Here is a 72,089-nt window from a genome sequence, read left to right as displayed (position 1 = left end):
GCAAGCTCCCTCCCACCCATGCTTCAGGCCATCCGGTGGAACGTGGGTCCACTGCTCTATCTCAATGTTTATCTTTCTGCCACGAATCCGTCTCCACTGGAAAACTGGTACAGTTTGATGGGCAGTGTGATGGGGTAGCTCCGGAAATGCACAGGACTACTCTGGTGCCTCTCCCTCCAAGGGAGGGCATTGGTGCTCAATCAACTAGTTCTGTTCATGCTCTGGTACTGACTCAACACCCTGGTCCTGATCCAAGACTTCCTGGCCCACCTCCGGACAGTGATTCTGGAGTTCTTTTGGCCAGGACTGCATTGGGTCTCTGCAGGGGTCCTCCATCTTCCCCTGGAGGAGTGGGGGCAGGGCCTGAAGTGTCTACACACTCAGGTCCATGTCTTCCACCTCCAGGCCCTGCAGAGGCTCCTTTATGGTGCAGGTAGTCTGGCGTGGACAGTACTGGCTCACGCTTTCCTGCGCTGCTTCTGAGGGCTCTGATATAACTGGCAGCTTCTTTATCTCCATGCAAGTGGTCTTCCGTAAGACCTCTCTGGGCTGCCAGTCTTCTACCAGGACCTCCTCCAGACCTGGAAGCTGTTCTCAGTGACCAGGTCCGTGGCAGCCACCGAGGGAGCAGATCTCCTCGCGGAGCCCCTGCTACACAACCCCCAGCTCCGTGTGCAGGTGGCAGAGTCCCCTGCAGTGCGCCAGAGGTTGGTCCTGGCAGAAGTCACCAGAGTCAGAGACCTCCTGGATTATGACCGGGGAGAATGGCTGGATCCCCTGATGCTCGCTTAGCGCATGGGGCTCTCCAGACCTCGTACTCCCCAGCACGTACTTCAGGAGATGAGGGCCGCTTTTCCGCCCACTGCTTGGGCCTACCGTGACCGGGTCCTGCAAGAGGGCACGCCTCAGCCACCCTCCACCCCAGGATATCCAGACCTTTTCATCAAGCTCCTATCCCCACAGACCCAACCAGCCCACCCGCCCCTTCAACCAGCTTGCAGCCAGTTCATTTTACCAGACTGCCCCAAGGAAACTTCTATACATGCTCGTGCTCCACATCCTTCACTTCCTCACCCTAGCATCCTGCCCCAACACAAAGTAGCAGGACCTCCTGCCACCTCTAGAGGGTGAGAAGCCCTGGAGGGGCAGCTATACTCCATCCTGGTTCCGAGGCCCACCGGGGATATCAGTTGGTGGCTCCTTCATGGGGCTGTGAGCACGGGCATGTACTTGGTGTGGTTTACCCCTATCCTGGACACTTGCCCCTTTTGTGGCATGAGGGAAACCCTGGCGCACATTTACTTGGAGTGCGCCATGCTGCAGCCCCTATTCCGGCTCCTCACAAATATTTTGTTAAGATTTTGGTTAAACTTTTCCCCTCACCTTTTTATTTATGCACTCCCTAACCGTAGCCCCACAAAGTCACGGGACCTCCTGGTCAACCTCCTCCTGGCCCTGGCTAAAACGGCCATCTAAAAAGCCAGGGAGAGGAGGTTGGCAGATAGGGTCTCCTGTGACTGTGGGGCCTATTTCTGATCCTCCGTCCGTTCACGCATCCGGGCAGAGTTCCTCTGGGCGGCATCCACTGGCTCCCTTGGCACCTTTGAGGAGCAATGGGCTCTGTGTGGGGTTCTCTGCTCAGTGGCCCCATCAGGTTCCTCTCATTTACCCTTTGACCTCACTTCTTTCCCTGTTATTGCATTAGTTGTCCCCTGAAATTATTTGGTTTCCAGGCCTTGTGGATCCTCCCCTTACTGGTTCCCAGTAGGAACACTCTTCTGTATCCATCTGGCCTGACCCTGTCACACACCCTAGAAGGTGAGATGGTCCCAGAGTTTGGACTGCAGCCTCAGTCAGAACATCTATACCACAACTGAATAACCCCTTAGCCTAAGTCCCATGAGCCTGAGTCAGCTGGCATGGGCATACCCATAGATATACCCTTAGACTGCATGACCCAGAAACTGACAGGTTTGCATGTGGTCTAGTTCTTGGGCGGTGATTTTCCATTGTTTCAGCTATCATTAAGCAAAGGGGCATTTAATTGTTCCCTCATTTAGACTGAATGGAAAGCAGCTGCCATGCCCAATAGCTTCAAGGAGATGGTGTGATTGTCAAATCCTGAGCATAATAATATTTTATATCAAGGACACTTTCAGTTTCTTGAATCTTTCAGTGATGCAATTGCAGATTTACATGGTAAATACTTACAGGCAACTGGAAAACTCTTGAATCAAACTCTCAGGGCATAAACAGTAGAAGTCACACAAAATCTGACACTCAGCCATGTAAAATCTATTTTTTCTCCCACTTCAAAGCAAAAATAATCATTACTGCTGTGCTAGGTGGCTGATTTTAGAGAGCCTTTTAGTCTGGCTTGATTTTAATAAAAACATTTCCTGCAGTTTTGCAAATTTCAGAAAATTACCATAGAGATTATATCTCCAGTGATACAGTGCAAGTTTTCATAATAGTTTTTAATAGAAACTTGATACTGCTTGTTAGAAAAGTTATTTTCTGGTTATTTACAGAATTTGATCAAATATTTGTAGCTGCTGCTTTTAGCATTATCATGGAACCTAATTTACATCCAATTAAGTGTTTAAATCTTGATTTCTGTGAAAAGGAGGACATTTTCTGTTGAAATTTTGATCTGTGATAGGGTTTGAAGCAGAATACCAAAAAAAATTCCTAGTTTCTAACAATCCAAATCCAGCTATGAATCCGTATGTGTCTGTAGTGGTGCAGGGAGGTTATAGCTGTCCCTCCATCTGTCTGTGAGGGGGCAGGCTATGCCCTCTCGCTACAAGACCTTTGGAGGGGCACAGTTCAGGTGGAATAAGCACTGGGGCTCCTGCCATCCTGCACTCAGGGCAGAGCACTAATGAGTCTCTCAGCCAAAGCCAGCAGACAAGGTGGGACAGTAAATCATTAGGGGTGGCCACTAGCCTGCAATCATGATAGAGCTGCAGTGTCTATAAGCCCCAGTCCTGAGGCACAGCAAGGCCACAACCAGGTAGGAGTCTCTGGCTTGTACTCAGGGCAGAGATGCAATGAGTCTACTGGCCCCAGTCCTCAGACACGGGAGGGCAGCAAAAAGGTCTGGCTCTGCGGACTGCCGAACAATGCAGGCCTCTTGGCCTAGAGTGAGGAGCGTGCCACTCCCAGGTGGAGTCACAGGGGTAGGAGGACGGGGGCCCATCCAACTCCACCACATCCCAACTCAGGGCCCTAACAATGGCCGAGTAGCCCACCACTGGGTCAACAGGAAAATCCAGCCATAACACACTGGCCGGCTGTCACTCAGCAACGCAGCCAAACTATATTCTGCTCCCTTGGGCTACTTCCTACACTCCCGTTCAGGAGAGGGTTACTTGGGTCCCAGAGTCATCGTTCATCTAACCAAAGTAAACAGCCTAAGGCAACCCCAATTGCTCCTCGGTGTTTCTGGCAACTGGCAACTCTGGTAGTTCCTCTGGGTCTTGGACACTGTAGTAGTCGCCGTTGGGTCCGAGCTCCAGCAATGGGTGGGAGATATCCTCCTCCATCAGTTCCTCGGCCCACTTTTTATATTTCCGGTTTCTGTCCCCCCAGGGGCGGCTCTAGACATTTTGCCACCCCAAGCAAAGAGGGACCGCTAGTCCCGCGGCTTAGGCGGACCTCCCGCAGGCGTGCCTGCAGGAGGTCCACTGAAGTTGCGGGACCAGTGGACCTTCCACTGGCACGCCTGCAGGAGGTCCACTGAAGCCGCGAGACCAGTGGACTTTCCGCAGGCAAGCCTCCGAGGGCACCCTGCCTGCCGCCCTAGCGGTGACCGGCAAATCTCCCCCTGTGGCTTGCCGCCCCAAGCACGAACTTGGAGCACTGGTGCCTGGAGCCGTCCCTGCTGTTCCCCCTCCTCTGCTTCCAGTGGGGCAGTTGTGGCTGTTCCTCCAACTGTCTGGGAGGGAGGATGCCCCACCCCCTTGTTACAAGTGGGTTTTAGTAAGCTTCAGCAAATAATAATGGTCCTTCTTTGAGTGATTGCTCATATCCATTCCAGTTAGGTGTGTGCGGGCCGCTTGCACGTTCGTCGGAGAAACTTTTACCCTAGCAACCCTCGGCGGGTCAGCTGGGCGCCCCCTGGAGTGGCGCCGCTAAGGCGCCTAATATATACCCCAGCCGACCCGGCCACCCCTCAGTTCCTTCTTACCACCTGTGTCGGTCGTTGGAACAGTGGAGCGCGGCTTAGCTGACCTCCACATTCCCTAGCAGCTCATAGTTTTTCTTATCGTTGTTATATCCATAGTTGTAGTTAATTGTTGTTTTATATATATATATATATATAGTTAGTTAGTTAGTTAGACTTAGTTAGTTTTAATAGTATAGTTGTTAGTACTTGTTTGAGGGGATCAGGGGTCAACCCTTTCTCCGCACCCGGAGCCGGAGCTGATGCCTGGCTCACCGGGTTTCAAACAGTGCTCGGCCTGTCACAAGCCTATGCCGGTAGGAGATCCCCATGACTCCTGTCTAAGTGCCTCGGGGAGTCACACTTATCGGCTAAGTGCTCAATTTGTAAGTCATTCAAGCTGAGAACTAAGAAGGACTGGACATCAGGTTAAAGCAGCTCCTCATGGAAGCGGCCGTGACACCTCCGTCCTTGGCACTGAGCACAAGACAGCCGGTAAGCAAAGGCACCCCGACGGCACCGAGCGCTTCCACCAAGGACTCCCGGCACCGGCCCCCACTGGCACCGAAACCTACTCCAAGCCGCTCCCTCTCCCCGAGGTTGAAGACGGCGAAGACCCAGGTGAACCCGCCAACACCTGCCTCGCAACCAGAGCCTGCACCGAAGTCGGACCGCCCGGCACCGATATCTGCCGTGGCACCGCCTAAGCTGGCACCGTCAACTCCAGCCCCACGAGGGCCGTTGAGTCCGGCGCCTGGCAGCTACCCAGTACCCACCGTGGTAGAGCTTACTTCGCCGTCTACCCCTTAGACATTTTCTGCGGCAAGAGACCTGATCGTGATCACTGATGCGGCACCGCCCTTACCCCCGGCACCGCTGGTGCGGGTACTGCAATCAATGGGCAAGCTGACCCTGACCAGACCATCATCTGTCAGCTTGGTGGACAGGCACCGCTCCGGATCGTGATCCCACAGACGCTCCAGATCGAGACGTCGTTCCCACTCTTGACGGCGATCCGAGTCTCGGCACCATTCCCCTACTCGGTACTGTTCGGACTCCCGGCACCGGTCATCTCGATACCGTTCAGGATCCCGGCACCGGTCAGGCTCCCGGCACCGGTCAACATCTCGAGCATGAACCCGATACTCACGGTACCGCTCCAGCTCCCGGCACCGTACCAGGAGCAGGTCAAGGCAGAGAGACTCAAGATCTCGGTCGACCTCCCGACACCGAGCCGGGGGCAGGTCCCGGTCTCGCTCTCAGTACTGATACGAGTACCAGCACCGGTCGCCACAACCGAGGGGTGTGAGGTCCATTGGGACTTCGGCTCCAACTTTCGCTGCTCCACCATGGCCGTCCAGAGACACGTCTGCATCCTCCCAGGTGGGCAGCTACTACGACTGGGACCGGGATCCGGAAATACTGGTGGGTGTGTTCCAGGACTCCCGTCCACAGGACGTAGGATCCCAACAGTGGTCCTTCTGGACACCCTGGGCGTACCATCAGGCCCAGGGTGCTCCCCTGGTTCAGACCCGTTCTGCTACCTCGGAACATCGGGTACCAGAGGCCACTGTTTCCTGCCCCCCTGCGGTTGAGTCGGAAGAACACATACCACCAGACTCCCCGGGGCAGCTGGAGCAGGAACTGACCCAGGAGCAGGAGGCCATCCAGGACACACTCATCCCCAGAATATCCTCCTCCTCCTCGCCGAATGAAGCCGTGGCAGGGACCTCATCTTCAGGACCCCCGCCGATAGACCTCAGGGCCCATCAGGACCTCCTGCACAGAGTGGCCCTTAACATCAATCTACCTGTGGAGGAGGTCCCGGAAGTTGAGGACCCAGTAGTCAGCATCCTCACTGCAGATGCTCCCACCCGGGTAGCGCTACCGTTTATCAAGACCATCCAGGCCACTGCCGATACCCTTTGGCAGTCTCCAGCCTCCATTCCACTGACGGCTAAGGGAGTCGAAAGAAAGTACATGGTACCCTCTCGGGGGTACGAATACCTATACGTCCACCCTCCTCCCTCTTCCCTAGTTGTCCAGTCGGTCAACGAAAGGGAAAGACATGGCCAGCAGGCACCGGCCCCTGAATCCAAAGAGGCTAGACAGATGGATCTCCTGGGTCGCAAGGTGTACTTAGCAGGGGCCTTGCAACTCCGTGTGGCCAACCAACAGGCCCTATTGAGTCGGTACAGTTACAACACCTGGGCGGAGGTGGGTAGGTTCTCTGAGCTACTACCCCCGGACTCACGCCAGGAGTTCAATGAGTTCCTGGAGGAGGGTAAGAAAGTGGCCAGGACCTCCCTCCAGGCCTTCCTAGATGCGGCCGACTCAGTAGCCAGAACCCTGGCCTCGGGGATTACCATGAGGCGCATTTCCTGGCTTCAGGTCTCCAACTACCCCCAGAACTGCAGCATACCATCCAGGACTTACCCTTTGATGGCAAGGTTTGTTCTCGGACAAAACAGATCCCAGGCTGCAAAGCCTAAAGGACAATCGAGTTATCATACACTCGCTGGGGATGCATACCCCTGCGACCCAGCGTAGATCCTTCAGGCCCCAAGCACGCCGCCCATATTTCCCACCCTGCCAGAGGCAGGACCTCAGCAGAAGGCGCGGACGGGGGGGCCGCAGACGCCAGTCCAGCTCCCAGGGGGGCCAAAACCAAGGGCCCTCTAAAGCACCACCGAGTCCCAAGTCTGGCTTTTGAAGGTGCGCCCGGGGACAGCGTACCAGCCTCAGGACAGGATCCTTCCCCTACCTTCTCCAACCGCCTCTCCCACTTCCTCCCGGCATGGTCCCAATTAACATCAGACCTTTGGGTTCTGCACACGGTGAAGCAAGGATACCACCTACAATTTGCTTTTTCACCACCCTCCCGCCCCCCTTCCCGGTCCCTCTTCAGGGACCCCTCTCACGAGCAAACCCTCCTGCAGGAGGTCCGATCTCTCCTCGCAGCAGGAGCTATAGAGGAGGTACCTTTAGACGAGAGAGGAAAGGGGTTTTTCTCTCGATATTTTCTGATTCCCAAGTCCAAGGGAGGCCTCAGACCTATCCTAGACCTGCGGGGCCTCAACAAATGGATGCTCAAGTTGAAGTTCCACATGGTCTCCCCGGGAACAATTATCCCATCCCTGGATCCTGGAGACTGGTATGCGCCCTCGACATGAAGGACGCGTACTTCCATATTGCCATTTTTCCACCGCACAGGAAGTATCTCCGCTTTACAGTCAGACACCAGCACTTCCAATTTGCAGTCCTCCCCTTCGGCCTCTCCACGGCCCTGAGGGTGTTTACGAAGTGCATGGCCGTCGTGGCCACCCACCTCCGTCGGCAGCAAATTCATGTCTTCCTGTACCTGGACGACTGGCTCCTCAAGGGGTCCTCCCAGTCGCAGGTACGGCAGGTGGTTACGGACCTTTTCTCCCAGTTAGGCCTGCTCCTCAACGCCGAGAAATCCACCCTGGTCCCCACGCAGAGGCTGGACTTCATAGGCGCAACCCTGGACGCTACTCAAGCGAGGGCCTATTTACCTCAGCCCTGCTTCCAGACGATCGTCTCGATCATACGAAGCTTGCAAGCCACCACGATCACCTCAGCTCGCACCTGTCTCGCACTCCTGGGACATATGGCCGCATATACTTATGTGACAAAGTATGCCAGACTCCGCATGAGACCCAAACGTGGCTCCATTCGGTATTCCGCCCGGGCAGGGACCACCTAGACATCCTGGTGACAGTCCCCCCCCGGCCCCCTCCGCTCCCTCGACAGGTGGCTAACTCCATCCCTCGTATGCGCGGGGATGCCGTTCCATCCACAGCCACCGTCGATGACTTTGACAACGGATGCATCATCCCTGGATTGGGGGGCCCACTTAGGGCACCTGCATACCCAGGGTCTCTGGTCGTCCCAGGAGTTGACACTTCACATAAGCATCCGGGAGTTAAGGGCAGTCCGCCTCGCCTGCCAGGTGTTCCAACAACACCTACACAGCCATTGTGTTTCGGTATTCACGGACAACACAACGGCCATGTACTACATCAACAAACAGGGAGGGACCCGTTCATCTCCCCTATGTCAGGAAGCCGTTCGACTCTGGGACTTCTGTATAGCCCAGTCAATATATCTTGTGGCGTCCTTTCTTCCAGGGGTCCGGAACACACTGGCGGACAGGCTCAGCTGGTCCTTTCTCTGCCATGAATGGTCGATCAGACCGGACGTCATACATTCCCTCTTCCAGAGGTGGGGATTTCCCCACATAGACCTGTTCGTTTCCCGCTCGAACAGGAAGTGCCAGGAATTTTGCTCCTTTCAGGGTCTCTCTCCTGGGTTGATCACGGACGCATTCCTCCTGTCGTGGAGGCACCACCTATTGTATGCCTTCCCTCCGTTTCCCCTACTGCACAAAGTCCTGTTGAAACTCTGCAGGGACAAAGTGCGTCTAATCCTGATCGCACCTGTGTGGCCCAGTCAGGATTGGTTCACCACACTGCTGGATCTGTCTGTGGACTCTCCAGTCCTCCTCCTTCTCCATCCAGACCTGATCACACAGGACCACGACAGGCTTCGTCACCCGGACCTACAAGCCCTTCACCTCGCGGCGTGGCTCCTACATGGCTGAACGTGGCGGAGTTGAGCTGCTCCGCGCCGGTTCATCATGTTCTCCTTAGCAGCAGGAAGCCTTCCACCCACTTGACGTACTCGGCGAAGTGGAAACGCTTCTGTTGCTGGTGTGCAACTCAGGGCGTTACCCCTTTGGAGGCTCTGATCCCCACGGTCCTAGACTACCTCTGGTACCTTAAGCAGCAGGGCCTAGCGACATCCTCCCTGAAGGTACACTTAGCGGCCATATCCACTTTCCGACCAGGGGAAGGTGGCCACTCCGTGTTCTCCCACCTATTGGTCGCTCGGTTCATTAAAGGCCTAGAGCGTCTCCATCCCCCCGTACATCGCCCTGTCTCTACCTGGGACCTTAACTTGGTCCTAAACAGGCTCATGCTCCCACCATTTGAGCCACTAGCGACTTGCTCACTCCTGTACCTATCATGGAAAACAGTCTTCCTGGTGGCCATTACATCAGCCAGGCGGGTCTCCGAGCTGAGAGCTCTCACAGTGGACCCACCCTACACTGTTTTCCATAAAGACAAGGTACAACTGCGACCCCACCCGGCATTCCTCCCTAAGGTTGTGTCTGCCTTCCATACCAACCAGGACATCTTCCTCCCGGTCTTCTTCCCGAAGCCCCACTCTTCTCGGAGGGAGCAGCAGCTACACTCCTTAGATGTACGCAGAGCACTCGCTTTCTACATTGAGCGAACAAAACTGTTCCAGAAGTCTCCCCAACTGTTTGTGGCGGTCGTGGAGCAGATGAAAGGCCTGCCAATCTCCTCTCAGAGGATTTCCTCCTGGGTGACTGCAGGCATTCGCACATGCTACGATCTAGCTCATGTCCCTTCTGGCCACCTCACAGGGCATTCCACTAGAGCTCAAGCATCATCAGCCGCCTTCCTGGCGCACGTACCTATCCAGGAGATATGCCGTGCAGCGACCTGGTCATCGGTCCACACATTCACCTCGCACTACGCACTGGTCCAGCAATCAAGAGATGATGCAGCCTTTGGCGCAGCAGTTCTACATACCGCCACATCTCACTCCGACCCTCCACCTAGGTAAGGCTTGGGAATCACCTAACTGGAATGGATATGAGCAATCACTCGAAGAAGAAAAGACGGTTACTCACCTTTGTAACTGTTGTTCTTCGAGATGTGTTGCTCATATCCATTCCAAACCCACCCTCCTTCCCCTCTGTCAGAGTAGCCGGCAAGAAGGAACTGAAGGGTGGCCGGGTCGGCTGGGGTATATATTAAGCACCATAGCGGCACCACTCCAGGGGGCACCCAGCCAACCCGTCGAGGGTTGCTAGGGTAAAAGTTTCTCCGACGAACGTGCACGCGGCGCGCACACACCTAACTGGAATGGATATGAGCAACACATCTCGAAGAACAACAGTTACAAAGGTGAGTAACCGTCTTATCTGTGAATTACTTATTTATTTGTAATTCAAGAAATAGGGAGATCTGATAGTTTGCTATTATACTAACTCCACTGCACAAAGAATCCATTGGTTGTCGCTAAGGAACCCCACTGAGAACACCTGAGAAATTCTTCCTGACCATAAAGACATTATGGAATCACCCCCTCATCAGGTTGGGAAAGGGAGTTCCATACTGGCAGGAAGTGAAGCTGAGAAAGGAAACCCAAGAACTGCAGAGGCAGAGAAACCAAGTTGGGAGTCCTGGCTCCTCTGCACTGCCTAACTGGCCCCTGTGAAGACAGGTATTGAGTTACTTGCATAGGAGTGACTGACTATGTTAATGATACTATCTAATGATAGTGAGCTACAGTGGATACCTCTTGAAGCCCAAGCAGGTTCAGGCTGTTCTTAGTACTCATACAGGTAAGAAAATGGACTGTGGCCTTCTCTAAACAAACCTGACTCCCAAGAGCTTATTAAATATTACAGTACCAGGGCCTCCTGAAACTGGACCACCAGGGGCCAAGTCCTCAGTCTAACTAATCATGGGCTGCAAACAACAAGCACAGGCATTAGATAAATCAGACAGAGTCCTACAGAGTTAAAACTAGAATACAAGCCTTTATCTTTGGACTTAATGGAGATTTCCCTTACTTGCAATAGGCCCCATAGTCTTTCTTGGATATAATATAATATGATCACACACCGAGATGCACACAATACATTATGTTTGTTGAACAACAACATTAACTCCTAATGGGATTTCCAGACAGAAAGGTGCAGGGTTACCCAGCAGTAATGCTGTGAAGAAAGGGCAGTTTATGGACCCACTGCTTCCAGATCTTGGTCCCACCCCAAATCCAAGAAAAGCAACTGTCAAGATGGAATTCAATGGGATCCCAGAGAGAGAAGATGATGTCAGAGCCATCCTTTTTCTCTTCCCACAGAGACCTACTGTATCTCCATCCCATCATTCAGCCCATAGAAGGGGTGGGCTTGATCAGGCCCCATATAAAGTGCTTGTGAGATTGTTGTTGGTTTGGGATTTTGATTGATTGTTTGGATTGTGGTGTTTGTTTGTTCATTGCTAACATTTTTAGAGATATCTATGCAACACCTTCTCTTCTCCTAAACCACTGTAAAAGGAGTTAAAAAGAGCCTTATAAGTATTTCTCTATATATCTATCTTTTTTATTGTAAAAATCAGTGTGAATGGTCTGCCAAAACTGGGCTGTTTATACATTTCTTCATTTCCCAAATACTGTGTAAGTAATAATAGTGCATACTGTGAAGAGCTGAAGTTGTTCTGTACAGATGTACAGATAATTACAAATTTGGAGTTGGTATACTGAATATTATGCAAAGAGCTATGGAGCTTTACAGAGCTGTGACTCATAGACTCATAGACTTTAAGGTCAGAAGGGACCATTATGATCATCTAGTCTGACCTCCTGCACAATGCAGGCCACAGAATCTCACCCACCCACTCCTGTAACAAACCCCTAACCTATGTCTGAGTTATAGAAGTCCTCAAATTCTGGTTTGAAGACCTCAAGCTGCAGAGAATCCTCCAGCAAGTGACCCATGCCCCATGCTGCAGAGGAAGATGAAAAACCTCCAGGGCCTCTGCCAATCTGCACTGGAGAAAAATTCCTTCCCGATCCCAAATATGGAGATCAGTTAAACCATGAGCATGTGGGCAAGACTCACCAGCCAGCATCCAGGAAAGAATTCTCTGTAGTAACTCAGATCCCATCCCATCTAACATCCCATCACAGACCACTGGGCATACTTACCTGCTGATAATCAAAGATCAGTTGCCAAATTAATTGCCAAAATTAGGCTATCCCATCATTCCATCCTCTCCATAAACTTATCAAACTTAGGGATTGGCTACACTCGAAACTCCAAAGCACCGCCGCAAAGTACTCCACCTCCCTGAGGGGATTAGCTTAGCTCCCAGCGCTGAGGCACTGTGTACACTGGCGCCTTACAGCGCCACAACTTGCTGCGCCCAGGGAGGTGTTTTTTCACACCCCTGAGCAAGAAAGCCGCAGCGCCATCAAGCACCAGCACAACCAAGGCCTCAGTCTTAAAGCCAAATATGTCTTTTGCCCCCACTACTCCCCTTGGAAGGCTGTTCCAGAATTTCACTCCTCTAATGGTTAGAAACCTTCATGGGACCTCTTCCCACCCCTACAGGTTAGGATACTGATATAGGTCTCTTTAGCCCTAATGTTGTGGGTACTCTTAAAGAAGTTCTGTACTGCCCTTTTTAATCATCACTTAAGGCTATAAAAATGTAGTAAATGATCTCTTTTGATTATGTGCTCTTCAGAATTCCTGGTATCCAGAGTGAGCCTAAAGGCAGCAGTGTCTAGATTGTCCTCACTTTGAAGATATTTCTGTACATGTACATTAGATACTTACATGCTCTTCAACACAGCTCATTATAAGAGCAGCAGAGGAGAGATCATTGGAAAGAAATTCTGGCAGAAATTGGCATTATCCCAGGAGCTAGTTTTAGCCTCAGAATAACAGAAAAATAAAATAAAAAGGTTGTGACCTTCATTCTTCATCTCCCTACAACTTGATAGCTTATTCTTGAGTTAAACCCTCCAGGCTAAAATGTAGTGATGATAAAAAAAAACAAAAACAGATTATTTGTTATGCTGCCTGTGGAGCAGGCCTCAGTTATACTTAGGATACCAGCTCTTTCTTTAGAAGTAAATTTGTTTTGTTTGATTTAGTCTCAGTAGCCTCCAGCTTGCATCAACTCACCATACCAGTTCATCAGCCAATTCAAAACATATTGGAATCAGAGACAAAAGTGCAACCTAAGGAATTGGATCACAGAGAGGTATTAGTTATTCACATCTGTATCTTGCTTCTATCCTGTGTTTTCTGACAGACATCAAATGTAAGTACTGAAATGAACATCTAAGTGCATGGACCAGAATAAATGTAGCATTAGGAGAAAGATAACATTAATGGTGGGAAAGGGAAGTGTACAGAAAAGGAAATTTAGCTGTATCATAGTTTCATATAAAAGATATTTCATCACTTCTCATTTCCCTCAAATAGCACTCTGAAGTTAGAGAGGTTTTTTAATTTATTTTATTTTGTTTTGTTTTGTTTTCTGTAAAGGAATCAATCTATTGATAAAATACATAGAAAAAAATCATGTGAATACTCACATCTTGAGTAATCTATAGAGCAGTTATAAACTGCAAATCTGCCTTATAACAGAACATAATCTGGCAGCCTGAAAAAAGCCTTTTTTCTTTTACTATTTCATTGTAGGAGAGCTCAAAACTGGCCATCATTTGAGTTAATTGGGTAGAGCTATTGGAATACTCAAGCATCATTTGAACCTGTATTGTTTTTTTGCATCTCTGTCTACTGAGTTTTTCTCATATGCACTTTTGTCCTGATTCATAAGCCATACATGGACTTGAAATCAAATTTTTGTTTAGTTCTTTTCTGATTTAGGACAGGAGAGAAGACTTGATTTTATTTCAGTTTTACTTTAGTTTTGCCCAATTTACTTTTTTGATATTTTATATTTTGTCAAGGTTTTGAGAGAGGGAACATTGCACGTTAAAAATACATAAATGTATCTAATTTTCCTCTCTGGAGTTACTATACATTAAGATATTTTAATTGTTTAACTTGTTAAGGTGCTGAAGGTCCTCCAGAGACACATTGTGAGGAAATCTCATTTTAGTAAACTGTTAATTGGGAAACCTACATTGTATTAAAAAATGGCAGAAGTGTTTCATAGATTCATATATTCATAGACTCTAGGACTGGAAGGGACCTCGAGAGGTCATCGAGTCCAGTCCCCTGCCCTCATGGCAGGACCAAATACTGTCTAGACCATCCCTGATAGACATTTATCTAACCTACTCTTAAATATCTCCAGAGATGGAGATTCCACAACCTCCCTAGGCAATTTATTCCAGTGTTTAACTACCCTGACAGTTAGGAACTTTTTCCTAATGTCCAACCTAAATCTCCCTTGCTGCAGTTTAAGCCCATTGCTTCTTGTTCTATCATTAGAGACTAGGGTGAACAAGTTTTCTCCCTTCTCCTGATGACACCCTTTTAGATACCTAAAAACTGCTATCATGTCCCCTCTCAGTCTTCTCTTTTCCAAACTAAATAAACCCAGTTCTTTCAGCCTTCCTTCATAGGTCATGTTCTCAAGACTTTTAATCATTCTTGTTGCTCTTCTCTGGACCCTCTCCAATTTCTCCACATCTTTCTTCAAATGCGGTGCCCAGAACTGGACACAATACTCCACTTGAGGCCTAACCAGCGCAGAGTAGAGCAGAAGAATGATTTCTCATGTCTTGTTTACAACACACCTGTTAATGCATCCCAGAATCACGTTTGCTTTTTTTGCAACAGTATCACACTGTTAACTCATATTTAGCTTGTGGTCCACTATGACCCCTAGATCTCTTTCTGCCATACTCCTTCCTAAACAGTCTCTTCCCATTCTGAAACTGATTATTCTTTCCTAAGTGGAGCACTTTGCATTTGTCTTTACTGAACTTCATCCGGTTTACCTCAGATCATTTCTCCAATTTGTCCAGATCATTTTGAATTTTGACCCTGTCCTCCAAAGCAGTTGTTGCAATGCCTCCCAGTTTGGTATCGTCTGAAAACTTAATAAGCGTACTTTCTATGTCAACATCTAAGTCGTTGATGAAGATATTGAACAGAGCCAGTCCCAAAACAGACCCCTGCAGAACCCCAATTGTTATATCTTTCCAGCAGGATTGGGAGCCATTAATAACTACTCTCTACTCTCTCTATGGTTATCCAGCCAGTTATGCACCCACCTTATAGTAGCCCAATCTAAATTGTATTTGTCTAGTTTATCGATAAGGATATCATGCGAGACCATATCAAATGCCTTACTAAAGTCTAGGTATACCACATCCACCGCTTCTCCCTTATCCACAAGGCTCGTTATCCTATCAAAGAAAGCTATCAGATTGGTTTGACATGATTTGTTCTTTACAAATCCATGCTGGCTATTCCCTATCACCTTACCACCTTCCAAGTGTTTGCAGATGATTTCTTTAATTACTTGCTCCATTATCTTCCCTGGCACAGAAGTTAAACTAACTGGTCTGTAGTTTCCTGGGTTGTTTTTATTTCCCTTTGTATAGATGGACACTATATTTGCTCTTTTCCAGTCTTCTGGAATCTCTCCTGTCTCCCATGACTTTCCAAAGATAATAGCTAGAGGCCCAGATACCTCCTCTATTAACTGCTTGAGTATTCTAGGATGCATTTCATCAGGCCCTGGTGACTTGCAGGCATCTAACTTTTCTAAGTGATTTTTAACTTGCTCTTTTTTTATTTTATCTTCTAAACCTATCCCCTTCCCATAAACATTCACTGTGTTAGACATTCCTTCAGACTTCTCAGTGAAGACCAAAACAAAGAAGTCATTAAGCATCTCTGCCATTTCCAAGTTTCCTGTTACTGTTTCTCCCTCCTCACTGAACAGTGGGCCTACCCTGTCCTTGGTCTTCCTCTTGCTTCTAATGTATTGATAAAAAGTCTTCTTGTTTCCCTTTATTCCCATAGCTAGTTTGAGCTCATTTTGTGCCTTTGCCTTTCTAATCTTGCCCCAGCATTCCTGTGTTATTTGCCTATATTCATCCTTTGTAATCTGACCTAGTTTCCATTTTTTCTATGACTCCTTTTTATTTTGTAGGTCATGCAAGATCTCTTGGTTAAGCCAAGGTGGTCTTTTGCCACATTTTCTATCTTTCCTACCCATCAGAATAGCTTGCTTTTGGGCCCTTAATGGTGTCCCTTTGAAAAACTGCCAGCTCTCCTCAGTTGTTTTTCCCCTCAGTATTGATTCCCATGGGACCTTACCTATCAGCTCTCTGAGCTTACCAAAATCCGCCTTCCTGAAATCCATTGTCTCTATTTTGCTGTACTCCCCTCTATCTTTCCTTAGAATTGCAAACTCTATGATTTCATGATCAGTTTCACCCAAGCTTCCTTCTACTTTCAAATTCTCAATGAGTTCCTCCCTGTTTGTTAAAATCAAGTCTAGAACAGCTTCCCTCCTAGTAGCTTTTTCAACCTTCTGAAATAAAAAGTTGTCTGCAATGCAGTCCAGGAACTTATTGGATAGTCTGTGCCCCGCGGTGTTATTTTCCCAACATATATCTGGATAGTTGAAGTCTCCCATCACCACCAAATCTTGGGCTTTGGATGATTTTGTTAATTGTTTAAAAAAAGCCTCATCCACCTCTTCCACCTGGTTAGGTGGCCTGTAGTAGACTCCTAGGAGGACATCACTCTTGTTAATATTCTTTTGTATGGCTTTTGAATCATTCACAAAGCCACATTGGCTTTTCCCTCCTTCATCCCTAATTCTTTTGATATTATGATTTTTGATATGGAGGTTTCAAACACTAATCAAAGCCTTTATTCTGCTTGCTATTGATGAGGATCTGAAAATATTATATACCTCATTTTCAGTGGGATTGCCATTCTTTCACCATTTGTAAATGCACAATTTTTCATGTGTACATGTATATGCACACACCTTTCAAGCACTAACACCATACCACACAATTGATAGAATGTAACATCGGAATTAAGCTACACAGCTTTGGCAAATCTGTACTGAGCATGTGCAAAATTTGATTTTTCAAAAATTTATAGATAAACTAAAGTTGGTGAGATTTTAACGGTGATGGCAAAAGGCACATTCTTGACACAAGGCCACTCCCCAGTCAGATTTTAAGTCCTACTCCAAAACATGAGGGGCAACAGAGCTTCAGAAAGAAATTTTCTGGGACATTTCAACCAAAAGAATTTTCTATGTTGTGTGTCTGCCTCAGGATGAAAATTTCCAAAAAAATTTCGAAATTTTGGCAGACACAAAACTTAGAAAATTTCAGCCCAAACAGTTAAAATTTGACATAACAATATAAGAACGGCCATACTGGGTCAACCAAAGATCCATCTAGCCCAGTATCCTGTCTTCCGACAGTGGTCAATGCCAGGTGCCCCAAAAGGAATAAACGGATCCATCCCCTATTGCCCATTCCCAGTTTCTGGCAAACAGAGGCTAGGGACACCATCCCTGCCCATCCTGGCTAATAGCCATTGATGGACCTATCCTCCATGAATTCATCTAGTTCTTTTTTGACTTTCACAACATCCTCTGGCAAAAAGTTCCACCAGTTGACTGTGCATTGTATGAAGAAATACTTCCTTTTGTTTGTTTTAAGCTTGCTACCTATTAATTTCATTTGGTGAACCTTAGTTCTTGTGTTATGAGAAGGAGTAAATAACATTTCCTTATTTACTTTATCCATATCAGTCATGATTTTATAGCCCTCTATCATATCCCCCCTTAGTTGTCTCTTTTCCAAGCTGAAAAGTCCCAATCTTATTAATTGCTCCTCATACGGAAGCCATTCCATATACCTCATGATTTTTGTTGCCCTTTTCTGAACCTTTTCCAATTCCAGTAAATCTTTTTTGAGATGGGGCAACCACATCTGCACACAGTATTCAAGATGTGAGCGTACTATGGATTTATATAGAAGCAATATGATATTTTCTGTCTTATTATCTATCCCTTTCTTAATGATTCCCAACATTCTATTTGTTTTTTTGACTGTGCTGCACACTGCGTGTATGTTTTCAGAGAATTATCCACAATGACTCCAGGATCTCTCTCTTGAGTGTTAACAGCTAAATTAGATGTCATCATTTTGAATGTACAGTTGGGATTATGTTTTCCAATGTGCCTTACTTCGCATTTATCAACATTGAATTTCATCTGCCATTTCGTCACCCAGTTACTCAGTTTTGTGAGATCCCTTTGTGGCTTTTTGCAGTGTGCTTTGGACTTAACTATCTTGAGCAGTTTTGTAGCATCTGCAAATTTTTCCACCTCACCGTTTACCCATTTTTCCAGATAATTTATGAATATGTTGAATAGTACCAGTCCCAAAACAAAATTATAAGCAACTGAAAACAGGGTCTTCTAATGGGAAGTGTCTAGCAACCTAAATAACAGGCTGTGCTTCCATATCTCCCTTTATTACATAGATTAATTCTCAATAGAGTATTCTCAATGGCCTGATTGTAAAATCTGTTAGCAGAATACTGTTTGACAACCAGAATTTGTTAAGAGAAAAATCTAGGTTCTAATGGTAACAAAGTAGTTAGCACATTTCATTTTGAATGGTCCCTTATGCTACGCTATCTGTTCGATCCTGTATTTACCTGTGGCAATCTAAGGTTATGTCTACTCTACCACTTATGTTGGTATAACTTGTCGTGCTTACAGGGGTGAATAAGCTATCTCTAGTGTCGCCATAGCCTTAGTACCTATCCCAGACCTAAAGAAGAGCTCTGTGTAGCTCAAAAGCATGTCTCCCTGACAAACAGAAGTTCGTCCAATAAAAGATATTACCTCACCCACCTTCTCTTTCTGATATTCTGGGACCGACACGGCTACTGATAGACTTATTAAGGGTTGTAGTTTTGAAATTAGCATGAATAATTTAAGTTGAAGAATTTTCTGTTGGTTATGAGACAAAACTAGTGCTATCTGCTTCCATGAGTCAGTCATTTGTTTTATAATTTTCTACAAATCACTTAAATTTATATATATATAACACAGAAATGCTAATTGTTTCTGATGAATACAGCTGTTCTGTCATGTAAGAGAGATACTGTACTGGAAATGGAGCACTGTAATTCAGGTAAAATGTATGCTTTATCTATATATTAAAACAAATTAGCTTAGAGGTGGAGTTATCATTTTACCTGAATATATACATTGAAATGGATATGAATGAAAAATATCTTATATAGGACTGTATTGTGATATTGGTTATAACTGAAATATGATGTTATTGACAAAAATGTGCTGCTTTAAATAAGCAGAGTCACTGCGGGCCAGATTTCCTAGTACCTACTTCGTGCTTGCTCATGCAGTACTCTCTGTAATAAGGACTGCAGCATTTGGTCCATAGCTATCAGCCTTCATTTTCCAATTACATTTTAAAAATATAGTCTGTAAATAGCTTGCATTTCACATATATTATTCTCTCGCTGCTGCTGTGATTTGCTCAGTCAGGGTCCAGCTGTGAAAATGTTAAAACTATTCATCAGACATGAATATTCATCAGGCTGGTATTCATGTTTTATTACATGTAGCTGGTATGGCAGAGAGGACTCCTATGAAAAATGTATGAGTGAAAGCCCCCAGTCTTGTTAAAATGTAAAAGGTCATACAGTACACTATGACATTCCATCCATGGAGGCACACAAGTGACACTTTCTGGGTATACTGTCCCTGATATTGATGCCCTATGCTACCATATGCCTTATTTCATATTAGTGTCACAGTTCTGCTGCCATTAAAGTTAACTGTAGACAGTAACACTAGTTGCAGATGTTGAAAATTGGGAATTAGCCACCGAAATCATGAGATCATTTTAAAAATCAGTAGAGGTTTTAAAAATAATATATTTGGCATTCTTTTTATTTGCCCTCTGGGATTTCAGTGTCCAAGGGTCACATTTTCAAGCTTCACAACAATTAAAGCTAGAATCTTTTATTTTATTTGTTTGTTTGTTTATTTATTTTGCTTTTTAATGAAGGCTGAGATTCTTAAATAATCACATATGTCCAGGAGTGGGGGAGGTTAAACAAAAACACCACATATTGCAAGACCTGTGATAAAACTGTGAATTAGCAACACTGTAAATGCCCAGTAACTTCTGCAAGAATAGGATTTAGCCCTTGATTAAACAGTAAGGTGACATATCTGAGAGGTAGCTTCTGCAGCCCTTCTTCACATTCAGCAGTACTTATGCAGGTGAGACATCCCAGTGCGTTCAGTAGGACTACTCACATGAGAGAATACAGTAGCATTTAATGAGATAAAAGGTTGCAGAACTGGACCTTGAGTAAGGAGTACACAATAAGGATTGCTGCTTTCAAGGCTGAATCTCACTGGAGCTGCATCATATATAACATTCTTCACAGACCTTGAGCCAGATCTTCACTTGGTGTAAATCGGTGTAACTGGTGGAGCTACACCAGGTTACACCAACTGAGGATCAGTTCCACTGCCTTCTCAGTATCTGCAAAGCACCTGCCATAGTTTTGCCATGACATACATCAGGATAACAATTGAATTAACTGCAATTCCATTCCATGGCACATAACATTATATTGGAATATTCACCCAGGGTGAAATTCACCCCTGTGCAGAGGTCCTGCACAGGGTGACACACTGCTTAGTGATTTTCTGCCACTTATGTTTTGTGTAGGCTCCATGATGACATGAATTAAACCTCACTTGAGAAGTTGTCTCACTGAAATCATACTCTATTTCCATAATGAATTCTCTACTGTTAACTAGCACTGATTCACCTAAAAATGTTGGTTTAACATAAATTTATTTAATGTTAATCTTTGGCACTTGTATGTTTTTATTTAGATGCATGGAGCTGATATTGGTTGAAAAATAATGTCACTGCCTCTATCAGCATGAATTAAACAGGGTTTTAAAAATAAAATATTGTTTTCAATTAAAACAGTCTTCCACTATGTCACGTTTTCCAAAGAGTAATACTAGGGAACATCCTAAAACGATCATGCACAGCATATCTTCTCTTGCAGTCACAGCTTTATTTAATGTGATCTTGGAAGAATTTTCAGGCCACACTATGTGAATATAACTCCACAGCTGACATTGTAGACATTTATCTTCCAGTATATTTTACTTTTTTTTAAAAAAGCACGTACTCAGTTTCTAATGGTTCAACACCAGTTTAATACTGCACTCCACTGTCAGTAATGACTGTGAGTGCAAGTCTTGGTGAAATCATTACCCTCTAGCCTGAAGCAGAGAGTGCAACTAGTTAAGCCATACTGAAATAACCATGAGAAGATTCAAATGCAGAGATAAGCAATATATTTTTATTTGCTGTATGGTAGCAAATATTATTTAGGTTTTTTTTTTTCCTTAAGACGACTTTTCCCTGCTCCCTGTTCAATTTTCTTCCTTTCACAGTTTAGCCATTAATAAGGCAGCAATCAAGATATATTACAACAAGGAAAAAATAGTGCTGTAGTTGAAGGAACATTGGGTAAAATTTTCATAAGCAACTAAATCCCATTGTGATGGGTTCGGTCACAGAGATCCCCTCGGGATTGTCACCTTATGTGCTGAAATTACCTCTGAGTTTGTTTTCCCTGCCAGTTTGGGACTCCAGAAACGTGCCTTGTTGAGCCAGACATGGTAGTCTGCTGCAACACAGACTCAGGTCTGGTCCATTCCCACAAAGCTGCAGACATTAACCAAAAACAGCTTAGCAGGTTACCTCTCCAGCACTCAGACACCCAGTTCCCAATGGGATCCAAACCCCGAATAAATCTGTTTTACTCTGTATAAAGCTTATACAGGGTAAAATCATAAATTGTCTGCCTTCTATAATGCTGAAAAAGAGATATGCACAGCTGTTTGCTCCCCAAGGTATTAATCACTTACTCTGGGTTTATTAATAAACAAAAGTGATTTTAAGTATTAAGTATAAAAAGTATGATTTAAATGGCTTCAAGTAATAAGACAGAACAAAGTAAGTCATCAAGCAAAATAAAGCAAAAACATGCCAGTCTACACCTAATACATTAAGAAACTGATTACAGGTAATATCTCACCCTCAGAGATGTTCCAATAAGCTTCTTTCACAGACTACACTTCTTCCTACTCTGGGCTCAATCCTTTCCCCTAATACAGTCCTTGTTATTCCATCAGACAACTCAGGTGGCAAGCAGGGGTTTTCTCATGACTGGCAGCTCTTTGTCCTGCTCCACCCCTATTATAGCTTTGACACAAGGTGGGAATCTTTTGTCTCTCTGGGTCCCCACCCCTCCTTCTAAATGGAAAAGTACCAGATTTAAAATGGATTCCAGCGTCATGTGACATGGTCAAATGTCCTGTGAGACCCCTAGTCCTGGTCTACATTATGAGGTTAGGTTGAATTTAGCCATGTTAGGTCGATTTTATAAGCAATGTGTCTACACAACCGACCCCATTCTGTCAACCTAAAGGGCTCGTAAAATCGACTGCTGTACTCCTCCCCAGAGAGGGGAGAAGTGCTAAAATCAACCTTGCTGGGTCGAATTTGGAGTAGTGCAGATACAATTCGACAGTATTGGCCTCCGGGAACTATTCCAGAGTGCTCCAATGTGACCGCTCTCAACAGCACTTTCAACTCTGATGCACTAGCCAGGTACACAGGAAAAGCACCAGGAAATTTTGAATTTCATTTCCTGTTTGGTCAGCATGGCAAGCTCAGCAGCACAGGTGACCATGAAGTCCCACATGTTATGAAGGAGGAAGAACCCAACCCCGCGTACCCTTTAGCTTACCATGGCTGCCTGGAAACTGAATTCTGTTGCCCAACCATGTGTGATGTGTCACCATACCGGCAGGCACTCAATATAAAAGGCAAAATGTGACCTTGTACCTAAAGCACATGTGCTGCCTGCTGTGAATTGCTTAATTCACTGTGAAATAGTCTCCCTTTTGTTCTTGGAAATGTATCTTCTTAAATTCTACTCTCCCTTTTCATCCCCCTGCAGGTGCAAATGTTTCTATGCTCCCCCATCATCTCCGTCCCAGAGGTTATTGCAGATTAGAAGGCAAAAAAAATGCACTCGCGATGACATGATTTCCGAGCTGATTCAGTCCTCCTGTGCTGATAGGGCACAGCTAAATGCATGGAGGCAAACAGTGACAGAGGCCAGGAAAGCATACAGTGAGTGCAATGAGAAGAGGCAGGCTGTGATGCTGAGGCTAATCCGGGAGCAATCAGACATGCTCAGGCATCTGGTGGAGCTGCAGGAAAGGCAACAAGAGCATATACCACCTCTGCATCCACTATATAACCGTCTGCCCTCCTCCTCAACTTCCATAGCCTCCTCACCCAGACACCCAAGAACGCAGGGTTAGTGGGGGGAGGCTCCGGACACCCAGCCACTCCACTCCAGAAGATGGCCCAAACAACAGAAGGCTGTCATTCAAACAGTTTTGATTTGTACTGTGGCTACAATAAGCACTGTGGCCTTTTCCTTCCCTCCTCTCCTCCTCCTGCACCCCACCCAGGCTACCTTGTCAGTTATCTCACTTTTTTTTTCAAATTAATAAAGAAAGAATGCATGGTTTCAAAACAATAGTGACTTCATTTCCTTTGCCATATGTGATCGAAGCGGGGAGGGTAGTTGGCTTACAGAGAATTAAAATCAAAAGAGGGGGCAGGTTTGCATCAAGGAGAAACACACACAACTGTCACACCATAGCCTGGCCAGTCATGAAACTGATTTTCAAAGCATCTCTGATGCACAGCGTGCCCAGCTGTGCTCTTCTAATCACCCTGGTTTCTGGCTACTCAAAATCAGCCACCAGATGATTTGCCCCAACCTCCCACCCCGCTATAAACGTCTCCCACTTACTTTCACAGATATTATGGAGCACGCAACAAGCAGCAATAACAATGGGAATATTGGTTGCGCTAAGGTCTAACCTAGTCAGCAAACAGCTCCAGCAAGCTTTTAAACATCCAAAGGCACATTCTACCACCATTCTGCACTTAGTCAGCCTATAGTTGAACTACTCCTTAGTACTGTCCAGGCTGCCTGTATATGACTTCATGAGCCATGGGAGCAAGGTATAGGCTGGGTCTCTAAGGATAACTATTGGCATTTCAACATCCCCAACAGTAATTTTAGGGTCTGGGAAGTAAGTCCCTTCTTGCAGCTTTTCAAACAGCCCAGAGTTTCTAAAGATGTGAGCATCATGCACCTTTCCCAGCCATCCCAAGTTGATGTCAGTGAAACGTCCCTTGTGATCCACCAGTGCTTGCAGCACCATTAAGACGTACACTTTGCGGTTTACCTACTTGTTGGCAACGTGGTCCAATGCCAAGATAGGGATATGCATTCCGTCTATCACCCCACCACAGTTAGGGAACCTCATTGCAGCGAAGTCATTCACTATGACCTGCACATTTCCGATAGTCACTACCCTTGCTAGCAGAAGGTTGGTGACTGCCTTGGCTACATGGATCACAGCAGACCCCACAGTAGATTTTCCCACTCCAAACTGATTCCCAGCTGACCAGTAGCAGTCAGGCACTGCAAGCTTCCACAGGGCTATCGCCACTCGCTTCTCAACTGTCAGGGCAGCTCTCATCTTGGTATTCCTGCAGTTCAGGGCAGGGGAAAGCAACTCACAAAGTTCCAGGAAAGTGGCCTTACACATGCGAAAGTTTTGCAGCCACTGGGAATCATCCCATACTTGCACACTATGCGGTCCCACCAGTCTGTGCTTGTTTGCTGGGCCCTGAATCGGCGTTCCACTGTAGCAACCTGCCCCACTGCCCCACTGCCCCATCATGATGTCCCAACTGCCTCATCCCGTCCATATCCTCCTCACAATCATCCTCGTGCTGGTGTCTCCTAGCCAGGTTCTGCACATACTGCGGCATAATGCATGAGGAGTTTACAATGCTCACAACAGCAGTGGTGAGCTGAGCAGGCTCCATGCTTGCCATGCTATGGCATCTGCATGGATAACCCATGACAAAAGACCCAAAATAATTGTCTGACGTTGCTTTCACGGAGGGAGGGGAGACTGATGACAAGTACCGAAAGCCACCTGTGACAATGTTTTTGCCCCATCAGGCATTTGGAGTTTAACCCAGAATTCCAGTGGGCAGCGGAGACTGTGGGGATTGTGGGATAGCTACCCACAGTTCACTGCTCTGTGAGTTGATGCTAGCTATTGTACTGAGACGCACTGTGCCAACTTAATGCACTTAGTGGGGACATACACAACTGACTGTATAAAATTACTTTCTAAGGATCGACTTCTATAAAATCGACCTACCCCTAGTCTCCATTCTTCCTGGGCTGGTCCACCTGTACACAGGAAGGTTTTCAAGGAAACAGAGCCATTTACAGTTCATTGATTCTGAATCACCCTTGATGGCTTCCACTTAATATGTTTACATTAGTAATACAATTTTATATCTTATTCTCCTAACTCCGGACATAGAAATAATGCATGCAAACGAATAGGATGAACACACTCAGTAGATTATAAACTTTTTAATGATACCTTATAAGAGACCTTTTGCATAACGAATATTCCAGTTACATCATATTCACATTCATAAGCAAATTTTCATAAAGCATATGGAGTGCGTCACACCCAGAATGAGTTTTATGCATTTAAGAGCTTTAGTGTCATGGAAAGCCATCTATAGATATAGACCTCCAGAGATATAAGTTTTGATTTTATTTAACTTTAAACATTCAATAGGAATGTTTCCATATTTTTTTTATTTGCAATAAAGTAGTATTTTGTTTAGATCTCAATATTTTCTTCCAATGTTTGCAATTCAAACATTGCAGCGCCGTGCCAATGCAGCAGGCGCAAAAAGTAAAGTCTCTATCACTTCATAAGCATAAAGACTCAAGATCAGCGTGCTTTGCCATTATTTGCCATTTATAATGTCTCAGAAGCAGAGTTCAAATCCAACATATGATTACTTTAATGGATCAGTAGCAGTGAGAAGTGCTGTCATGTAACATGCTCAGAGCAAAAATGCTGTGCCATTGCATGACAGGGGTTCACACACTTGTAGCCATTTACCTCAATGTAACACTTGAAAGGAGAAGAAAAAAGGGAATGAGGGGGTGCGCAATGTTTGAATGTAATTCAAACTCCTGCTGCATTGTTTGCATTTAACCTGATCACCCAGGAACCCAGGAACTGCACTACTTTATGGTGAGTTTTGGATTTTTGGTTTTTGCTGCTTCTGTGAGGATTATTTATTTATTTATTTTAAAACTAGGATTTCAGTGAAATGCTTTACAGTTGCCTCAGTTTCTTTTGGAATATAATAGCTGGATTAAATTTAACACTTTAGAAGAGATTTCATTTCTTGGCTTTTAAAATCAATATTTTTTTACACTGTCATGAATATTTTTTGTAGACACCATGGCAGCTATTTTTGTGCACTGTAATTGTGTCTATAGGTGAAGATGGAGTATCTTTCTCTCGTTATTAAGAGCTTAGAAGCCCACAGATAAAGGTTGCAATTCTTCATGTCACCGCTGTGGTAGCAAATAAGATTTTTCCATTAAGTTTCTAGTAACCTCATTTGTCAAGAAGACTGTATTTCATGTTTATATAGATTTAAGGCTAACAAAACTGGACAATTAGATGCTTCTTTTGTCATAAATTGAATTAATCCATTAGCAAAATGTTAAACTAATCAGATATTATCATTGCTGCTACACTAACCTACTTCAGGCTTTATGTAAAGAAGATTCATGAAGTTAATTTAATTGCTAAATCATCTTTTCATTATTGGTGGCTTCATCATGCCGCCAGTGTAGTCTGACTCACTGGTATGAGTTAAAACCACAGTTGCCAACTTTCACGTGGTAAATAAGACTTCTACAATAAGCCAAAAATCAAGCTAATCCCATTTCAAAACAAGGCCAAATAAGCCAGTCCCTAAGAACCCCAACGCTGTATGTGACTTGATCCTCCCAGTGTACAGTCTGGGACTGTGATGCCTGCTGTGCACCTCTGACTCTCCCCCACACACACACTTGCCCCTGCTTGCCCTCCTTACCCTGGTTGCCAGGAGCCAATTAAGCAAAAAATAAGCCCAATTTCTGCATTTTTTTCACGGGTTTGGCATGTCTGGTTACAACCCAAAACTAGGAGAATATTCTCCCATCTGGAACTTTAGTCTTTTTTGTGAAATAGTCAGGAATATGGAACATATGAAGTTCTATGTGGCAGTTTAAGGAGAAATTCAAACGAAACCAGGGATGGATTTGCTCTCAAGTCATTTTTTTTTCTTTTTCTTATACTTTCAGCTTTGGTCTGTGATGATCAAAATTAAAAAGGTAATGTGTACCAATAAGAAATGTTAAATCTGTTTCAGTTTTAGATTACATGCTTTTGAAGCCCAGGGACTAAACCTTACGAGGGGGAAGTGCACACTAAGTGGCAGAGACTGAATGAACTGAAGTTTCTAATCAATGCAACTGAACAAATCTGATGTATGATGTTTCAGATGCACTATCTCAGTCCAGACCATTTTTCAGCTGTTTTAGATTACCACGCCTAAAACCCATAACTGCTGGGCTTTAGCTGCAAGCTTGCGATTTGATACAACTTAAAATTCAGTGAAAGCAAGAAATCACAAATGACTCACAAAGCGATGTTAATATAAACTGCATTTGAAAGGCATTTGAAAATGTCTGGGCAGTGCAGTGGCTTTTAAATTGTGGTCCATGGGCCATCAGAGGACCCCAGAGCACCTTAAGGTAGCCTGCTGAGTGAAATATTGTGAACACCAAGCAGTGTCAGGTTTGGGATGCTGGAAAGGGAGTGAGATCACAAGGGGAGCTTTATCTTACTTACAGGGTCTACTGAATAAAACAAGTGAGAGAACCATTGTTAAAATAGATATTATGGTTGTGGGGAACACCATGCCGCTTCATTGAACAGGCCACTGTAAACATCATTTCTCCTTGTCATCTCAGTGTGGTGAGAGGTCCATAACCTTTCATGTTTTCTTAGCCTTTACTGGCAGTTGCTTTATAGCCAACTTTTCATCAATATCACATTGATTCTTTCTCTCACTAATGAAATTTTCTCCATTCTTTCAATATCCCCATTGATCCAAATTAAGGTTCAAATAAGGGGAGGAAATTAAACTTTTCTAAAACTTTTCAGTTAGATTGTGTCCATTTTTCCCATTGCATCTCATGTATGGGGAAGGCAGAACCAGTTTTCCAGGGCAAATATTTGCATTGTACATTGCATTTTCGCTTGTTGGATTTTTTTTATATAGTAACATCCATTGCATACAATTTGTAATATCAAAGCTATGCTCTTTTTACAACTTCTATTTTATTTATTCTTAGTGTCATCTTAGTGATTGTGGTCTTTTAAAACCCCACTTTGCCATTGTTAACAATTTAAGAGAAAACTTTGGTTTACATAACAAGAGTGATATTTTCTTTTGGTCACTATTGTTAAAAATGCCATTTCACTGACAACAAGAACCTGAAAATTTAATTTTAAATTGATTCTTCTTTCTGAACAAAATATTTTGTTTTCTAGAGCTGATTGAGTTCTGCTTCCAAAACTTGTCCATCATGTCATTTTTTTTTCTAAATCAGTATAACCATAAAAGGGGAACATTTATTTTTCCCTTTAAATAATAAAATTACAAGACAAATCCATTTTACCACCCCAACGAAGCAATCCATTTCTTAAAGCCAAAAATGCTGTAGTCATTTTTCAGAGCAGAAATCTCTGCCATTTTGTAATAACATAATAATTTCTCCTCCTTTCAATACTCCAAAACTAAAACAAACAAACAAAAATCATTTAAAAACACAGTTAAGGATTCTAAGTGACCTTAATGTAACTTCTTATCACATCATTTACAAGACAAGGTACTTAAAAGCAAGAAATATGAACAGATACAGGCATCATTAATCTTATGCTGCGTTCATACTAAACAAACACATTGTTCCTATTAAGTATAAAGTAATTCACAGAATCATAGAATATTAGGGTTGGAAGAGACCTCAGGAGGTCATCTAATCCAATCCTCTGCTGAAAGCACAACCAGCACCAACTAAATCATCCCAGCTAGGGTTTTGTCAAGCCAGGCCTTAAACACCTCTAAGGATGGAGATTCTACCACCTCCCTAAGTAACCCATTCCAGTGCTTCACCACCCTCCTAGTGAAATAGTGTTTCCTAATATCCAACCTAGACCTCCTCCACTGCAACTTGAGAGCATTGCTCCTTGTTCTGCCATCTGCCACCACTGAGAACAGCCCAGCTCCATCCTCTTTGGACCCCCCCTTCAGGGAGCTGAAGGCTGCTATCAAATCTCCCCTCGCGCTTCTCTTCTGCAGACTAAATAACCCCAATTCCTTCCGCCTCTCCTTGTAAGTCATGTGCCCCAGCCCCCTAATCATTTTTGTTGACCTTCATTGCAGTCTCTCCAATTTGTCCACATCCCTTCTGTAGTCGGGAACCAAAACTGGATGCAATACTCCAGGTGTGGCCTCACCAGTGCCAAATAAAGGGGAATAATCACTTCCCTTGATCTGCTGGCAATGCTCCTACAAATAAAGCTCAATATGCCATTGGCCTTCTTGGCAACAAGGGCACACTGCTGACTCATATCCAGCTTCTCATCCACTGTACTCCCCAGGTCCTTTTCTGCAGAATTTATTTGCATCACAACACAAAGTCAAAACCGATCCATGAATTGCTGGGTTCATTATATATCATATTTGTTGTCTTCATTTTTGGTATCCGAGGCCGCATTCTTATAAAGAGATCCACGCAGGTATACCCCCGTGCCACATGTGGAATCCCACTGATTCCATTGTGTTTGTAAGAGCCAGGCAAACTCTTATAACTATTTTTTATTAGTGGTAATCATTAAATGCTGACTATATACTTTGCATGCTGAGGCCTATTGATTAGCTTACAGGCTAAAAAACAAAAGGCCTGATTCATCACTGTATTCACTCCAGATTTATACAGTGTAACTTCACTAATATCATGATTTAATACTCTAGAAAGTACCGTTAGTGTGTGGGGAAAAAACTTACATTCAATTTCCCAACTTTTAACTGGAGAAGGAAACTATTTTTCCCCTCCCACACTACAAATGGCTTTTATACCTTTCTATCAAGCAAGGCACATTTGGTTTGTAGTACTCTGCCTTCCTTGTGGCACAGGACATTATTGTCTATTGACTTTAAGAAAGGCACTTGGCTTACTCCTAATTAAAGGACTGAAAATTTTCTTTATGGCTGAGATTGTGTAGCTTTATATTTCACTGTGAAGAACCTAAATAAGAAACTTGAGGAAGCCTACAACAGACCAAAGATTTAGCTAATGAGGTTATTGTGAGAGGGGAGATTTGCTAGTGCTCTTCCCCATAATTACTGTTTCCCTTGAGCCCTGTTCAAAAGTCCTTACTGAGGCAAAACTCCCCTGGACATAATTGGGAACCTTTTCTGAGAAAGGAGAGAGTGACATATAATTAAAAGAGGCATGGAATTCATGGAAATAGAGTCATATAGGCCTAGACTCAGTAAAACACAGTCTTAAACATGAGAGTAATTTCATTCCTGCTCTGCAAAAAATTTAAGGGCACGCTTACATTTAAGTCTCATTTACTTCAATTTGGATTACTCACATGCTCAAAGTAAAATATATTCTTAAGCACTTTGCTAAACTGGAGCCTACAATATTACCAGTTTTCCTGAGGATTTTATCATGACACAAACTCAATTTGTATTGCGTCCTTGGGTTAGAAACTTAAATTGTGAATCATTATTTTGCACCTCCTTCATAACACTGAATTGCCAGTAATTACAAATGTTTTGCACATTTACCTGCTCATACAAGACTGAAGAAAGCTGAGGCAGTTTTTTTTAAAATTCATGTTGAACACTGTAACATTCTGCATATTCTAATTGTCCATTTATGTGCACTCTGTATTAGTACCATGAGGGCTTTCACCTCTTTTTTGATGTACCACCTTGTGGTCAGTTTCATTAACCAAAGAGTGTTTGGTTTGTCTGAAAATGAACCAATGATATTGTTTCATATCTTTGAGAGGAAATACCTTATTACTGTAATATGACTTTTGTATTCCCACTACTTTGAGAGAGTAGAACTGTTATCTAGTCTGAATACTGAATAATTTAAAGAAGTACTCTATATTAAATATTTAATCTATTCAAAATTATACCATCCTAATATATACATATATATCAATTAAATACATACATTTATGCAAGACCGCTTTTATTAAACCAAATTAAATATTGAATCAAATTAAATAATTAAACTAGATTACTTATTGTATCAATTTAACACATCAGAATTTTCATTGATACAAGCATATATTAATAAGAGATGGATAAATATTGAATGGGTTAAAATAACTATATTTATCTCCTGAAGCAATTATTTCTTTTAACCTGAAGATTTAAGATGGTTGTGTGTGTGTGTGTAAAAGTGTGTGCATGTGCGCAGGCAATTTCCGTGGTATAAGTTTTATTTTTTTAAATGTGCTGAATTGTCCTGGCCATCATGGGAAGAAAGATAAGACACCAAGAATGTGGTTTAACTAGGTTGCAACTTCATTTAGTCATTCTACACTGGCAACTGAACAACAAAACTTTTGTTTTTCAGATGTGTTAAAAAGACCTCCCCCAAAAAAGACAAACGTTTTGCTGATGACACGTACCGATGTGTACAGTGCTTTGTTGGCAGAAGAGCTCCCCTGCCAACAACACTAACGCCGCTTATTGGGGGTGGACATTTTTTGTCAGCAGGAGACTTAACGAACTGCGCGCCTTTTAGCGGCTTACCTGTAGTGACACAGTCATGTCGCTAAAAGCTGCGTAGTGTAGACATAGCCTTAGTAACACATTTGGGAACTACCCAGTTATAGCTCATCCAGTGCTGGTTAGACTTTGTTCCTTAATCTGGACCACCTGGGCAGGGTGGATGGGTGAGGAGGATGAATCCCTTAATCCCTCCTCCACACACAGCCTGTTAACCTGGTTCCAACACCATTGCTGGGATCCCATTGCCTTTCCTTTATACAGAAATGAAGAGGGAGGGAGAAGGGGGGAGAGGTGAATTTCCCAGTCTCAAAAAGACACTCAGTGCTAGGCCCAAAAATCCCAGTTCTACTTTAATCCCAAGAGGAGGAGATATGGACCATTTGTTAGTGGTGCAGAATGGTGCCTCAGGCAGGGAGAAAGGCCTATAAACTCTTCCTTTCAGTGGACAGGAACTAATAGGCTTATATTTACAGGAGGTGAACATTTTCAGCTGAATCTTTTTTTCAGTGAAAAATATAGATTAGGTGACATTACACAGGTATATCAACCTGGCTGAAAGGGTTTGCTTATGGGGCCATTGTTTCAAACAATGGGCTATATTTTCCTTATGTATTCTAGTTATTTAAATGTTGGAATACATTACTACAACCATTTCCTATAGTCAAAAAAGAAATATATGGTTATACTGAGAATGCTGACAGATGGCAGGAAGAGCAGGGATAATCATCAGCTTTCCACTACACTAGTTTTTTCACTCTGGCACAGTTCTTTTGAGTAGTACTGCTGGCCCTTATGAAAGTAAGTAATTCAGGTGGGCCATATTCACTGGCAGTATGTAAAACTCACAAGTAATATTAGTGTTTGAACAATGGAAAAGCACTTGGCGGGTAGTGAAAGCAATTATGGCCAAAATCTTCATAAGATGTCTCATATCCTGATGGACGTATGCAAAAGCTGAGATTAGCAGAACTACATGTTCAAGTGAATACACAGATGATGACCTGCACATGTTCATCTGATACATGCAGAAGTGCACACATACTTCTGAATATTCCAGCGTATTTCCCAAAAGTATTGTAGTTTATGAAAAGAAAAAAATACGATTAAAAGTTGACAGCATGCCTTTCAATAAGGTATAACTAACATGTTTAACAAACATACTAAACCATTTTACCAAACTACCTGTTGTTGAAGAATACTTCCTTGGTATTGTCAACCCCCTAGAATTCAAAGATAATGAGTCATGCCTCCAAAAATCATGAGACTTTCTTAAAAAAAAAAAAGATTATTTTTAAACGGTTAATTCTGGGTCAATTTTATTTGCCTTCTAGGTTTCTTTAGCCTTTGAATTCACTATTTCAAACTTCAACTATGAGGGAAAGCGGTTTACTTTAAAAAAAAGGAAAGAAGAGATGCTCACATAATAGATGACTTGCAATAAAGTTGCAGGAGTTGGTAGAAGTGCCTCCTTGTCCAGTCTGACACCTCAAGATGAAAAGCTTGGTTACACATTATTTTCCATCCTATCATGCATACTCATTTTGTATGACTGAACACATGCCATGCACAAACTGCACATGTCCCCAACATAAATGTAAGAACAATAAACCAACAACAGATGTGGATAAATGGCCGTCATCAAGATTGTTATCTGTGGGCTTCTCTATACTGGCAAGTTTCTGAACAGAAAAGCAACTTTTTGCCCTCAAACTGCAGATGTGTACACACTGCCAAGCCACTTAGTGCACAGAAAATCCTCAGTTGCAGCGCTGCAAAAAAAGTACTTGGACAAGAGTTGTAAGGTTATTTGCACAGAGGCTCCAGCGCTCTATTGCTCTTGTAGACACTTGATTGCTCTCTGCGCTGTAATTGGCCTCCGGAGTTGTCCCATAATGCCTCAGGTGACGGCTCTGCTCATTGTTTTGAACTCGACTGCCCTGGAGACATGCACCCCTCCCCTTTCAAAGCACCGTTTCTGACCTGCTGATCTGCTCCAGGACACAAAGCAAACCATTACTGTGGAATGCTTGTGCTGTTGAACCCAGAGGCAGGTGTGTGTGTGTGTGAGAGAGAGAAAGAGTGCTGTGTAGAGAACCAAGGGAGGGAGGTGGGGGCTGATGACAGGATTTCCCCCACCCCCTGCTTCAGGATTGGTTGTTTCCTGCTGCTGTCTGAACTTACCAGGTGGCAGGCTGACACACTCTTTGTCCCCCAAAACACACTGTCTCTCTCCCCCCCATACACACACACACACACACTCTCTGTCACACACTCTCTCCTCACACACACACACTTCAGTTGAAAAGCAGCTGGCAATGTAGTAGGATGCCCATGGAACAATGGGATTGGAAAACCTGCATCATGTGATGCTGTGCCTGCCCCATGAGGCATTTCAAAACCTCCCAAAGAACCCTGTGGCTAGTTGCACAATGGGATAGCTACCACAATCCCTTGCTGTCTTTGCAGTTGCAAGAAATGCTAATGTGGATGCACTCCCGTGTCACAAGGAGCACAGTGTGGACATGCAACAGCGGTTTAATTCCAGCATTTTAATGAAAGTGTTATAACTTTTGGGCAGAAACTTGCCAGTATAGACATACCCTTCATATCAAATGTAGCCAAAAACTTACCACTGGTGCTGTGCCTCTGAAGCAGACAAGTAGAAGAGAACCGGCCTTGACAAATAAAACTCTGTACAGAGATGTGTCATTTTTCAGACAGCAGCATCCAAAACAAACTAATACGAAGAAATCCCACAGAAAGAGACATTTTTCTTTGGCTTTGATCATCAGCTCTATGTAGTGAACCAACAGAATTCAGTCGTCCATTGGCTGAGGACCACCCAAAGGTCTTCATGTCACAGACCCTTAGTGTTACCCTTAGTGCAAGTGCTGTGGGATTAACTTTGTGCCCTCTGTGCAGCAATGTAGATGAGAGTTGTGATGGAAGATTCACCTTGCTTAGACGGATTGAGTGGTCAGGAATCCCTCCATAGAGGATCTAAACCTAAGCCCACTGGAGTCAATGCAAAGACTCCCATTGACTTTCGTGGTACTTGGATCAAGTGAATGGGATACCCGCTTCTATTTTCAGTTCTGGGAAGACAGAATAACCACAGTGAGAACCAGGGGAGATGGCCTGTGTCCTGCCTATGGGTTGGATACAAAACCACGTTTCCCCCAAACTCCTGGTAATGCCCCTAAAATATTTACTCAAACTTTGTGCAGAATAGGAAAAGTAGAAGGGCTGAATTTCACCCCTAAAGAAAAGGGATGATCTGAAAACTGTAATATTTTTACAATGCTTTCAATTCTATTTACATTTTTCAAATGCTAATACAAGAGTTTTTAAAAACCCTGTATTTTGCACTACATAATTTTTTTCATTAGAAATGTGTATTCTGGGAAATTTGCAAGAAAACATACAATTGTTCAAATTATTAATTATAGTTTAGGATAATTTAATTTATTGATGCACTCATTTTAAACCTTCCTTCTGATCTTTTCAGTTTTATTCTGAGCCTCTTCATTTAATATGTTTCAGATCACAAACAAGTTTTTTGTATATGTAACATGACGATAGTGGACTTCCCTATGTCCTAAATCCTACGCATCTATAGATTTGTGCAGAAATTTATGCTTGCTGCCTTAACCCCATGGGCAAAAACAAATCAGCAGCTTCAGACAATGCGTTACTTGACTTTAGAGCTTCTTCATCCCTTCTCATTGTTAAGTGGGTTTCACAATAGAAAGCCAGAAGAGAGGGCTGTGGGGTTTTTTTTAGTTTAAAAGATTATAGTAAAATCTTCACTGACATTTTTCATGCAGTGTTGAAAAGGAAAAAAATATTTTTTCTACTCAGTTTATTGGAGATGTATTATAGCGAGAAAGTTCACAGATCTTTGGATTGACCTACTGCACTCTATATTTTCTCTCTTCAAAAATGTAAATGAAGACTTGTTCACTTGGGACACAATCCTGTGAGGTACTAAGCAATGTCTGTGTGGTGCTGTGTGCCCTCAGCTCCCATGACCTTCAGGACTGGGCTCTTCAAGAAAAAAAAAGTTAAGCAATGCCTGTTATAGCTTTCTGTAACATGCCTCAGATGCAGGCTGTAGGTATTTAAAAGTATCCAGCTTTCAAAATAATTCTTAAAACTTAAAAAAAAAATCTAAGAGATAGAGTTGGTTTTAGGCACAGCCCTGAGTATGAGGTGATGTGTAAAATGCACCACACCAGGAGTAGGCCCAGGAAGCCTTGACAGACCTCTGAATCATGATTCCTCCCTTGCTTGCTCCTCACACTCAGGCACAGTAATAATTTGCTGCTAGTACAAACTTCAGCACTCCCTTCACGGTGACAGCTCAGTTTCACTGATCAGCAAGTGGAGAGTGTGAATTCTGGCACCACCCATTCACCAGCCTTCCCCAGCTATTTTCCTACCCACTTGGTCTGTGAAGGGAGTAATCAGATATGTAGCCTGCATGCCTGGACCCAAGGATGGAGTACACCAAGTAGGGATATAAGAGAGAGTTCGTATTTCCTTGTGTGGGGGTGTGGGAGTCAGACAATCTAGCCCTACAGGACTAACACAATACCATGTGCAACTTACATTATAACAACTCAAGGTAAAAGGGAAAATAGCTGAAATCTTAACATCCAAGATAATCTTTCAAACAATATTTTTAAATTTTGTGTGCGAGTGCGTGTGCGTGTGTGAGATACATGCCTCTAGTCCTGTCTATGGCACTTTCTTAGATTTACAGTGTTGGGGAAAAGACCACCACTTTCATGATTTGATTAGACAGCCTGAGACGCCTTTATTTTATACAAGCATATATGCAGGGAGAGATAGCATAGACCAAACACAAGAGGTTGGCTGCTGCTTTACATGTTACAAATTTTACCAGGCTTATAAAGGTTAAAACTGCAAAACGTAGCACGCTGGTTACACATGTTATTTGCCTTATTTGGAATATAATGATAACAAGCAAACTGACCAATTAATTTTTTATTTATGGCAAAACCCCAATTTTTTATTTATGGGTTTTTTTGTTATTGTTTTTGCCAGTTAAGTTTGCGGTTTGACCGTTTTATTATTATTTTTATTACTTAGCTGTTATAACTTAACAGATTTTTTGGTTTTTTTTTTATTTAATTTTAGGGGTTTTTGGGGGGGCCCTGACCACATTTTTTTGCCTCAGCATGCCCTTTGTACAGAAAAACAAGTTTAGCAGGAGTTAAAACTTTTGCTTTTAGCTAAGGGCCTACTTTTACTTTATTTTTAGCAAAAAGCCTGGGGCCTTGGGTAAGGTGGGGTCGGGGGGGGTGTTTCCTATTAACAGTAAAAAAAGTAAACAAAGAATATAACATTTTTAAAAACCCTATATTTCACAGGATTTGTGATTTCCTGGCTTCTGTAGCGTTGTCTGTGCTAGGAAGGTTTGAGGACAGAAAAATATTATTCTGCTCATCCAAATGCAACATCTTTCAAGCCAAAATAGCTGCCATATTCCCAGTACTGCATCACTGAGCATACTGGAGCTAAATTCCAACAAAAAGAGTCATTTATTTTCCTCTATGATATTGTCTCTGCTTTTATTCAGAGCCAGCACCTTCTCTTGTCTTGGATAGCTGAATGTATGGCACAGGTGTCCAAACCTGCAAAGGCAATTATACAAAGGTTAGCCGGAGCTCGACCTCTCCGAGGCAGCAGGGAGCCACACCGGCTCACTACACACAGTTGATGTTCGGGGAATTAGTCTGGCCTTGGGGATCTCCCTCAGCAGCCCTTGCGGTAACTGGAAGAAGCACCTTAAGTCTAGGCCATGGGTCAGGGCGAGGCAACAATAAGTCAGGTGCTCAGGCCCTCAGGCAGGGCAGTGCAACCGCAGTACAACAGGACGAAACTCTGGTGCAGAGTCAGGATGGGGCAGCAATATGTCAGACACTCAGGACCCTCTGGCAGGAGCTGAGCAGTGGCAGTATAAACAGTATTCATAAGCCCGGGCCCTGGATCAGGGCGGGGCAACAATGATTAGTCAGGAGCTCAGGCCCTGAAGCAGGGCTGAGCAATCACAGGACAAGCAGTAGGGAGCCCACGCCCTGGGTCAGGGCGAGGCAACAATGAGTCAGGGTTCTCAGGCAGGGCTGAGCAATAGCGATAGGTCCCAGCCTCCTCAGGCCTGGAGTAGAGGGAGTCTGCCACCCATGAGTTGCGTGGCAGGGGGACGCAGGCCCTCCCACTCCACTGCGCCCCAGCCCGGGACCTGAGCAGCAGAAAAAGACCCACTGCTTAGTCAGTGGGGATCCTGGCCACAACACACCAGCATAGGCTCTGGCAGTGCTGCAATCAGACTGGGGTCAGCTGCCCCTGGGCTACTTCCAGACTCCCCCTCAGATAGTACCTGGGTCAGGGCATTGTCCTCTGGGGGATCCAGCACCATGGATTCTTCGGGGCAGTGGGCAAGCGGCAGGCCCGGCAACTCCTCCGGGTAGCGGGCGCAGGGCAGGCCCGGCCAGTTCTGGCCTGCACCTTGGGCCGTGGGGGTTTTCCAGTCGCGGGCTAGGCTGGAGACACCTGGCCTCTGCAGTGGCTGGCCCTCCGGTGAGCTCTGATGCCGAGCCTTTGTACTTCCAATTGCCACCTGACTCTCTGAGGGGCGGGCTCAGAACTGCTTAGTTCTGCCCACTCTGGCCCCCGGAGGGGCTTGTCCCTCTCCAGGGTGGTGGGGAGCCACATTGCCTCACTACAGCAATACAGTATTTAATTAGTCCCACAGTCCCAAACAGGAGCACAATCCCTTCTCTCTCCGAGCAGCCTGACATATGTAAGGTGCCTGAAAGAGGTAGGGTGAACTGAAGGTGGGGGGATGTGGCTCTGCCTTCCTTTTTTGCATCTACCACATTGCTGGAGGGGGTAGTATAGTGCACTGCATTTGAGAGGGATGCCTCCAATCCACTAGGGTATGCTTTCTTGCAGACCTTATTTTTGTATTCCTCCCTGGTCATTTGTCCAATCTTCCACTTCTTGTAAGCTATTTTTTTGTGTTTAAGATTAGCAAGGATTTCACTGTTAAGCCAAGCTGGTCGCTTGCCATATTTACTATTCTTTCTACACACTAGGATGATTTATTCCTGCAACCTCAATAAAATACAGCCAGATCTCCTGGACTCCTTCCCCCCTCATGCCATTCTCCCAGGGAATCCTGTCCATCAGTTCTCTGAGGGAGTAAAAGTCTGCTTTTCTGATGTCCACCGTCTATATTCTGCTATTCTTATTACTTGGTTGTGTCAGGATCCTGAACTCGACCATCTCATGGTCACTACCTCCCAGGTTCCCATCCACTTTTGCTTCCTCTACTAATTCTTCCCTGTTTGTGAGCAACAGATCAAGAAGAGCTCTGCCCCAGTTGGTTCCTCCAGCACTTGCACCAGGAAATTTTGCCCTACACTTTACAAAAACTTCCTGGATTGTCTGTGCACTGCTGTATTGCTCTCCCAACAGATATCGGGTGATTGAAGTCCCCCATGAGAACCAGGGCCTGTGATCTAGTAACTTCTGTTACTTGCCTGAAGAAAGCCTCATCCACCTCATTCCCCCTGGTCTGGTGGTCTGTAGCAGACTCCCACCACAACATCACCCTTGTTGCTCACACTTCAAAACTTAATCCAGAGACTCAGGTTTTTCTGCAGTTTCATACTGGAGCTCTGAGTAGTCATACTGCTCTCTTACGTACAATGCAACTCCCCCACCTTTTCTGCCCTGCCTGTCCTTCCTGAACAGTTTATATCCATCCATGACAGTACTCTAGTCATGTAAGTTATCCCACCAAGTCTCGGTTATTCCAATCACATCATAATTCCTTGACTGTGCTAAGACTCAGTTCTCCCTGCTTGTTTCCCAGGTTTCTTGCATTTGTGTATAGGCACTTAAGATAACTTGCTGATTGTCTTGCTTTCTCAGTATGAGGCAAGAGTCCTCCCCAGTTGCGCTCTCCTGCTCATGCTTCCTCCTGGTATCCACTTCCCACTTACATCAGGATTTTGGTCTCCTTCCCCATGGTGAACCTAATTAAAGCCCTCCTCACTAGGTTAGCCAGCCTGATTGCGAAGACGCTCTTCCCTCTCTTCGTTAGGTGGAGCCTGTCTCTGCCTAGTAAGAGAACCTCTTCCTACTTGCCCACCTGCTTACTCCCCACATGAATACTGGTCCTTGATTCCATGCTTCTTTCTGTACCACCCTGACCAAAGCCTTCCCATCAGATGCTAGCCCATACTGCTCCCCTTCATGCAGAACAAGACATATACAGGGCACCAAGGGAGTCATGGTAGAGCAGAAAAACAGGCAGATTCTCTGCTGGCAGAGTGTGACAGATCCCTGGGATACAACCTGGAACTGTGAGACTACTATGTCCCCTTAGCTTCCCAGCCTGGGCTGTCTCTTACAATGCTTTGCTAGTAACAAGCAGCAACATCCTCCAGATGCTATGATCACTCAATCAACAACATGCATGAACACACAACTAAGTTGTATGAATCCTCTCTAAACCACTCATGAACAATACACAGGGAAACACCATCAAATCCCCCCAGCCTTGCACCCCAGAAATGTAACATCTTACACTGCTCATGGTCTTCTCTTGAATGATGCAAGCTCATTAATTAGTTTGCCACTTCATCAAAGGATAGTGGACATGCACCATCCTTTGTAATCCAATCAGATTCTCAAGTACTTTAGACAAACTCACTGGTAAAAATAAGACATTAAAATAAATTTCTAACTACAGAAAAATAGGTTTTAAGTGATTACAAGTATTAGGCATAGAGGTCAGAGTTTGTTACATAAGAAATAAAAGGTAAAATTGCAGTCTAAATTCTAAACTTTATCAGACCAAGATTTGAATCAAGCAGTTTTTTTCACCTTCCTGGATGTTTTATCACCAGTTTTTCTCACCCTACTGGATGTTGCAGACAGAATTCAGTTCACAGTCATACTAGCTAGAAAGCATTCAGGAAGCCTGCTAAACAATCAGTGGGGCTCCTGGACAATCAAGATACAAATGGAGTACTTAAAGACAATAAAGTCATTGTGGAGAAACTAAATGAATTCTTTGCTTCAGTATTCATGGCTGAGGATGTTAGAGAGATTCCCAAACCTGAGCCATCCTTTGTAGATGACAAATCTGAGGAATCGTCACAGATTGAAGTGTCATTAGGAGAGGTTTTGTAATTAATTGATTGATAAACTTAATAGTAATAAGTCACTGGGACCAGAGGGCATTCACCCGAGAGTTCTAAAAGAACTCAAATATGAAATTGCGGAATTATTAACTATGGTTTGTAACCTGTCCTTTAAATCAGTTTCTGTATCCAATGACTGGAAGATAGCTAATGTAACGCCAATATTAAAAAGGGCTCCACAGGTGATCCTGGCAATTACAAACCATTAAGTCTTACGTCAGTACCGGGCAAATTAGTTGCAACAATAATAAAGAGTAAAATTGTCAGACACATAGAAGAATATAAATTGTTGGGCAAAAGTCAACATGGTTTCTGTAAAGGAAAATCATGTTTTACTAATCTGCTAGAATTCTTTGAAGGAGTCAATAAACACCTGGACAAGGGGGATCCAGTGGATCTCGTGTACTTAGATTTCCAGAAAGCCTTTAACAAGGCTCACCAAAGGCTATTACGTAAATTAAGTTGTAATGGGATGAAAGGGAAGATCCTTTCATGGATTGAGAACTGGTTAAAAGACAGGAAACAAAGGATAGCAATAAATGGTAAGTTTTCAGACTGGAGAGGGGTAATTAATGGTGTTCCCAAAGAGTCAGTCCTAGGACCAATCTTATTCAACTTATTCATAAATGATCTGGAGAAAGGGGTAAACAGTGAGGTGGCAAAGTTTGCAGATGATGCTAAACTGCTCAAGATAGTTAAGACCAAAGCCGACTGTGAAGAACTTCGAAAAGATCTCAAAAAACTAAAGGCAACAAAATGGCAAATGAAATTTAATGGGGATAAACGTAAAGTAATGCACATTGGAAAAAATCACCCCAATTAATATGATGGGGGCTAATTTAGCTACAACTAATCAGGAAAGAGATCTTGGAGTCATTGTGGATAGTTCTCTGAAGACGCCCATACAGTGTGCAGCGGCAGTCAAAAAAGCAAACAGGATGTTAGGAATCATTAAAAAAGGGATAGAGAATAAGACGACGTATATCTTATTGCCCTTATATAAATCCATGGTATGCCCACATCTTGAATACTGCGTACAGGTCTGGTCTCCTCATCTCAAAAAAAGATATACTGGCATTAGAAAAAGTTCAGAGAAGGGCAACTAAAATGATTAGAGGTTTGGAACGGGACCCATATAAGGAGAAACTAAAGAGGCTAGATCTTTTCAGCTTGGAAAAGAGGAGACTAAGGGGGATATCATACAGGTATATAAAATCATGAGTGGTATATTGAAAGTGAATAAGGAAAAGTTATTTACTTGTTCCCATAATATGAGAACTAGGGAGCACCAAATGAAATTAATGGGCAGCAGGCTTAAAACAAATAAAAGGAATTTCTTCTTCACACAGCGCACAGTCAACCTGTGGAACTCTTTGCCTGAAGAGGTTGTGAAGGCTAGGACTATAACAGGGTTTAAAGGAGAACTAAGTAAATTGATGGAGATTAAGTCCATAAATGTCTGTTAGAGAGGATGGGTAATGAATGGTGTCTCTAGCCTGTTTGTCAGAGGGTGGAGATGAATGGCAGGAGAGAGATCACTTGATCATTAACGGTTAGGTTCACTCCCTCTGGGGCACCTGACACTGGCCACTGTCGGTAGACAGGATACTGGGATGGATGGACCTTTGGTCTGACCCAGTATGGCCATTCTTATGTTCTTATATTTATGACCATCCCTTCTCCCCAGTTCAAGGAAGCTTCTCTTTGTCTTCCAAAAGATTTTGTTTCCAGGTGTTGAATTGGGGAAAGAGAGAGGTAGACTCATGATGCCACTATCTCTTATTGTATACTCTCAGTTCAAATGCCTGGAAAATACTAGCTCAAACATGGAGTCAAGCATCAGGTGTCTTGAGGTGCCTTGCTGAGTCAGAGAGTTGAGCAATCCCTATTGTGTGGAGCTTGAGCAGTTGTCTCTTGTTCAACTGTAAATCTCTTTTTTACAATCCCCTTGTGGCCAGTGACTGGTGATGATCACTTAACACTCATCTGAGTGTGGACCACCTCCCTTGTTGCCACTGGAGAACTAGTTGTGGGCATCTCCCAGACTCACAACATATTTCAATAACAACCATATAACAACATCGCATAACTCCATATATAATGATGATATACATATTTTGAGAGATCAGTGAGTTTCAGCAAATCATGACTTTTCATACGATACCTTACAAGGCATTTTTTGTACAAAATATCATAACCATATAACAGAGCTGAATATATGTTATATGGTGCTATTTCAAGGTACAGTATGTCACACAGGGTGACAGGTCTTATCATGACTAACTCTGACCAGATGCACTACATCAACACCATTCAAATCTATAGAACAAAGAGTTTAGGTCACATGTATAAAATGTGGAACTATTCCAGAAATCAGTGATTCTGGAAAGGACTTAGGTGACATGGTAAATAACCCTTTGAATGTGGAAAGGGTTCAGAAAAGAGCTACAAGACTGATTAGAGGTCTGGAAAACCTGATTTATAGTGAAAGACTAAAGAAGCTCAATTTATTTTGTTTATCCAAGTGAAGGTAAAGAGGTGACTTGATCATGTCTATGAGTACCTGCATAGGAAGTAAATTTCTGATTGCAAAAGAATCTGGCGTAATGAGAAAATGCATAGTGAAATCCAATGGTTGGAAACTGAAGTTAGACAAATTCAGACTAGAAATAACTATTTTGAACTTTGTGGGTAATTAACCATTAAAATAACTTACCTTTATCTTCTGTCTTTAAGCCAAGACTGGATGTCTTTTTAAAAGATATTCTATCACTCAAACAGATGTTAGGACTGAATTCAGAAATTACTGGGTGAAGGTCTTTGGTCTGTGTTTTGCAGAGGTCAGGCTAAAGGACCATGATGGTCCCTATTGGCCTTAAAACTTGATGAATCTATTAATCTGTGTGAGTGAACCAGACCTCTCTATCCCAGCCACAGAAATGCCCCCCTTCCTAGAAATATGGCTACTGAAGATCTCCTCAGACCTTTAAGAACTCATCATTCCTGAGGAGTTAAATCCCTAAGAATTTATATAATCTGTGAATGGATGAATTGAAGTCAGTGGGACTACTCACTGAGTAAGGTACAGCTCAATGGGGTCCATTGACTATGGCTCCTGGGTTCTATAGTAATTGATATAATTATAATAATTAATCAATATCTCAATCTTAACTGTACAATTAGCTGGCCTTTAAGGATTAGCCAGTGTCCTAAGGGTTAATATTTATTTTTCAGTTTCTGTATTAAAAGACTAGAATTCAGAAATTTTCACCTGTTAAAGCACCACTTAGCACTTGGCACATCAGAATGTGTCCCCATTAAATAGAAATTATGCTAATCTGTCCTGAAATAAGTAGCGGTCATTACCATTCACTCTTATTAGACTAAATCAGTTTCTTGGGAGAGGTCCCAGTATGCTGGCCATCCTGATTCTGGGCTTCCTATGTAAGTGAAGTGTACTGTATTGCATCCTGGTGTCACTTTCCCATTGATATGACACAGTAACATCACAATGTAATCCTCTATAAAGTGGCTAAAAATGTTCCAAAAAATAACCACTCATAATCAGCAGCTGATTCTCCAATTTACTATAAATATCTCAGCAATTTCAGAGGTTTATTGAGTGCCCCATGTCCCTACCCCCAAAATGGAATGAGATCAAGTCACTCGAAAAATTGCAGTAAAATTATATTTTCATATAACATCTTTTTGCCAACAGCTTTGGACAGGTGGGAGGAAAAGCATCTGTCATAGTGCAAACTACAAATTGTGGTTTTGCTTCTATATTACTAGGGGTGAAATGCTCATCATAGTCCTATTTTCGATAGGTTAAAACAAGACTTCCAAGCTGACAATTTAAATTTGATGTTTCAGCCAAGTGAGGAGAAATGTTTAAAATATTAAGCCCCATCGATTGGGAGATATATCCAATCATAACCATAACCCGCAGAGATACTGGCATCATCAGACTTAGGCTGTGTTAAACACTTTTATAGCATACATGAGAATAAACTGACTGCACTATGAAGCATACTGCTGTTGTAATCTGGATGAAGTTTACTAGTTTTACTAGCAAATAATCTGAACAGAGATTTCATAGACATAGTTAGATTTCAAGGGGTTAAAAACAAACAAACAAACAAAAAACCTTCTAGTTCTTCCTAATACACAGTGTACTTTGATGTTCTGGGAAAATGCTTCATACAATGTTGCCATCCACAACTCAAAAATATGAGTTGGTCATGCCTATAAACTTTCCAATTTTGCCTTGGATAACAGTGTTTGTAGCATTCCCTATACTTCCCTGTGCTCAGAACTGCACTGAATATAGGGAATACTACACATATATTCTCTGTAACATTGTTTAGTTATCTAAAGGAAAACTAGATATGTTTTTAGCATGATTACTGTACTCCAAGAGTCTGCAAAGCTGCTCTTTACTTCTCAGAAGTGCTACAGGACCACATGTGAGGTAAGTCAACTAGAAAATACCAGAAACAATCCCACAGGGCACATGTGATTGCTGCAGCCTTTTGCTCAAGCTCCCTTTTTTCATATTCTAACTGTTAGAAGGAAAACACTGAAACTCATGACTAACAGGGAAGTGATGAATCCCGTTGTTGCGGAATTTGTTGGAGGCCAAATTCCAGGCTGTAAATTCCATTGGTTTCCCACTAGAAATTCAGGTATTAAGATGTGTCCCACATTTCTTTGTGTATTTATTCCAACCAGGCTTTAAAACCAAATCAATAAAACTAAGCTTCATAGCTTATCTATTTCATAATTAGCAATTAAAAAAACCCTCAAAAATATGCAGCACAATGAAAAGTACAAAGCAAATGAGGAAAATAAATACTATTGTGATAGTAGTAAAATAGGTAAACAGAAAAACAATTGCCTATCGTATCGTAATCACACACATGGCAGCTTTCTTTAAGTATTAAAAGTCTTTATTTGGACAACACACAAATGTCTGCAGTGGTTCTGCAGTTGCTTCCCCCACTTCATGAAGTTCTCAGCAAGGAACAGACCAAAATGAGACAGCCATGCATTTCCTTGTTTAATGATCTGCCTGCTCCCCTTACTGGTTGGTTTATTCTACATATTGTAACACCTGTATTAATAGAAATTGAAATTCAAAAGGTCAAAGCCCTCCCTGAAATGAAATGTATGGCCAGACCCTGCAATCCTTACTTGAGCAATGAGCCGTGTACTTCAACAGGGAGTTCACCTGCTTCAAGACTAAAAATATGACTTTGGATCATTAAACTTTATTATGGGCAAATTATATTTTAAAAATACTAGCCTTTGTATATTAACTGGAAGAAATCTTTATCTGTGAATACAGTAGCTCTCCATATTACTGATGTGAATGAGCTCTCACCAGGTATACAGCTGGAAAAAGCTCCAAGAAAAGACATTGAAACAGGAGAAAGATTAGGAAGTCCATTTGTAATCTCTCTAGGGCTGTGTTCCTGTCTGCATCCAAGAAAGGTTTAATGCTCCAACTTCTTGCCCTGGGCTTGTCCTCCTAAATAGTCCTGCTAATTAGAGCTGGATGGGAATTTCTTGAGAAAATGTTTTTTCATCAGTGTTGATTCTTCAAAATCAAAATGTTCACTAGAACGTATTGATTTTAACAATGCTCCAATAATTTGACTGACACAAAGCACACATCCTTAACAACTGAAGTTGGTTGGGTGTTAAGCATCACTAGTGCTTACTCTTCACTTCTGGAGAATTAATTTCCAAAGGCCTCCTTTGGGATGAATGTTTCTTCACTGGATTTTCTGCGGTACTTCTTTGTGATTGGAGTGCTATCCTAGAGACACAGCTCTCCCTGGAAATCCTTTGAAGGGAATCTTGGGAAACATTATGATGTCTATTTCCCTGTAGTAAATGTTAGCCTTTTCATGACTGATGTTTAGTAACCTGATACTGAGCTGCCATGACAGACTGTAACATGCTGTACCCATAAAAATACATTAAATTAATACAGTGTTCTTTCCCAAAGATATTGCAGGAAATTGCTATATCTGTCACAAGTCTGAGTTAGATTTGAGTCACACACAAAAGAAAACTCTTGTTCTTTATTGGACTCTTTGTCACTCCTTAAGTTCCCAAAAAACTGAAAATGGAGGCTGTAATAAGCCAAACCTCAGCCTGAGCTCAATTGTAGTTACTTCCAGTCTCTCACTCCTGGGTCCCTGACAGAAATCCCTGCTCCTGGGCAAGCTTATTATTCTCAGTGGGAGCTGAGCTCACTCACAGGTCTTTGATGGGTCTAATTACCGTACTTCGAGTCCTCAGCACAGTTTCTCAGTTCCAGCTACAGGGTACTGGCAGAGAACAAACATCCAGAGCCTCTGTCAGGGCTGTAATGTCTAATGCTCTCCCCCGCAACAAAGAGAGTGGGGAAGAGACAGCTAATCACTGTCACAGGCTAGTGGCTACTGGGTTTCCTGGCAATCTCTTCTTCACACCTACCCTGTGCCTAGTTTTGCCTTTTTAAGCTCCCCTTGTCCAGGTACAGCATGATCTACAGGTACATCTAACTGGCACTGCCTGAGTGCAGAGAAAAAAATGACGAGGAGTCCTTGTGGCATCTTAAAGACTAACAAATTTATTTGGGCATAAGCTTTCGTGGGCTAGAACCCACTTCATCAGATGCATTGAGTGAAAAAAACAATAGGCAGGTATAAATATACAGCACATGAAATGATGGGAGTTGCCTTACCAAGTGGGGAGGGGTCAGTGCTAATGAGACCAATTCAATCAGGGTGGATGTGGCCTATTCCCAACAGTTAACAAGAAGAGGTGACTATCAAAAGAGGGAAAATTACTTTTTGTAGTGCTAACGAGGCCAGTTCAATCACAGGGGATGTGGCTTATTCTCAACAGTTGACAAGAAAGGTGTGAGTTATCAACAGCGGGGAAATTACTTTTTGTAGTGACCCGGACACTCTCAGACTTTATTCAAGCATAATTTGATGGTGTCAAGTTTGCAAATTAATTCCAATTCTGTAGGTTCTCCCTGAAGTCTATTTTTGAAGTGTTTTTGTTGAGGTATGGCTACTTTTAAGTCTGTTATTGAGTGTCCAGGGAGACTGAAGTGCTCTCCTACTGGTTTTTGAATGTTACAATTCTTGATGTCTGATTTGTGTCCATTTATTATTTCGCATAGAGACTGTCTGGTTTGGCCAATGTACATGGCAGAGGAGCATTGCTGGCACATGATGGCATATATCACATTGGTAGATGTGCAGGTGAACGAGCCCCTGATGATGTGACTGATGTGATAAGGTCCTATGATCATGTCCCCTGAATAGATATGCAGACAGAGTTGGCAACAGGATGCAGAGATGCTCCCTTGGTTTACTGTCAGTGGGATGAGGGTGTGTCCCATCACAGGGCCACATTTTTATAATTCAGAGACCCATCAATATGTGAAACTGCTATGGAAACACTTGAAAACCAGGTATGTTTACAGACAGATGACCATTTAAGCAGCTAACTAGTCATTTGTGCATACACATTTCTGACTTGCAGGTGCTATCAGGAAGCTGCATGCACAAATATATGCATTTTTGATACCCTAATTTTGATAATCTTGGGTTCAACATTTAGTCCTGAATGTCTACTTGTGAGGTTTGATGGGGCTGACAAGGCATTACAAGATTATCTATTACCTTTCTATTTTTTGCAAAACTCTTTCCTATTGACATCAAATACCTTCAAAGTCAGTCATTAACATATTTGTGTAGAAATGATGCCTGACTGAGGAATCTTCACTTTTAAGTTGCATTTGAAGTTCAGACATCACTGTCTTTATCTGACATTCTCAGACATGAACATAAGGATGGTTGTATTGTACTGGGGGAAACCAGTGATCGATCTAGCCCAGTATCCTATTTTCTGACAGTGGCCAATGCTAGGTGCTTCAGAGAGAATGAACAGAACAGGTAATCATCAACTGATCCATCCCCTGTTGCCCATTCCCATTTTCTGGTATGAGAGAGAATCCTTCCCTTATACAACCTGGATGCCAGGTAGAAAAACCTCAACCTTTCAGAAGAGCAAACTGAAGTAGTCTTTTTCACCCTGGATGGCCTCCAAATCCTTTATGGTGCAGAGAACTACTTTATTTAAAGGGAAAGATATTTAGAATGACCACTACCCACTCCAGGCAAAACCTATCCCTTTGACTTAAATTTTCCAAAATACCCCTCTGAAATACATCAGCATTCTCCTATGTTCTCATAAACAAACTAGGGAAATACAACCTAGATGGAGCTACTATGAGGTGGGTGCATAAGTGGTTGGAAAACAATTCCCAGAGAGTAGTTATCAGTGGTTCGTAGTCATGCTGGAAGGGCATGATGAGTGGGGTCCTGCAGGGATCAGTTCTGTTCAATATCTTCATCAATGATTTAGATCAAGGCATAGAGCAGGAATCGGCAACCTTTGGCACGGAGCTCACTGGGGTAAGCACCCTGGTGGGCCAGGCAGGTTTGTTTACCTGCTGCAACCACAGGTTTGTCCGATCCCACTGGCCGCGGTTTGCTGTTTCAGGCCAAAGGGGGCAACGGGAAGCGGTGGCCAGCACATCCCTCGGCCTGCACCACTTCCTGCAGCCTCCATTGGCCTGGGGACTCGACTAGATGACTTCTTGAGGTCCCTTCCAATCCTATGATTATATCTTATACATTTCCTTAAAGCAAAATCTCTACAATGGATGGGATTTTCAAAAGCACTTTAGTGACTTAGGAGCACAAGTTCCAATAAAAATCCATGGGACTTGCCTCCTGAGGGCTTGTTTACACAGTGAGTTAGTGTGAAGCAAGCTGGGGTGCAAACCTACAGCTCAAGAGGCTGCCACACACTAACTGGCCATGGGAATCCTGCTACCGTGCACTAAAAGTTTCATTGTGCGTTCCACTGCAGTAGGTCAAAGCAGACTACAGAGTAGCAGTGTCGACACAATGACTTAGTGTGCAGCAAGCTAGAGCACTGTAGGTCAGAGGCGACTCATGACTTTTGACAGATGAAACACAAATCTCAAAATAGTTATCTGCATCCCTGTCCAAGGTATAATTTACTAGCTATTATAATATGGTGAAGAAGCAGCAGGCAGACCCAGAAGCTGGAGCTGCCATCATCAGTGGTGGCCCCCCTCACACCCACACATGGGGTCACCCTGAGAGGGTAGAAGTCGGGAAGTGCAGGGTTCAGGCACCATACCACCCCCTGGAAATGCCCTGCAGCCCAGGCTTACCTGCTACAACTGTGTCATGGCCTCAACAAGCAGTGGTTACCCCAGCAGTGGTTACCTTACAAAGTGAATCCGGGGTCAAGAAAATTGCCATGGTAACAAGGCAGCTTCCCAAGGCACTATTAGCAACACCAAAATCTGAGCCTCCCACAGCACTACATTCATTTAACTTTCCGGCTAGGGTGACCAGATGTACCGATTTTATAGGGACAGTCTCGATTTTTGGGTCTTTTTCTTATATAGGCTCCTATTACCTCCCACCCTCTATCTTGATTTTTCACATTTGTTGTCTGGTCACCCTATTTCCAGCATTGCATTTCACTATTGGAGAGACTGAGTTGTGACTTTTAAATCAAATCATAATGTGTCCATATATCTGAATACATTTACCAATTAAATAAATAAGAAAAAGCAAAATATATTTTATAGCTTCTGGAAATTCTTGGTGAGGCTGTGCCTCACTTGTCTGGCTTGCAAGCCATTCCTGTTCTAAATTTACAGCCCAACTCACTGTGTAGACAAGCTCTCAGGAGTGAAAGTCCCATTGACTTTTATTGGAAGTTGTGCTCCTAAGTCACTTAAGTTCTCTTGAAAAACTTGAACAGAAAAGGAAGAAAAAGATCTTGTTTTCTCTCCATTATACCTCTTTTGCATCCTTCACCTTCAATATCTTGTGCTGTAGCAGTCACCCTTCTCTGGACTTACAGGATCCCTCTTTGTGGACCATTTATAATGTTCCTAGCTTGTCCAGAGGGGATTACCCTCCTCCACATATTATTCTGATGTTTAAAATAAAAGCCTTCCTGATGAGATATTGTCTGTCTCGAAGTCAGAGACAAATAGAAACAGCTGCTGCATCTCAGAAAGGGAGATCATGACAGAATGACTTTGGGGGAGGTGAAGCTTTCATGTTATCAGCTCCCCTTTCTCATGTCCCTCATTACTTCTGCTGAACTGGTTTGAACAGAAACTATAAACTGCTACTCATCTTGTCAGTGGTAGGCAGGTGAAGTGAAGGTTTCCTCATTCCTAAGGGTTGATAGGTTTATGTTTGCAGATAATCAGACTTAATGAGGAGGTTACATTCAGCTTTAATAATTAGCCAAGTTTTAGTTAGTTTGATCATGCTTGTCCTTATTTATTTGTGAGACCAGGTTGCAGGAACCACCTCATCTTTTTAATTGTCTCAAAAATCCCCACTATTGTTTTGCATGTGAATCAAGTTTATTAACAGACATATGGTCATGACAGAGAACTCATTCCAACTGGTAAAGCCCTAAGCTAAACCCAAAATAATTTGATCATTTGTAAATCATTGTCACTTGAACATTTTCTCAATATAGCTTAATTACGATTCAACACAGGGTAAAACTTCTGGGAAAAGACCTCCATTGCAATGTATTTCCTGGGAAAAGAGGGAAATTGAGAGCTCTCAGCTAGCATTGCATTTTATTATTCATGTATAATTTTTCTGCACCACTGAACATCTGCTAATAAATTTGATTCAAGTTTCCATGATAGCTTTTACCCTCATTATTCAATCCCTGCATGAGTTTTCTATCAGATGAGAATTCATGCCATTTACTTTCTGCTAACATTTCTGATCCCATTAACAATTTAGCCAGTAAAGTCCTCAGATAAGTAAAAGATGTTTATAAAAACAAATCCTACATTAGATAGCAGAAAGAATTTCCATAGCTTCCCTAGAAGCTAACTGACAGGTGGTCACCTTGGAAGTATGCTGCAGTAGCACAACCAAATATGTATTAGGAGTTTCTGATGCAAAAGGTATTCAAGAGCATCAGAAGTTATTACTTCTAACTCTGGGTTTTGTCAATCTTCTGCTCCTTAGTGCTTTCACATTTGTAGATAAGCCTAATCCAGATCAAATATAAAAGTTCCTTTGAAGACCTACAGATCTGTCATATTGATTTGGAATTTGACTTTATTACATATGATACCATTACTTTACATGTGGTTAGAGCACAAGGCAGTGGGTCCAGATTTCTGACATCCATTCTAAGCTCTGTCCATGATTCACCATCTGCCCTTAACTGAGTCATTAAGGCCAAAATTTTCAGAAATGTTTATCTATTTTGAATGACTCTGTTTTTAAGTGCCCAACTTCACATATCTGTCTTGAAGCACCCCAGAAATTGTGGATACCTTTGAAAATTCTGGTCTTTACCTCTCTGTCTTTTAATTTAACTATCTGTATCATAATACTACTCATCTTTCTTGGGGAGCCACGAAAGCAATCTGAAATTCTCGCTGGAAGAGTCAAAGTGCAAAGTTGTAGTAATGGTGCTAGAATTATTAATAATAAAAACTACATATAGCAGAAATGAGAATTTATTACAACTCTAAATTATGCAGACTTCTCACCTAAAACAAAATCCATGGTGCAGAATATCACTCAGCACATGTGAGTGGGGGAAGGCAAAGGTAACTCTAAAGTTCTGCTTGGCTGCCTGCAACTGCTTCAGGAATGGGTGAGATGGGCTAGTGCAGAGCTGGCTACACAGGTTATATGCCGATCTGGGACTCCTGTATACTGGGGAATCCCTAGTTGACCACTTCAGGCAGATTTTCATTCTCTCTGTAGCTGGACTGGAACAAAGGGGTGTGAACTCTATAAGCAGGCCCATCTTACTAGCTGCTTCACTCTCCTTTACAGATTCTGCAGCTTACATAGTAAGATGCCCTTGGGCCACCCTGACCAGTGGCCGATTGAACATTCATCAAGGTCAGCAGATGTTGACCAGGCCTCATGTGGTCCTGGACACCTCTCCATCTCCTATCTGTCAATGGCAGAAGAACAAAGCAATGGTCCCTGGGGAGGGTTTTTATTGTGGGCCCCAACATATGTCCCACATTCAAATAAACTCTCACTGCCCCCATTCACCCCCCTAGTCATGTCCTCCCCCTCCCCCAGCTCCATGCCATGCCATCTTCTCCCTCTGGCCTGGGCCCTGCACCAGTGCAACTGCCATTAGAGCTATCCCTACGGCTCCCGCCAAAGCCAGAACTGCTGTAGCGGGAGCTAGAGCTGTGAATCATCACAGCAGCTGTCACCAGAGCTAGAGTTAGAGCTGCTCCCTGCATTTGAATTTTCCTGGGCAGTGGGAGGGCAAGAGGGGCCTCTGAACAAACTGGAGGCTTTGCCATCGGCATTCTCACTAATCAGAATTTATGGCATAGCCACCATTGTGGAGGCAACTTGCCCATGCACATTCAAATGTGTACAGTGAGGACCCCCATATTGCTCTTCATAGAGGTTCCAGCAGGCTTCAAATAATGGTGACAGCAGCCTGTGCCTGGCACATGTGTCCGCTATTCCTCTGTCACTGCCATCTCTCCCCCTCACCCTGCTCAGTTCTGGGGCTCCACCCTCACACATAACTAAGTCATTCACCATGGCAAGGGCCTGAGGGCTGATGAAATTTTGCCTTCGCAAAATCCCACAACATTTGAGCTAGCCCAGCAGTGGCTGGTATTAGTAGAAGTTTCTTACCCCATTCTGCAAGGGTCACAGCCACTGGGCATGTTCCAGTGCCAAAGGGGCGGCAGTTGTGAAAAGTAGTTTGCTTCCCTAGCCTCCATATCCTCCTTTTCCCATGGAACACTGAGAGGTATGTATCTACCTGCTCCTGCCTCTCCCTAGCCCCAAAGCATTCTCCCCAGCCAGCCCCACTCTAGTTCTGCCCATCTCTGCTAGATTTGGCACAGAAAATCAACATTTTTTTTAGGATTAACCCCACGACTGATGAATAAACTAAGCAGCACAAAAATACACTTTATTTAGGCCTATATTTCCAACTGAGTTATTCTTATATTGGAAGATATCTGAAAATGAAAGCCATAAGTACAAACACACACCTGGTTTTAGAAAATGAAAAGAAAGAGTTTGTTATTACAAACTTCCTCCAAAGATCCTAAGCAGCAGAAATGATCATTTTATAAACTTCGTGATCAGCTCCTGCAGACTGAAGTAGAAAGTCAAGAACTACATCTCAATTCAACAAGCATGAATCTGTTACTGTTTCATGGTTTAAATCAGGAAAACAATTTGTGCACCATTGAAGTTGCACGTCTAGTAGTAGCTGATGATATTTCCAGAGAAACTTTGCTTAAAACCAGCACAACTGAAGACCCTGTAGATGAGCTACAAACTAACAAAGCCAAAGATACCATAGATCATCTTAAACCCAAAAAACCCAAAGACCCTGTAGCTGAACTCGAAAAGAGCAAAACCAAGAGCACTGTGGATGAGCACTTCAACACTGCAGCAGGTCAAAGAAGTTTTCCTGCTGAAGTAGGTTTGAAGTTCCATCTGATAAGTCACTTTCAAGATTCAATTTTATGTGCGTGATTTCAAGAGGCAGCTACTCTATTTGGGTTCCTCCTTCCCAGGCAACTTCAAAATATAACTTCAGAAGAGTCAAAGGAGGAAGTTCTTAAACTCATGGGAAAATACTCATTTTTTTACAACTTGGTTCATGAGATTATGTCTTTCAAGATATATTATTTTACAAAGTACACAGAGATGTTTAGTTTATCATTTGGAGTTCATGGCTTCTTCAGTTTAATAGTGTCAAGTTCTCCTGATGATGTTTTACCAGAAATAAAATGTACTCATCATACCAGTTGGAGTGGCTACTGCTGAATGTGCAGTGAGTACATTATGATGTGTCAAAAACTATATGCATTCAACACTATCACAGACACAGCTGAATAACCTTGCTCTCCTTGCAACTGAGAAAGATGAGACAGCACGGTTGGAGCTGGATGGCATCACAGAACAATTTGCCAAGGAAAAGTGTTGCTGTGGTGTGAGGTTTCAATAATTGGAAATACACAAGCCAACAATTGAGGTGAGATTCCACCTTTACTGAGGCCTGTGATTCTTATTTTATGTTTTTTATTTAACTTTTTATGTTTAAAAAAGCCTAAGGTGATATGACCTTTGGATCCCATGCTGCATGTTTGCTGACCTTGCTCTGACTCTTAAATCTGCTCCTGACCCAGACAATACTACATGACAATGGTTTTATGTCTTATTACAAACATATGTAACCCTCTGATACCTCTTCACTCAAAGGACAGTTAATTGCCCACTTCATTCTGAATGTTTTTTTGCAACATGGTTAACTTCTTATGTTTAACAATCTGTTTCTCCTTGTGTTCTGCGACACTCTGAGTAACTTTTCCAGATCTAAAGAAGAGCTGTATAGCTTGCAAATGTGTCTCTTTCACCAGTAGAATTTGCTCCAATAAAAGATATTACCTCACCCCCCTTGTCTCTCTCACATCTTGGAACTAACATAGATACAACAACACTGCAAACTACATGACACGAAGTCATGCCAGTTTGCTGTGGGTACTGGATTTATTCTGATGCTGAATAGCAAAGATTAAATATTGAGTTTCATCATTGTCTAGTTGCTTCTAGGACAGTGGTTCTCAACTAGAGCTCTGGGGCCCCCTGGTGGGGGCCGGGAGCAGGGTGTCTGGCAAGCATGGCCATTGTTAGACTCGCTGAGGCCTAGGGCAGAAAACTGAAGCCCCACTGCATGGATCTTAAGGCTGGGTTCCTGAGACCCATCACCTGGGGCTGAAGCTGAAAGCTGAGCAATGTAGCTTTGTGGGGGCCCCTGTGGCATTGGGCCCCAGGCAGTTGCCCTGCTTGCTACCCCTGACTTTTATTTGCAGAAAACCAGGTATTGTGGCACAGTTTTTATAGCATGTTGGGTGTTATCAGAAAGAAAAAGGTTGTTCTAGGACATGATATACTTTCTTCAAGTAGTGTAAAATGCTAATGTATGGGTTGTGCTATGAGAAGTTTGTATATTTCAATTTATATTGTTTCTTTTTTTTATTTTCTTTTTCTTTTTCTTTCTTCCTCACTTCCCCCCCTTTCCCTCCATTTTATTGTTTTTGCAAAATGGCACTCCTAAAACTAAAAAGAGATAAGCGTCAAATTAATTGGAGACATGCATGTCATCAGTTAGTTCCTGCAATTGGCCATTTAACCATTCTGTCCACAGACAATATACATTTACAGAATAATGACATATTTTTTTCTGACTTCCATGCGCCTACTGAATTAGCTCCCTGCATGAGATTACATTACCACAGCAACATTATTAAGCTCATTTGATTGAATGACTTGACCCTTAAACTGTTCTAGTCTTTCAAAATTACTTCTATGAGGAAAGTCCACAATAATTAGAGATTGTATTTAACACTGGTGATTTGCCTTTAAATTTAATATTTTGGATTAAAGTACATGCTATTTTAATAATAACCAGACACATCAGAAATTAGGACAGCAGAGTCTAGTCATTTAAATGTGAATCTGTTTGGTGCATACAGAACCCTGTTGCTATCAATGTGAGTTCTGTGCATATGGATTGTAGGCAGTACATGTCCTTTTGTATTATGTGAATATTGCTGAAGTTATCACCAGGGAGGGCAGAATAACTACTTTTCAGCAATTCCCATCATTTATAGCTTAAACAAAGTATTTCACTTTTTAAATCTTGTTGTCTTTTTAATGATGAAATACATCCTGCTGTTTTAGTAACCTGTAAATTAAGAAATAACTGAATTAACCAACACAATTCAGATATTGGCTCAGTCAGTCTTTACATGAGATTAGAGGATGGCTGGGGGCATTGCTGGTCCTAAAATGCATTCTGATGGGAAAGTTGGCACTGTGGGTGACAACACACCCACGAAGCAACTCACAAAAGTGCCTAGTCAGGATCTTATCACCCAAACATGGTATCGTGTAAACATATCTCTTCTCCAGCTGGTTTTGCTGGGTTTCTTGCAGCTTGTGTAGTCAGTTACACCTGTGTAAAGTGAATGTAAATTGCAAACTATCAATTCAGAATAGTAGAGAGACAATAGTGGTGAGATAATATCTTTCATAGGATCAACTTCTGTTGGTGAGAGAGGCAAGCTTCCGAGTTTACACAGAGCTCTTCTTCAGCTCTGCATAAGCACAAATGCTTATCTTTCTCACCAGTGGAAGCTGGTCCAATAAAAGATATCACCTCACACACCTTCTCTCTCTCTAGTAGTGTGGGTCCATCATGACTACAACACTGCATACAGCTCAGAATAGTCATATTTTAACATGCCTGTTGCCCTCGCTTTGCATGGTTGTCAATGACTGTATGGGCAGTGAAGATTCAGAACCACTTGGCCAGACTCTCTCCACCTTGTGCAATGCAGTTGAAGGGGAGTGGGATGGGGAGCCATCTTCAGCTCCTTTACTGTCAGGGCTAGCTCCAATCCTAATGCAATGAAAGTTGCTAACAGGAAGCTTGAGGTTGCACAACTGGCTTAAGTAATTGGATTGCTGCAGCAAAGCGTAATTCTACCATGTCGGGTGTGGAAGGCCATTGCAGGCTGAAGGTTCGTTCAGAGCCAACACATTTATAAACCATGAGGGAGTTCTCTAATAGGGGAATTATTTGCTGCCAGTTTCATTCTGCTTTGTATTTCCTGAGTGGACCCAAAGATCTGGAAAGAGAGACATGACTTGTCCTGGTCTACAGGAGGTGCTAAGCACTGTTTTAGCATCATGTTAGTTATAAGCGATTAATTAACACATTTTCTAGCATGATACTTTTCCCTGGATACTATTATTTACAATAACAAATACATCAGTAATAACAAACGTTATGGAAGATATAGATTCCATTACATTCATAGCTGAAGTTTGTGAAACCAATTATTTTTACCTATAAACCATTCTGTTGAGAATGAAAAAATTAACTATGAAGAGTTCCCTAACTCCTAAATGTAAAGATAAAGTCTTTCCTCCTCCTGTTGGAAAACAAACAAAACAAAAACTTGGTTTTAATGACTATTCAGTTATAGACTCAGACTCATAGATTCTAGGGTCAGAAGGGACCAATGTGATCATCTAGTTCAACCCCCTGCACAAAGCAGGGCACAGAATCCTACCCATCCACTTCTATAACAAACCCCTAACCTATGTCCGAGTTATTGAAGTCTTCAAATTGTGGTTTGAAGACCTCAAGCTGCAGAGAATCCACCAGCAAGTGACCCATGCCCCACGCTGCAGAGGAAGGCAAAAAACCTCCAAGGCCTCTGCCAATCTGCCCCGGAGGAAAATTCCTTCCCGACCCCAAATATGGCGATCAGCTAAACCCTGAGCATGTGGGCAAGACTCATCAGCCAGCACTCAGAAAAGAATTCTTTGCAGTAACTCAGATCACATCCCATCCAACATCCCATCACCGACCACTGGGCATACTTATCTGCTGATAATCAAAGATCAATTGCCAAAATTAAGCTATCCCATCACACCATCCCTTCCATAAACTTATCAAGCTTAGTCTTAAAGCCAGATATGTCTTTTGCCCCCACTACTCCCCTTGGAAGGCTGTTCCAGAACTTCACTCCTCTAATGGTTAGAAACCTTCATCTAATTTCAAGTCTAAACTTCCTAGTGTCCAGTTTATACCCATTTGTTCTTGTATCTACATTGGTACTAAGCTTAAATAATTCCTCTCCCTCCCTAATATTAATCCCTCTGATATATTTATAAAGAGCAAGCATATCCCCCCTCAGCCTTCTTTTGGCTAAACTAAACAAGCCAAGCTCTTTGAGTCTCCTTTCATATGACAGGTTTTCCATTCCTCGGATCATCCTAGTAGCCCGTCTCTGAAGCTGTTCCAGTTTGAATTCATCCTTCTTAAACATGGGAGACCAGAACTGCACACAGTATTCCAGGTGGGGTCTCACCAGTGCCTTATATAATGGTACTAACACCTCCTTATCTTTGCTGGAAATACCTCGCCTGATGCATCCTAAAACCGCATTAGCTTTTTTAACGGCCGTATCACATTGGCGGCTCATAGTCATCCTGTGATCAACCAATACCCCAAGATCCTTCTCCTCCTCTGTTGCTTCCAACTGATGCGTCCCCAATGTATATCTAAAATTCTTATTATTAATCCCTAAGTGCATGACCTTGCACTTTTCACTATTAAATTTCATCCTATTGCTATTACTCCAGTTTACAAGGGTCATCCAGATCTTCCTGTATGATATCCCGGTCCTTCTCTGTGTTAGCAATACCCCCCAGCTTTGTGTCATCCGCAAACTTTATTAGCACATTCCTGCTTTTTGTGCCAAGGTCAGTAATAAAAAGGTTAAATAAGATTGGTCCCAAAACCAATCCTTGAGGAACTCCACTAGTAACCTCCTTCCAGCCTGACAGTTCACCCTTCAGTACGACCCGCTGTAGTCTCCCCTTTAACCAGTTCCTTATCCCTCTTTCAATTTTCATATTGATCCCCATCTTTTCCAATTTGACTAATAATTCTGCATGTGGAACCATGTCAAATGCCTTACTGAAATAGAGGTAAATTAGGTCTACCGCATTTCCTTTGTCTAAATAATCTGTCACCTTCTCAAAGAAGGAGATCAGGTTGGTTTGGCACGATCTACCTTTAGTAAAACCATTTTGTAATTTGTCCCAATTACCATTGACCTCAATGTCCTTAACTACTTTCTCCTTCAAATTTTTTTCCAAGACCTTACATACTACAGATGTCAAACTAACAGGCCTATAGTTACTCGGATCACTCTTTCTCCCTTTCTTAAAGATAGGAACTATGTTAGCAATTCTCCAGTCGTACGGTACAACCCCTGAGTTTACCGATTCATTAAAAATTCTCGCTAACGGGCTTGCAATTTCATGCACCAGTTCCTTTAATATTCTCGGATGAAGATTGTCTGGGCCCTCCGATTTTGTCCCATTAAGCCGTTCAAGTTTGGCTTCTACCTCAGATGTGGTAATATCCACCTCCATATCCTCGTTCCCATTTATCATCGTTCCATTACCCCTAAGCTCCTCATTAGCCTTATTAAAGACTGAGGCAAAGTATTTATTTAGATATTGGGCCATACCTAGGTTATCCTTAACCTCCTTTCCATTCTCAGTGTTTAGCTGTCCCACTTCTTCTTTCTTTGTTTTCTTCTTATATATATGGCTATAGAACCTTTTACTATTGGTTTTAATTCCCTTTGCAAGGTTCAACTCTACTTGGCTTTTAGCCTTTCTCACTTTATCCCTACATGTTCTGACCTCACTAAGGTAGCTTTCCTTGCTAATCCTACCCTTCTTCCACTCCTTGTAGGCTTTCTGCTTTTTCTTAATCACCTCTGTGAGATGCTTGCTCATCCAGCCTGGTCTACAACTCCTTCCTATGGTTTTTTTCCCCTTTCTTGGGATGCAGGCTTCTAATAGTTTCTGCAGCTGCGACTTAAAGTAATTCCAGGCCTCCTCTGCATTTAGATCCACAAATTCTTCAGTCTAATCCATTTCCCTAACTAATTTCCTTAATTCTTTAAAATTAGCCCTTTTGAAATCAAAAACCCTAGTCCCAGATCTATTTTTGTTTATCCTTCCATCTAGTTTGAACTGAATTAGCTCATGATCACTCTAATCAAGGTTGTCCCTTACAACCATTTCTTCTAGGAGGTCCTCACTACTCACCAAAACCAAATCTAAAATGGCATCCCCTCTTGTTGGTTCTTCAACTACTTGGTGAAGGAATCCATCAGCTATCACATCCGGAAAAATCTGAGCCCTATTATTCTTGCTAGCACTTGTCCTCCAGTCTATATCTGAGAAGTTAAAGTCTCCCATGATCACACATTTCCCATTAGTGTTTACTTCATTAAAAACATTGAAGAGGTCTCTATCCATATCCAAATCAGATCCCGGCGGTCTGTAGCACACCCCAAGCACTATCTCAGGGGAGGCTCTAGTAGCATTCTTTCCCAGTGTGATTTTTGCCCAGACAGACTCTGTCTTGTCCATTCCATCACTTCTTATTTCTTTACAGTTAACCTCCTCATTGATGTACAATGCTACTCCACCACCTTTGCCTTTATTTCTGTCTTTCCTAAACAGCACATAGCCTTCAATACCTGTACTCCAGTCATGACTACTATTCCACCATATTTCTGTTATCCCTATAATATCCAGTTTCACTTCCTGCACCAGTAGCTCTAGTTCCTCTATTTTGTTCCCTAGGCTCCTCGCATTAGTGTACAGACATCTTAATTTTTGCCGTTTGGCTTCACTCACATTCTTTACCCTGTTAGGCACACACATTCTACCACCAGCATCACCTGTTAGTCTGCTATCTACACTACCCTTCCTCCTTATGCCAATTCTTCTGTCCACGGCTGTATCCCCTCTTACTTTGTTTACTTCCCTCTCAAGGTTAAATTCCGGCATGGAGATCTCCTGAATATCTCCTAACCATCTCCCCCAAATTTCTAGTTTAAAGCTCTCTTAATCAGGTAGGCGAGCCTCCATCCTAGAAGTCTATTTCCCTCCTTACTCAGGTGAAGTCCATCCCGAGAGAACAGTCTTCTGTCCGTAAATGCTTCCCAATGGCCGTACATCCCAAAGCCCTCCTTACAGCACCACTGCCTGAGCCATCTGTTGATCACCATAATCTTGTTACACCTTTGTCGCCCTTCTCTAGGAACCAGCAGAATCCCACTGAAGATCACCTGAGCCTCGATTTCCTTAAGCATCTTCCTCAGTCTGGCATAGTCTCCCTTGATACAATCCAGAGAGTATCTAGCCATATCATTCGTTCCTACATGAAGGACAATCAACGGATTCTTCCCTGCTCCTGCTAGGATCCTTTTCAGCCTCCGGTCCACATCCTGTATCTTAGCACCCGGCAGACAGCACACCCTTCTGTTCTCCTGATCAGCTCTAGTTACAGGCCTGTCTATTCTTCTCAGTAAGGAGTCTCCAATCACGTAGACCTGCCTTTTCCTGGTGACAGTGTGATTCTCTGGTCTATCCCCTGCACCCACTGGCTGCAAGTCGTCTCAATTCCTATTCACCCTTGCAATCCTCCTGGGGCTCATATTTGGTGTTGCCTCCATTGACTCCTCCCCTCCTCTTGTAGGACTGTCCGCTCTTCTCTTTTTCCTTGCCCTCTCTCCTTCAGCGACCACCTGATGTGCCCCTTCTTCATTTTCCAACTCTGCAAACCTGTTCCTGAGTTCTATTTCTCCTTCACTAGCCTGTCTTTTCCTCTGCCTGGTTCTCTTAGTCACATGCTTCCATCGTCCACTTTCCTCACCCAGCAGTCTCTCCTCTGAATTCTTTGGCCCTGCTTCCATCTGCACATCTGAGCTTATCCCTTCAGCCCCCTCGTGTCTGTGCTCCATCATCTGCTCAAACCCCCTCCTAAACTCAACCAGAGTTTCCACCTGCATCTCCAGTCCTCGGATCTTTTCTTCCATCAGCTCTATCAGGCGGCACTTCATGCAGACAAAACTCTTTTCAGGCGCCCCCTCCAGGATCATGTACATGCCGCAGCTTCCAAATCCAGTCATCCTCATTGTGTCTTTCACTGCTACCTCTGTATCAGTCATGGCATTCCCACCTGACGCCTGGTAGTCACCTCAACACAAACCTCCAGCAGGCACCACACCACCACCCTATCCCTTAACTAACTTGTCAGTTCCTCTGTCTTAGTCTCCCCTGCAACCTCCTCCAACAGAACTCCCTCTGAAACTCCCCTGTTTACAGCTCTGTTGGCTGGCTCCTGTGCCGCTGCAGCTGTCTGTGCTGCTGCCGGACTGGCTGGCTACTTATATAGGACCCCTAATCAGGTAAGCCCCGCCCCCTAATCAGGGCTCCGCTGCTCTCCCAGTACACTGCCCCAGCAGCCTACACACACACACACACACACACACACACACACACACACACACACTACACAATCCAATCCAATCCACAAACTACAAACTGCAAAAACCTGTTCCTCCAACAGAACTCCCTCTGAAACTCCCCTGTTTACAGCTCTGTTCTGAGTCCCCAAAATAATGTGCATAGCTGGCCGCTGTCAGTTACATTTAGAAGTGTTTTTTATGTTTCAGTGAGCTACTGGTTAATATCAATTTCATTACCCAACAAGTCTTCCACATCCATCTGCAGCAGATTCATAAAATCATAAACTTCCATAGTAGTGACATTTTATATGGCTTAAAGTCAGACCCTGTCCCCAGCCACAGAGACCCCTAAACCAATTGCTGCATTTCCATGGTAAAAAATGGGGACAGGATGCATAGACTCTGCAGGAAACTCACATCTCCTGTATGTGCAAGAGCTCTTTTCGAAGGCAGGAGATAGTTAAATAGTGACAATGATGCTGTGCATCTCTTCTGATGTGGGGGAGCTCACTAGCTACAGGATTACTACAGACCTGGATCCACATGAGTAGCTGCAGGGTGACTTTACTGCCACGTGGAAGAGGATTCTGCCTTTCCTTTCTTCCTCCAACAGAGAATCCCAACCTGTAGCCTGGCTACTCAACCCACATGCTGCTTCCAGGATTTGGCTCTAAGCTAAATTTCTTTTTTTATAAAATATGCAACAGAACGTTGACTGCAGCAATATTCTGAGAAGAATTCCTATGAATAATTAACACTGAACTACAATTGTCAATTACATAAACAAAGTACATTTTGTGATGTATAATCTGTGCCTTTTTATTTTACTTGTTTGTATATTCATTAATAGGTGAAATCTGGCTTTTTGCTGTGGGTTCCTGAGTAACTTCCTTTCTCTAGAAACATGAACTGGTGCAGTTTGCTCAGGACCAAATTATGATTGTCCCAAAGCAGGCAAGGTTCTGTGTAAATAGAATATGGGAGCCCATTTGGCTCTTAGTCCATTACTTCTGCACTCAAGGCAGATAGAATACACTGCCAGAGCACAGAGCGCAAAGGGGGATGGTTAGTGCTGTTGATAATGCTCAACACCCTGAAGGATGATGTGGCCATGTTCCTGCACCCAAAACCATCTCCCAGCACCAGCTTGCACCTAGAAGGATGCCTTGGGGGAAGCAGAAGGTCAAAGGTGCAGCAAAGACACATAGCAAGTCTTCTTCCCCATATCCCCTAGAGCAGTGGGTCTCAAACTATTGTACTGGTGACCTCTTTCACATAACAAGCCTCTAAGTGTGACCCCCCTTATAAATTAAAAACACTTGTTTATATATTTAACACCGTTATAAATTCTGGAGGCAAAGCGGCGTTTGGAGTGGAGGCTGACAGCTTGCGCCCCCCCTCCCCCCGTGTAAAACCTCATGACCCCCTGAGGGGTCCTGACCCCCAGTTTGAGAACCCCTGCCCTAGAATCACTGTGCCCCTTCTGCCCAGTCCAGGTCATTCACACTGTCTACTTCTTCTGCCTTCTCCATACTCATCACGCATACATGGAACTGAGTTTTTGAGTCATAATTGAGCCATAAGGCTGCAATCCAAAATCCATTGGATCAGCCAGGGTAAATTGGAAATAATTTTATTGAAGTAAATTGAGATCTATTTATGTAAAAGTGATGTGAGAGCAGAATCAAGTCCAACCTTTAACTGCTGATTTATTTACTATGTATAAAATCTAAGACATTATTATTTATGTACTCACACAAAATATCATCTCTTCATGTTTATTTTATGTGAAATCTGGGTCTTCCTATTATTTGCTTGCTCAAATATGATATAGGATTTCATTCAATAAATAACATAACAGAGATCATTTAGCATTTTTTCACTTGAAACTTATTTAACATGGACAAGCTCATTCTTTTTGACCAGCCCTTTGCCAGCATTTCCCTTAATCTTCTCTGATCTCCTTGATTTAACTGAGAAAAGTAATTCTAAATGACTGTCATTTTTCTTGCATATCTTTGTAAACAAAAATAATATAATTAAGATTATGCAAAGCAGAAACAAATCTAAAAGTGTCAGGCCAGAGGAAAGGCATGAATTTTTTCAAAACTGGGAATTGCAGTCATACATCTGTATGACCTAATTAAGAAGTATTATTCCTTGCTGGAGGAAAGGAGTTCTACCAGGGAAAAGATTTTTCATGAGCAAATAATTGATAAAACATTTTAAACTGGATCAGTCTTAATATTTCTAACTGAAAATGGGTTGCAGGCTTCTTAGAAGATCACTGAAGTGAACATAAAACATCTGACAAAGTCCACAGTGATATTATCAGCACTGCAAATATAAAATCACCTTTACTTCTAGGCAATGTATAGTAAACCAGGGCTTAGGGCCTGAGCCAAAGCGCACTGAAGTCAATAAGAGTCCTTCCTTTGAATTCAGTGGGCTTTGGATCAGACCTCTAATCTTGAACCAATGGCAAATCTTCCTTTGACTTGAATGGGAGCGGGATCTAACCCCACTATTGCAAGGCACCAAAAGAAATGATAACAGAGACTGCCGCTGTGCTGTCACTGTACAAACCAGTAGCTATTGTTGGAAGAATAGGAAGGAACGCTTGTTTAGATCAAATTAAAGGTCGGATGTACAGGGATTGATATGAACAGTTCCAAGATACACAGACCTTCCTCTGCCATTGTAAAACTACAGAATATTTGAATGGCATTCATTAGTTGAATATTGAGCCAGAATACAGGTGACCCTGACTTGCTCTATGCGTACATACCTAGGAAACACTTTTCCTTTCAAAAGGGAAACATGTGAAAACGTTCAGAGCAGCTTTTAAATTGTCCATATGTTTGGTCCCACATTTTGACTATGGAAGAACTGTATTAAAAGGAAATGTTGCTATTCATGGTTAATTGAAAACACATACTAAAAGAGATCAGTGTGTGTTGTGTAAGCCAGTGAATACCCATGTACTTAAACAGTGACTGAGGCTGGGATTTTCAAAAGAGCCTCAGAAAAGTCAAGCATCCAACCCCCAATGAAATTCAATAGGTGATAGGCACTTAAGTTCTTTATGCTCCATTGAAAATCCCAGCCTGAGTTACCAGTGAGCCAGTAACTGCATTCATTTCTAAATATATTTATTTAGCACGCACTACATGAGAGAGAGAGAGAGAGAGAGAGAGAGAGAGAGAGAAGCAGAAATCCTGATTAAAAAGTGTTATCTTCAATGGAATCGTTATAGAATGACACAGGTGTAGGCCAAATTTTGCCTCACCCTAGCGTGGGCAGAAGGAGAGGGCACAGGAAGCCTACCTGTAACCCTCTCATTATGTATGCTCTCTGTACAAGGGCAAGTCAAATCCTAGTCTTTGTCCTCAGTGGTGTTAAGGGACTGCTTTGTGACAGTGATGAAAGGGGCTCAAGCCAGACAAAGAGGGCTCAGAGGGATATGGTAGAGTCCAGGCTGGGCCCTCACCCATCTTGCTACCAGCCCATTGAGTTGGCTGAACAAACAGGAAGGAGCAGACTCTGCTGTTTGAGCACAGCATGTACACTCATCACTAAGCATCATTATTATTTATGATAAATATGACTGTATACTATACAGTCACCATAATGTGTTATAGCTGCACAGAGTGAGTAAAAGCTAAGGGAAATGTGGTATTTACAGTGACACAGAGTGTATCTATTCTGTCCTTTAGTAGGCATGAAACTCTTCTTTGCCCTTGAACATAGTGTTCTGCAGACTTTCAGCAAAAGGCCAGCCATACATCCCAGAGATGAATATTCTCTTGGACATTCTGCTAAGTTGGTTGTTGACAGCAGCAAATGGAACCCAGCAGAAAAGTGGTCACATCAAATGATCATTTTCAGAAACATTTCTGTGTGCAGTGATGATTGGTTCTCTGCCTAGACTCTGCCTGATTGAATGTCCAGGGTCAGCTAGTCACTATATGTTGTGCTAGCAGACACCAGGCAATCAGTCCAGCAGACTGGAAGGTGAGAGTAAAAGGAAATCTGAGGAACAAAGAATCATTAACAAATCCTTATTAGGAGGGAAAGATTTCCTCATTTATCTGTTAGCTTTTTTTTTTAACCTCACCTTTGCTTTTGCCCTTATATTTCCCTTCCTTCACATATTCCTCCCAAGTGTAAAAATTTTTTAAAATTGCTTTTACCTTTTTTCTTCATTTTGTTCTAATAGTTTCCTACTAATAGCATCATTATATTTAGAAGGGTTCTCATTGACCCCCATTTCAGAGTCTGTGGGTTGAGGGATCTGATTGAAGGCTTCAGCTTCCCTATCTGTAAAATGGGTATAATGATTTTTTTTAACTTTCTTAATAAAGCATTGTGAGGTCAATGAATGAACTGTGCTAAATTAAGATCCAGTTGTGTCAGTGAGTAGTACCTTGCTACCTGAGTAACCCTATTGAAATCAGTGGGACTGTATGTACAGAGTGTCTATTCAATGTGAGTAAAGGTAGTGCAATTGGACCTTTTGCTGTTGTTAATAAAAACAAAATGTTAGGCTCCTACATCCATTTTTAGGCACTCAAGAATGGGTTTTTCAAAAGTGCCTGTGTGATATAGTCACATATGTTCCATTAAAGTCAAACTACTCCTAGATCACATTGGCACTTTTGAAATACTCGCACTTGAGTTTCTAAATCTGGATGAAGCAGCAGAGAGTCCTGTGGCACCTTATAGACTAACAGATGTTTTGGAGCATGAGCTTTCGTGGGTGAATACCCACTTCGTCAGATGCATGTAGTGGAAATTTCCAGGGGCAGGTATATATATGCAGGCAAGCTAGAGATAATGAGGTAGTTCAATCAGGGAGGATGAGGCCCTGTTCTAGCAGTTGAGGTGTGAAAAACAAAGGAGGAGAAACTGGTTCTGTAATTGGCAAGCCATTCACAGTCTTTGTTTAATCCTGAGCTGATGGTGTCAAATTTGCAGATGAACTGAAGCTCAGCAGTTTATCTTTGAATCTGGTCCTGAAGTTTTTTTGCTGCAGGATGGCCACCTTAAGGTCTGCTATAGTGTGGCCAGGGAGGTTGAAGTGCTCTCCTACAGGTTTTTGTATATTGCCATTCCTAATATCTGATTTGTGTCCATTTATCCTTTTCCGTAGCGACTGTCCAGTTTGGCCGATGTACATAGCAGAGGGGCATTGCTGGCATATGATGGCATATATTACATTAGTAACAACAGCAAAAGGCTGCTATTTTTGAAATGTCTGGCCTTAAACACTCCCCTGATTTTGGCTAGTTGTGTAAATTACACTTCCACTTTACACATAACCTCTAGATTTGGCACACACTTTTATAATCTACTTGGCTTTGTTTTATGATCATACTACCAAACTGATTGAAATACTGTCTTAACTCAAAAAAGAGAGCCATCCACTGTGGTTTCCGTGCAGTTTGATCTACAATCCATGCTATATATGCTCTGTGGAATGTTATTGGAAAGTGACTAGAGCAACAAAAGGAAATTAACATCATGTTTATAGACTTTCCATCTGCTTTTGGTGTAGGCATCAATCACCACTGTGGGTACTGCCATGTCAGTATGGGGAACCTGAGGACTTGTGTATTCCTTGTGAAGGAACTGTACAATGGTACATTTCGCTATATGAAGGTCAACAGATGTACTACAGACTGGTTTTCAGTAGAATCAGGAGTACGCCAGGGATGCATTTAGTCACCTACTTATTTAATGTTCTAATAGACTATCAGGCCAAAGCAGGAGGTGTGAAGTTTAAAGTTTCATCTTGAGAGGATCTCAAGTATGTGGATGACATTCCCTTACTTGGAGAGACTACTGATCAACTACAGCTAAGTCTGGGAAAACTGCAAAAAAATGTAGAATCTATGAGCCTTAAGATCAATGGTGATAAAATCAAAGCTATGTACACTTCCTAAAAAACAGAAATGAATGACCTGCCAATGCTGCATCAGTGACATTGATTGAGTGGATAGTTTTATCTAAGTGTCAGTTGACAGCAGGAGGGTCTAGAACCGAAGAAGTCACATTTTGGATTGGTCTTGCATAAGTGCCATTTCAGCATCTTCATGGGCCATCAAAAACAGCTGTATAGACTACACTAAACAGTTTTGAGTGTCATAAGTTATGGCATATTCTTAACATTCGTTGCTTTGATTTTGTCACAAATTAGGAGACACTTGGATGATCCCAGCAAGTTGCAGTCTTGTACCAGCTGAGAAAAGACAACTGCAATGGTCGGGTCATGTCCAATGTGCAAAAGAAGGTGCACCTTTAAAGAAGGTTTATAGAACTGTGGTTGAAGGAAATAGAGCACAAGGATGACCACAAATAAGGTTGGAAAATGTAATTCTGGGGGATATAAGAAGCCTAAATTCTCCCAACGGACGCTTGCTGAATGAAGAACAAGAATCAGGATAGAAGTCCATTCTGCACAACTACATTGCAGCCATAAGACCTTGCTGTTGCTGCCATTGCTGCTACTGCTGGCTTTGTTATCAATTTGTAATCTTCAAGTCAAACATTCGAGGGAAATCAGAAGTATGTGTTTCTCTTAGTTTGTAAGCTCTTTAGGTCAGTGCTATAATGGGGAATACAAACACTACATTGGACAAGGGGTTAAGGAGCTGCTCTGACTTCAGGTGGCTCTCCCTGCCACTCCTGCAAGGCATGCACAGGTTGGAGGAGGAGCTTAAAAAGGGAGCAGGGCAACTTGCTTATTGGCAGACCAAGGAGGATAACTGACTTTCAGCCTTAGCTCCTGAGGAAAAGGCTGACTGAAGGTATGACTTTCCCAGAAGATTGCTGCCTGTTGGCCCCTTCCTCTGGGAAGGGAGGACCAGATTCTGATGTGGTTTGAGAGAGACCCATTCCTATTAACTCGGGGGGGCAGGGTGGTTGCATTAATTTCCCTTACTTTTTATTCATGGACTACACTGGAAGGCTAGAGATTAAAGCAACTGGCTAGAGGGCCAAGTCTTGGGAAGAGAAAGATCACTGCAAAGGCAGAGCAGCTGTTGTCATGAAGTACGTAATAGCAAGAAAGCTGCTATGCCAACCTATCCACAAGGTGGTGCTAGTGGTGAGTCACCCTTTTCACAAGTGCCTAGCACAATAATAATAAATACCTAGCTCTTGTATAGCCCTTTTCATTCATAGATCTCAAAGCACTTTACAAAGGAAGTCATTATTATTAATCCCATTGTACAGATGAGGAAATTGAGGTGGACAAGTAAGTGACTTGCTCAAAGTCACCCAGTAGATCAGTAGCAGACCTAGGAATAACACAGCATTCCTAAGTCCCTGGCAGGATCTCCATCCATGAGGCTCCTGATTAGGAGCTGTGGCAGTACAACAACAATCATAATAATTAATGTGCATTTATCAGCCTGTCCCCAACAATAGGTGGTCGCGTGGTATTAAATCATATTTCAGAGCAATAATAAGACAATTCAAGAATATCAGCAGGAATGTGAACACACAAAGTGGCACTGCAAGTAGCATGTATTTACCATTCATTCCAAACACATATCTGTGCCTCAGAATGGACACTAGACAGTTTCCCTTTTTGATTTCTGTTATCATCTTCCCATGCTGCTCTTTCTGATCACACAGTCCATAGCAAATTCCTATTGTCAGTTTACTCCCTTTTAATTTCAAGCTTTAATTTTCTATCCTATCCATATTTTTTTTTCAAATACCTATCAACTGCTTTGAAAACTTCCCTTTACATAAAGGCAGCTACCTTCTATTACTTCTGAACTATTATGATGTATCTGCATTCCAAAATATTTAGCCTTTCCTTGATTTTTCTCATTCTCACACTCTTTTGGTTAAGCATGAGCTATTAAAATTGCCTCTGCATCTGCAAAATCTTTTAGCTTCCCTTTTAACTTGCCATGATTAAAAAAAAAAAACATTGTGAAGTTATCAAAATGAAATACTTTGACTGATATGAACTATTTTTTTTCAGATTGTCAGTTTATGAAAATACTCAAGATTTTGACTTTTTGTCGTAATTAGGGACAGGTAAAATTCATGAATTCTCAAACTGGATGGGAAAACTATTTCCCATCCAGCTCAAGTCCTAGGTATATTTTGTATCCTTTTGGGTCCTGATCCTTCAAACACTTATGCACGTGTTTCACTTTACTCATGCTAATGGTCCCATTGAACTCATTTGGATTATTAATGTTCATAAATGTTTGCAGTATCAGGACCATAGTTTGATTTTTTTTCTCGTAATTTTCTAATATGCATTATTAAGACGACCACGGGCAATTGTTTCTGGGGGATAAAACAAACATCTGACCCTGGTCAGAGGCCAAAACAGGGATTCAAACATATCTAAACAAGGGCATTCAGTTCCAGGTGATAACTCACAAATGTTACCAAAAGACTGATTGTAATCGATAGCTTGTATCTAGAAAGCCTGGGGACATCAAGGAGTGTGAAGAAATAGGAGAGTGGAAGAATAGTTCTCTTCCACCTACATAACCAGTTGCAAGTGAACTGGATTTTCAGTGGATTATGTCTGAAGAAAGTTCAACGTAAAGTATGAAATAAGGCCCAGCTAAGCATTTATATTATAAACACAAGAAAATAAGCAAAACTAATTAAATGGGCATAATTTCCAAGTAGTATTGACGAGATTTTCAATTTGAGTTCCATATACTCTAACATCAACATGAATAAGAGGAGGATGCTGAAGACAAAGGCCAAATATTAACTCTTGAGCTACTTCCTTCTATTGTCTTTCTATTGCAGAGGACTTACAAAAGGTTTTTGCTATAAAACTAGATGATCTGCAGTAATCTTGTGACAACTTTCATCAGAGTAATCATCAGTAATGATGTGTTGTGAATAATACAGGCACAAATTGATATGATGCAAATCCTTGCATACATTTCTGTATGCTTTACTGCAAAGAGCCAATGTTTTGTTATGCAGATTGCCTTGATTTTCTACAAAATAGCTTCATGCAGGACAATGCTTTTCAATGTTCTCAACCATCAATGGACTTTTTAAATGAGCATAAGACTCAGTCCTTTCATTCTATGTAATAACAATGCTGTTTCCATTTATT

The sequence above is a fragment of the Gopherus evgoodei genome, chromosome 3 (assembly GCF_007399415.2).
Source record: "Gopherus evgoodei ecotype Sinaloan lineage chromosome 3, rGopEvg1_v1.p, whole genome shotgun sequence".
In the NCBI taxonomy this organism is placed as follows: domain Eukaryota; kingdom Metazoa; phylum Chordata; order Testudines; family Testudinidae; genus Gopherus; species Gopherus evgoodei.
This window is presented reverse-complemented; position numbering follows the sequence as displayed.